Raw genomic sequence first — 72,089 nt, 5'->3', positions numbered from 1 at the left:
CAGCTCTCTGGTTCACAGTTCTAATGGCAGACCAGACCACAGCACTGTGGGAACATCTCATTTAACACCTTAGTGAGGTTAAACTAGATATACGTCAAGCATCTTCAAAGAGTCAAAGATAACTACTTGTTCTTTATAACACATTAAGTTTGATCTGGTTTGCTCTGTTATCTTTGACGCTTTTTATGCTCCGCTTTAGACTGAAGAGTCGTAGAAAACCCGAGAGAGATATATGTTTCCAAGCAAAGGTTTTTATTACATGCAGCTGCAAGGAAGAGGTTCAAGAGGCAATCTCAAGAACAGTCTTAGAGAAATTACAAACTACAGGCACTTTTATACAGACCAGACAGGAGAGAAAGATAACAGGCCCACATGTCTGTCCTGTGATGAGTGCAAGTTCGGTTTCTGCTAATTCTGGTTCACAGACCCGATCGCCCTCCTCCACTGAGAGCCTTGGCAGCTCCCAGTGAGAGTAGACTTGTTGTCCCAGGCGCAGAGCATGCTTTGGTATCCCAATCCGGGCCTCCTCCAGCTATGGGCCTGGCCCCTGAGCAGGAATAATTGATTGCCTGGGGTCTGTCAGACGCAGTAGTAGCCACTATTCAGTTGGCAAGAGCTCCCTCTACGAGGTCGCAGTATTCCTACTGCTGACGGACGTTTAGCACCTGGTGCCAAGACAGCGGTCAAGACCCAATTAATTCCCAAATTGGGGTCATATTACAAATTCTACAGGAGCTGTTGGACCAGGGCAAGTCTCCATCCACGCTCAAAGTGTATCTGGTGGCCATCTCCACATGTCAATGTCCGGATTGATGGCAAGCCCACTGGGTCTCATTTCTTGGCTGTGTAGTATATAAAGGGAGCTCGACGGCTGCCGCCTCCTTGCACCCCTTCACTGCCCACATGGAGCCTTGATGTAGTGCTGGACGTACTTTCCCAAGCTCTATTTGAGCCACTGAACTCAGCTGAGGTGAAGCTAGTGTCACTTAAGACTGCGTTATTCCTGGCAATCACCTCTGCAAAACGCATGAGTGAGTTACATGCCCTGTCCGTACACCCATCTTACTCCACACTGTTAATGAAATTCTAATTAGGAGAATTAAAAATCCTTATTAATCGCCTTGTAATTGTTCGTTCTACTCTGATACTCCAGGAAATTATTTATTAAAAAAATAACAAGTATTAATCTGGAATCAAAGCCAGATCACCTGGTTCACAGTGCTATTCTCTAACCACTGTACCCTGCAGCCCTCGCTGCCAGCTGTTCTGACAAATTGTATTATTATTATTATTTATTTATTTTTATTTCTTGGCAGACGCCCTTATCCAGGGTGACTTACAACATAAGTGCAAACAAAGTGCAAAAATACAGTGAAGTACAAGGCATCAATCATTACAAATTCAATTTGGCTAAAACAGCAATTCAAAATACATTTTACAAATTCCAATTTACAATTTACACAAGTACAGTAAGTGACTTCCTACATCCTGGATGGTGAAAGCTAAGTGCTGTCAAGATGTAGGGTCACAGTCAAGGGCTACGGGAAAGAGAGCAAGGAGGAAAACAATCAAAAGTACTGTCGGAAAAGATGCGTCTTGAGTAAGCGCCGGAAGGAGGTCAAGGACTCTGCTGTTTTGACTTCGGTGGGCAGGTTGTTCCACCATTTAGGGGCCAGGGATGAGAAGGAGCGGGCTCTGGAGGAAGGAGAGTGGAGAGGAGGCAGAGTTAGTCTTCTGGCACTGGAGGAACGCAGTGGTCTGGAGGGGATGTATGGAGAGACTTAATTTTTGGGGTTATAGTCTGAAATTAATGTATCAATTAAAAACATACATTATAATAAATAATACCAAATAGTTCTGTGTCTGTGTGTATTTATATATATATATATTTGTAAAGCCTGCCTGCTATATATACATGTGTGTGTTCTATGGCTCTGTAATATGTGAATGCACTCATGGTTACAAATGCTCAAGTGGAGAGCGTAGAATGATTGGGGTGAATTGACGTGGGGGCAAATTGTCATCAGGGACGAATTGTTATAGGGGCGATAACTGCGTGTATCTGGCACTGTCTTTGTCTGTATTCAGATATGAATCGGCCAGTAATTGTGCTATTAGCAGTCCTGCGTGGGAGGGAGGGCCATCCTGACCAGCCTTGTGTCATTCAACGCAACACAGGTGTGCACTGTCCTCATTAGTTACAGGTGAAGTATTTAACAGCCCCCTGGACCTCTGTGCCAGCAGTCAGCACCAGCAGCCTTCAGTGCCCCCCTTCAGAAAGGCCCCACTTACAAAGGGCAGGGACTCTAGCTGCAGGAACTCCAGCGAGGAGACGCTACACAGCAACAGCAACAACAGACAACCATGACAATTTCTCCAATTCCTGTCCTGCTCTCTCCTTCCTCTCGGCGTGCACCTGCGTGCCATTGTTTCCCTAATCCCTCCAACCTCATCTCTCTGCCTCTCCCCGCCTCCTCCTCCCTCCTGGCTACTCCACTCTCTGGAGGTCTGTGGAACTGCCACTCAGCTTCCAACAAGGCCGACTTCATCTCTGCCTTTGCCTCCCACCAGTCTCTTCGCTCTCACCAAGACATGGATCTCCCCAGACAACTCTACCACCCCTGCCGCCTTATCCTCTCTCTTTGTCCTGTCCCACTCCCCTCGTCTCACCGGGCGGGGAGGAGGAACAGGGCTCCTGCCCTCCCCTTCTCTCCTCTTCTCTGTCCCCCCTCTCTCTCCTCTATCTCAACCCACAGCTTTGAATTCCATGCAGTGGAAATCACCTCTCCCTCTCACCTCTTCCTTCTAGTTCTCTACCGTCCACCTGGTCCACTCACCTCCTTCCTGGATGAACTCGACTTTCTTCTCTCCTCTCTCCCCTCGCTGTCCTCACCTACCATCCTCCTGGGAGACTTCAACATCCACCTCTCCAACCCTTCCCACTGTGCTGGATTTCTTCCTCTCCTTCAATCATTTAACTTCTCTCTCTCCCCGTCTCCCCCCACTCACAGGGCTGGCCGCCAGCTAGACCTCATCTTCTCTAGAGGCTACTCCCCTTCAACACTCTCCGTGACACCCATGGACATCTCAGACCACCACTTAATTTCCTTCTACCTTTCCCTGCCCTCCCCTCCCTCCCAACTCCACCCACTCCCTCTGTCACCTTCCGCCGTAATCTCCGCTCTGTCTCCCCCTCCATCCTTGCCTCCACTGCCCTCACCCTCTTACCTTCCATTGACTGTTTTTCCCATCTATCTGTCAACTGTGCTTTGTTCTCTTCCCTCACCTCCTCACCTCCTGCCTTGACTCTCTCTGTCCTCTCACGTCTCGTCCTGCCCGTCCCTCCCCTCCTCAGCCTTGGCTCTCTGCTGTTCTCCGCGCAACCCGAACTAGTCTGCGTGCCGCCGAACAGAAGTGGAAAAGGACCAAACTCCCAGCTGCCCTCGAAGTCTACCGCTCTCTACTGTCCACATTCTCGTCCTCTCTCACCTCAGCCAAGAAGTCTTACTTCCAATCTCTCTTCGAATCCACTGTCAACAACCCCCACAAACTCTTCTCCACCTCCTCCTCCCTCAGCTGTGCTCGGGCGGCCTCCCTCTCCTCAGTCCTCATCCTCCTTGACCTCTCCGCAGCATTTGACACCGTTGATCACTCCATCCTCCTCTCCTGCCTCGCTGACCTTGGGATCTCTGGGACTGCTCTCACCTGGTTCTCCTCCTACCTCAGTGACCAGTCGTAGCAAGTGACATGGCGAGGCTCCTCATCCACCACCCAACCTCTCCTCACAGGCGTTCCCCAAGGCTCCATCCTGGGCCCGCTCCTGTTCTCCCTCTACACTCGCTCCCTTGAGCTTGAAATCCACCACACTCTCTCCTTCTTCTTCCGCTAAAAATCTAGGAGTCACCCTCGATCCTGCGCTTTCCTACACCCAGCACATCACCACGCTGCCATGCACCGGTAGATTCTTCCTGAGCAACATATGCCGAATCCATCCCTTCCTCACTGACTACTCAACTCAGCTACTCGTCCAGTCCCTGGTCCTCTCCCACCTGGACTACTGCAACTCCCTCCTGGCCGGCCTGCCTGCATCTACTACCCACCCGCTCCAGCTCATCCAGAACTCTGCAGCTCGTCTGGTATCCTCTCTACCACGATTCGCACACGCTACTCCACTGCTCCGCTCCCTCCACTGGCTCCCGATAGTGGCACACATTCAGTTCAAGACTTTGACCCTAAAATACCGCTGTCTCAACCACACTGTACCGAGTTACCTTCAGTCCCTCGTCTCTCCATACATCCCCTCCAGACCACTGTGTTCCTCCAGTGCCAGAAGACTAACTCTGCCTCCTCTCCACTCGCCTTCCTCCAGAGCCGCTCCTGCTCATCCCTGGCCCCTAAATGGTGGAATGACCTGCCCACCGAAGTCAAAACGGCAGAGTCCTTGACCTCTTTCCGGTGCTTACTCAAGACGCATCTTTCCGACAGTACTTGTAATATTAGTCCTCTATCCCTGCTAGATAGCACTTCACAGTTTTTATTTTGCTTCTCGCGTCCTCGATTTGTTTTCCTTCTTGCTCCCTTTCCCGTAGCCCTTGTCTGTGACCCTACATCTTGACAGCACTTAGCTTTCACCGTCCAGGATGTAGGAAATCACTTACTGTACTTGTGTAAATTGTAATTGGAATTTTGTAAAATGTATTATTTTGAATTGCTGTCTTAGCTAAATTGAATTTGTAATGATTGATGCCTTGTACTTCACTGTATTTTTGCACTTTGTTTGCACTTATGCTGTAAGTCGTCCTGGATAAGGGCATCTGCCAAGAAATTAAAATAATAATAATAAAAGGAGGTTACTATGATCTATCTGCAGCCGGAGAGATCTTATATTTTTTACCCAATCACAGACTGTGACAAGAATATCTTTGAGCACTGGAATGCAGTTGATAAAGCAGGTGTCAGATTACGTGCTGGTTGTAGAGCAGAGCACTGCTGAGAGCACACAGGACAGAGAGAAACAGACATTTTCATTGCTTACATAGCTTATAAACATTATGGTTTTTGCTAGGAATTACAATATTTTTGGTAGCCATGAATTCTGAACAATGTCAGCTAAAAATATTATGCATGTATAATGTACTTATAAGGCAGTATTTGAGTGGAAAATGTGGAAAACTGCATACATTTCCCAGTTATAAATGTTCTATAGGTGTCATTTGGCTATCTGTCTCTAAACAATAAAGTAGAAACCAGGGGCCAAACATTGATATAATAGTCATTTTCTCTTAATGTATGTCTCAAAATGTACCAAAACAACAATATCCCTGGACCTCCCTACATTTTATTTCACTCACCTTTTCTGATTCATTAACAACTATCTAGTGCTTTTATATGGTAATGTATCACCAGAATCCCAAATTCTGCCCCAACTCGCCCCGACACAAATTGGGCTCCCCCAACTCCCCAGTCCAATTTCACCCCTGCTTACAAGCTTATAGCTGTTGGACACGGCAAGTTTACCAAATGGGCACAAAAAAGGTGTACCTTGATTATCTAGAATATATTGTTGATGGTCTGTTAACCAATAGGCTTTGTGTAATGCTTTAATTGTTGATACTATAAGTCTGCTAAGAAACAAATAATAATAAATAATATTAATTAACACATAATGATTATTAATGTCAATATGACCTTCTTTTGGCCATATAAGGGGTGCTTTTCATTCTCCTCTTGGGTACTTGATCTATAAATTACTCCACTGTTAGATATGTTATGCAAACATAATCATATTTCAGTGAGGAGACATACGCTGTGATAGTTGGAACTATGTTTTACTTCTGACATTTGGAATCACAAAACAATCATTCATTTTGTATCACTACACTATTGGACCTGTGACCAGAACTGGGGTAAACTTACGCCACAAGATGTAGTGCTCCAAATCAATCTCACAAGTAACATACATAAAGCCCACCTTGTTTTACACTGGGCTTCAGCCTTTCTCCGAATCCTGTCCTTGATCCCCGTTTCTCTATATTATTTTTAATTACTAATGAAACTTCATTTTAATTCCACATCATATCCTAATTTGCATTTCATTGCTTCAGTAGTACTGGCAATCCAGCCTGCCTTGCCTCCCTGTGTGTATGTTACTCTATTCTGTACTTGATTTTGGGCTGGTATTGTATATTGTATGAATTGTTCCACTTATTGTAACACGTAGCATGTTTTGTGAAACATGTATATTTTATAACAACTCTAAGTAGTCCTGGTAAGACCATCTGCTAATACATACATTACTTCATTCATAAACTAAAATATAGCAAGGAGAATTCTACATCAAATTTTGCTTTGTTATTATTTTGGCAAGTGCAACAGAAACCAGGGTATGTTGTGGTATGCAGGACACCCACTTGGACACAGGGGGATGTTTTGTGATCAACAGCGCCTCTCAGCATCTGATGTTGCATTGACTTTCCTGCCTGTAAGACTTAAATCCTGGTAACAGGCAAAATGGGTGTTCCTGTATGTATCAAGTACTTGAGCCATTGAGGTTACAGGGTGCAGGGTGGGCGACAACCACTTGGTGTTAACTCATTGGTTGAGTTGTTGAGGGCTGGTGGTGTTTGAAGTATAAAAAGGGAAGATCTGAGCTCCAATGACTATCTTCCTGTCGAGAAACAATCTGAAAAGAGAGACCTACTGAACAGTCGAAACAAACTAATTGAAAAAGGTAAATGAGGTTTGGATTTCCCTTCACTTTCTTTTCTTTGCTTCTTGTCTGTAATATCCAGTTTTAAAAATAAAGAGCACCGATCTTTGTGACTGGTCCAGGCTGCCTTCCTTCAGCTGTCAGACAAACACCCCTAGCTAACGCATTTTGCTCAGGCAGTGCTATGTCAAGATGAAGTCTGGTCACATTCTGGTTTTGACAAATATGAACAGAGAAACAAATGTGGGAGAAACTCATTGCTCTGACTGCCAGGAGAGAAACTGTTGTCTGTCATGTTTGAATGCGATGCTCTCTGATTGTTGCACAGTTCATCAGCCTCTCTCTGAAATGTAAATATATGTCAAGTCCAATGCTTATATTTTGCATGCATAATGACCATATATGATTTAACCTAAAATGGTATTTATTGTGGAAAAGGAAACCTTTGGAATGTTGTGACACACATGCAATTTTATAACCTTGTTTTACCATATTTTGATAATAAGCCCTGAAGGTTTACAAATTTGTGTTGCGATAATGCTGAATTCTTCCAAGTTCACTTTATTACAACGTTGCTGGGTATGTGACTGTGTAGAGATATGTATTTGTAAAGTAAATACCTTGTTGTATTATGTATGTATGTATTTATTGGTCAAGTTAAATGTCACAACAGTATATTGAATGCAGTTTTGCGGTGTAAAGATAGACTGACTTTACAAAGAGGACAAGTAAGAAGCTGATAGTTAAAGGCTAGTCTATTTAAAATAATCACTTAATTGATCTTTTTCAAGGTTTAGCATGTGGGCAAGCTACTTGATACCTTTTACAGGGGCTTTAAGAAGTATTCACCCCCTTGGACTTCTTCACATTTTGTTGTTACAACCTGTTGTGAAAAAACTGTTAATCCACAATATTATCCCAGAGTTGTTCTGAAAACTCCTTGGTCTTCATGATAGTATCTTTGCTTTGAATGCATAAATCTGAAATCATATGCATCACTTTTGTATTGCTCGATTCTATGTATTGTGTGAATTCTGAAGACAATTGGTTACACCTAAGTAAGCATATTTCGGAATGTCATGGCAAATGGGCTGTATACTTCTCTCTTATTTTGCCCCCCGTCCGCCTCGTCCCTCCCAAACACACACTTATACAGACAAAACTTTGGAGTAGGTTGTGCAAATCTAAGGGAAAATAGTAAGTGCCTCACAAATACAGGTTGTGTTTATCATTTCTTAGAAATAAGAAATAAGAAATATTAAGTGTCTCAATGAGGTTTTACAAATAACTTCTCTGGTCCCCCTTGCATATGCTTTATATGTATTTTGTGCTTGACACAATTTTCTTAGATTTTCTTCAGTTGTTTCAAACAACATCTAATAATTTTCATGTATATATGTATTATTACGGGTGACAAATTAAAGGAAAAACCTGAATAAATGAATGGAGGAACATAACAAATGCAGATGCTCCAACGAGGTGTACTGCATGATACAATTAAGCAATTAACATCCTATCATGCTCTGTGGCATATGTACAAATGCTGAGCAGGCCCAGTTGACCTTGATTTTGGATCAAGATGGCAAGAGGAAAGGATCTAAGTGACTTTGAAAGAGGGGTCATTATTGGGGCACGAATGGCAGGAGCTTCAGTCACACAAACGCTCAACTGGCTCGTGTTCTCGACAAGTGGGCGAGTGCATGTGTGGCGACACCAAGAGAAAAGTGCAGGCCTGACTGCTTGACCCCTACAGTGAGGGGGTCCGGAGACTCTGTTATGCTGTGGGGGGCATTTTCCTGGCATGGTTTGGGTCCACTTAGAGGAAAGGGTCACTGGAAGTTATTCTGAGTGACCATCTTTATCCTATAATGAAACATTTCTATCCTGATGGGAGTGGTCTCTTCTCGGATGAAAATGCCCCCATCCACAGGGCACAAGGGCTCACTGAATGGTGTGATGAGTATGAAAATGATGTGAATCATATGCTATGGCCTTCGCAGTCACCAGATCTCAACCCAATTGAACACCTATGGGAGATTTTGAACCGATGTGTTAGACAGTAGTGATGTCAGACTCGAAATACTGATTCAAATCTCCTTCAAATCATTTGAAGCATAGTGTTTCGACATTTGGACCGAAACTACACCTAAATCAAAGCTACAAAATCCTATCTCTGATACCCGATCTGTGATTGTGGGCTACCTTATCACTGAATTGCCACTCCCTTGAAAATTTTAAAAGTGACCCTAAACGATGGGCAACGATGAGTATTTCAGACGCAGCACTAAAGCTTCTCTGTTTGTAGAAGTGTTTGCACTTCTTATCCCCGTCTATACCAGGTTGATACATACAAAAAGGTTGGGCATTAATTGCTTTTTAAATGCAGTCCAATGGTGAGTCTTTTCCTCTCACAAGTGACAGTTTTTAAGAATACATCTTTATCGACACTCCAAAAAGAGTTCTGTCTAATAGTGATGGCATAAATGGGGCTTTTGAGCGATCTAAACAACTCAAACGATTGATTCGGAAAAAGATTCAATCTTTCGAAACATCGCACCACAGTGACATCTGGTGGCCACATGGCGCACAATAAAACCCCGTGTTGCAGGCAGACTAGAGCTGATCGAAGAAACTGTATTAATTCAATTTCAGAAGTAAGGGGTTCGTTATGACAGTTACAAACCATGACATCAGATACTATAAACATGTCTGACAGTGTAGATCAGATCTCAAATGATTGTACAAAAAGCATTTTTGCACTTTTGGTTATTCAATTATGTAAAACTAACTTAATATAGCTAGGAAAAACGTGTATAATTTCACAAAGAACAGAATGTCAGCTTTGATGTTTTTTAAATATTCAGCAAAATCAGTGACATTATATTGTGTTGGGTCTGTACTTCTAATCTGATGTTGTTTGACTTTAAATGTATACATTTGTCAGTGTGTTGAAAGATTTGTATTCTACATTCATGCCTTGTAGTGTTTGTGCAACTGGGATGGGGGAATGCTCAAGTGTTTCTATTAAAGGCTCAGCCTCATTTATTAGAGTTTTTCACTCCGTCGGTGGACCGTCAGACCTAAAACTCAGCGCCTGCGAGCTGTCCAGCGATTTTCACCCGATCAAGTAACCAGTGTCTCCGTCCAAACTGTAAACGCGCAGCGATGCTCCAGCTGCTCTAGACCCCAAATTTTAACAAATTGGAATTAAATTATTTATAAAAAGGATGAAATGAATGTCATTAGTATTCACAGTTCCCTTAGATTATTTTTTTAAAGTATTTTCATTATTATAAATGTCTTGATTTTTAACATAAAGACGACTATTCTATGTAGGACATGTTATTATTATTTTTGTTTCTTGGCAGACGCCCTTATCCAGGGCGACGTACAACATAAGTGCAAAACAAAGTGCAAAAATACAGTTCTGTAAAGGCATCAATCATTACAAATTCAATTTACATAAAACATAGCAATTCAAAATATAATACATTTTACAACTTCCAATTTACACAGGTAAGTACAGTAAGTGCGGACATACATCCTTATCAGTAAAAGCTAAGTGCTGTCAAGATGTTGGGTCGCAGTCAATGGCTGCGGGAAAGGGAGCAAGGAGGAAAACAATCAAAAACGCAAGAGGCAAGATAAAACTCTTTGAAGTGCTATCTAACGGATTAAAAGGACTAAATTATGTCCCTTATCTCAAGAATCAGTTAAATACAGTGTAACATATTATCCTTTATCACCTCTCCTCACCCGGCATTTTCAGATTTCCACATGAGCGTCTTCAGACGGGCTTAAACCTAAACCTGAACAACTGTGATGCATTTACAGTGGCCATATATTAATTGTATCCCAGCAGGCACTCAACATAATGTCAATGTAGTTTCGTGGTTGAAATCTTGTTGTGACGTGGATTAACAAGAATACAACTACTATTCAACCTGGGTTTGATAATGATTTATCCACGTCGAAATGTACATTGCTTTCAGGTTGAATAGATGTCGTGAAAATTGTAGATAACAAACACAATATCCCTTCAAACAATGTAATTTCTCCAATCCCCAAACGTCAGTGACATATTCAGAAAATGTACAAATATACCCTTAAATAAAGAGAGAAAAAATGTTAATTCGTGTGTTTGTATGTGTGTGTGTATTCACCAATCAAAACAACTAGGAGGGTGCAATAGATTTATTATAAGTAATAAATAAGACTTTATTTATTTTAATATAGGCTATTGAACATATTGGTATTTAAAATGTTTAACTGCTATACTGCTATACATTCCCCTATAAGAATTAGAAAAGCATTCATTAATTTAAATAACAAAATACAATATGACATAAACAAATGTAGTTACAGCTTATTAATAGAACATGATACTCCTTTAAATAAAATAATTTCAACAAACAATCTATTTGTTTGGGGTTTTCATTCTAGGTTCATCCAATAGATATTGGTTGCATTTTGCTTATTAAATTGATGTTGAACCAAAGTTGACAATTCAACATTGATTCCATTTGCAAATCCTATAAATTTTCAATGTTAATTCAATGTGGAAAAAAGACATTGAAACAGCGTTGTTCCTAATGAATTTTGCCTGCTGCGATGTTTTGTATTTCATATGAATTACTTACATAGGTTATTACCTGATTTCTACACCCTCGTTAACTTATTCAATTTGAATGCGTAATGGTTCTGTCAAAAGACAGTGCAATTACACTAATTACACCAATAAAGATGCAGTCTTAAAAATGTCACTGGTGAGGGGAAAAGACCAACCTCTGTGTGTGTTGCTTTTCTTCATAATAAGCTCTATCAACCTGGTATAGACGGGGATAAGAAGTGCAAACACTTCTACAAACAGAGAAGCTTCTCAACATTTTAGTGCTGCATCTGAAATACTCTAAATGAATCGCCCATCATTTAGGGTCACTTTTAAAGTCTTCAAGGGAGTAGCAAATCAGGTGATAAGGTAGCCCACAATCACAGATCCGGGATCAGAGATAGGATTTTGTAGCTTTGATTTAGGTGTATTTTGGGTCCAAATGTTATGATCCCAATTTATCCATTTGCGCTTAATTTCTCCTATGACGAAACGCAGCAGTATGACGTAATGAAGTCCCATTCAGCCTAGTCATGTACCTGTAATTTGCATACAGACTTCGAGCAATGTGTCAAAACACTAGGCTGCAAATGATTCGAAGCAGATTTCAAATCTGACATCACTACTGTCTAACACGTCAGTTCAAAATCTCCCATAGGTGCTCAATTAGGTTGAGATCTGGGCCCAGTTGTTCAGAAGTAATCTGATTGGATTTCGGCTATCGGATTCGATCAAATCTTGAAAATGCGTTTTTCAAAAGAAAAAAGCATTCTGAAATCAGATTAGATCACGTAATCCAGTCTTGGTTTTGATCTGGATCCAACCTTCACTATGTGTTGTTCAAAACTTTTTAGTAGGATTGGGATACCTTTGATCCAAAAAATCTGGATTATCCTGATCCCAGCAGAAGGGTGGATTCAGGGTGGATTTCAGGAATAAAATGTAATCAAACTTTCAAATTGTTCAAATAATACAACATTTGTATCATGTAGTATATATAGATGTATTTATATTTTGCACTTGATTTGTTTAATTGTTACAGTGATAAAGTAGATAACATAGACATCATGCTACAGTACAGTAAAGTAAAAATAAAATAATGAATTTATACCCATAAAAGAATCCCACAAACAGTCAATATCAAGCAAAAATAATATATTTATTTTAAATGTCATTCATCACTGTATATTAATTACAATGACACAATCATCAGGTGAACCAGTCAAAAGTAGTTATTTATTTGTTGTGGGTCAGATGAGGGGTCTGACTGTTTGAAATACATTGATAATGGAAGGGGATGTTTGTATTGTTTTATTGTGATGTTTTTTGTGTCTTCAAATAAAAACACTTAAGGTGACCCCATAGTGGCTTTTCTACCTGCCTTTTCTTTACATATCTAGTAGCCTACATTGTGCTATGTAGTCCCATTTAGAGCACTGGTAATCCAGATTTGGTAATGTTGAAAAGTTTGTATCTGGATCAGGGTGATCCAATCTAATGTTGCTTTGAAAAAACAGCACAAATGTAAGATGCATTACCTGATCCTGGAAAGCAAAACATGGGATTTCCAACTCTGGATCATTCTGATCCAGATTCAACTTTTAAACTGGGCCAAGGTGACTGCGAAGGCCATAGCATATGAATCACATAATTTTCATACTCATCAAACCATTCAGTGAGCCCTCGTGCCCTGTGGATGGGGGCATTATCATCCTGGAAGAGACCACACCCATCGGGAGAGAAATGTTTAATCATAGGATAAAGATGATCAAGGAGAATAACTTTGTAATGATTTGCAGTGGCCCTTCTCTCTAAGGGGACAAGTGGACCCAAACCACGCCAGAAAAATGCCCCCCACAGCATAACAGGGACTCCAGACCCCCTCACTGTAGAGGTCACGCAGTCAGGCCTGTACTGTTCTCTTGGTGTCGCCACACATGCACTCGCCCACTTGTCGAGAATATGGTGAAGGATGACTCATCTGACCAGATCACTTTTTTTCCACATTTCTGTAGACCAGTGCCTATGGTTGTTGCACCACTGAACTCTCAAATGCGCATTTGTCTTTATAATGAGGGGTTTATGCACTGCAGACGTACTATAATATCCCTCTCTGTGTAGTCGACGGACTGTTCTTGCTGACACTGATCTGATCACATCTGATCACATCCTGCATTGACATTCTCAGTCACCTGGGAAAGAGCTGCTCTTCTGTTTTTCCTTACATATCGCAGTAATGCACAAGCATCACACTCATTGAATGTGCACTTTCGACAACACTTTCCAACCCTATTTACTGATGTCTTTCCCACAGATCTAAATGCAGATGAGCAGTCTTTGTTGCTGTAGCTCCTGCCATTTGTACCCCAATAATGATCCCTCTTTCAAAGTCACAATTGATCTATCACCCTCAAACTCAAATTGGACCAGCACTCTCCTTCATTGCCCTCTGCTCCCCTCTGCTACACATATAAACCCCTCTGTAGCTTCCATTGTCTGCCAAGTCTTGTCTTCCTTCCTGTTGTATTTCTAAGTATTCCCTTTGTTATTGAATGCCAGTTTACGACCTCCACATGTACCTCATCCACTGATTCCCGGATTCTCCCTACCAACCTGTATTGACCCCTTGCTTACCGTATCGACCACGACTTCTGGATTCTCCTGGACATTACTATTTGCATTGACCCCAGTCTGTTCCTGACCACCTCTCACTCCGCACCTGGGTTCCCCACCATGCCAGTCCTTCGTTACAAATCTATTATATCTATGTTTCAAGAACGATAAAACATTGGGCTACCCCCAATTTAAATAGGATTCCACTATGTTGAAAAATATAAGCAGAAAATGACATTGAAAGTTCACAAGTCTTTTTCATCATCAGCGTGTCTTCCTTTGTTTCCTGTGGCTGATTGACGGACAGCAAATGTAAACGTCTTCCTTTGGAAAAGACGATTTCATGACTGAAAGTGAAGACCGAGACACTAATAATGATATAATGGTAATATTATAAACATCTAACTGTGTTTATTATGCTGGGGTTGGTTTCAGTGAGCAGTCCTTCCCCGGAGTAATGTCCACCTCTCAGACCGTGGAGCTGGCCAGCCTGGGCCGGCCCTTCCAGCTGGGCATGCTGTACGACTGCCGCCGGGACGTGCTGATTCCAGGTGAGGACAGCTGGAGCAAGTCTCTGGTAATGTTGGGATCTGTGGGTATTTTGTAGACTCCGCGGGGTTGTTTTCACAACATTGAAAAATATTTTTCTGAAATTACCTGTATAATATAAACCTAATTTAACAGTGGGAGGATGAGGATGTGCATGAGGGATGGGCATGGGTAGTAGTGTTATATTACAAGCTCAATTGTAACTTGAAACAAAATTCCTTCTTTTTCAAATGAAAAATAATGTATTGTTAATTCCACCTATTATTTTTAATGTAGTGAAAAACCTCTCTGGTGCTGTGATAAAGTCTTTGCAACTGTGAGGAGAGAGGCGGTACCCGTTCAATGAGTACTGCAGTGAGAATAAAGTTCAATTTTAAGTTTAAATCCTCATAGGCTATTAGACCAGAAAATACATTAGCGCCCGTTGGCACTAGGTGACGCCCAGAGATCAAAGACAATAACTTTCTTTTCATTTAAGTCCAGTTGACGACAGCAAAACATGGTTTAGCCAGGAGATCTGCAGATATGATCAAGGACCTGTGATGCGCTGCTCTGTAGGGCTGCCACCTGACCCACTATCCCGGGACATTGTGAGGCAGAACAGGATTTAAAATTAGCTGCTAAATTGAAATAAATAACTGTTTATTATCCCTACACCTTTGCTAAAATGTATCCGGTTGCTGACTGACGGTGCAACAAACAAATCATTCTCATGATCAGTTTTTAATAAGCCTATATAATGCTGCATGGTGTACGTGAGTACAAAGTCTCAATATACGCTATTATCATTATTACTAATTATAATTATATTCATGGTGAAAAATGCAACATAATAGCAAGAGCACTGGGCAACCTTATGTATTTGTATTTATTTGTAATGTAACATCAAAATCTATGAACAAAAAAAAATGCACATATTTCCATATTTGCTCCTTGATGCTATGTGGTCTGGTTTTCTCGGGCGCTACTGGGACAGTGGCGATTCCAGACAATGCGAAACGGGGTGGCCGGGGGGGGGGGGGGGGTGATGACGAAGCTGCAATCCAGCAAAGCAATCCCTTATCCAGTGCGACTTACAACAGAAGTGCAAATCAAAGTGCAAAGATACAGTTAGGTAAAGGCATCAGTCATTACAAATTCAATTTACATAAAACAAAGCAATTCAAAATATAATACATTTTACAATTTACAGTTTACACTGGCAAGTACTGTAGATGAGGTCCTACATCCTGGACGGTGAAAGCTAAGTGCTGTGAAGATGTAGGGTCACAGACTAGGGCTACGGGAAAGGGAGCAAGAACGAGGAGCATAATAAGCTGAAGTGCATCTAGCAGGGATAGAGGACTAATATTACAAGTGCTGTGGGAAGAGATGCGTCTTGATATGCGCCGGAAGGAGGTCAGGGACTCTGCTGTTTGGACTTCGGTGGGCAGGTCGTTCCACCACTTAGGGGCCAGGGATGAGCAGGAGCGGAGGCAGAGTTAGTCTTCTGGACGGGATGTATGGAGAGATGAGTGTCTGAAGGTAGAGGAGGGCCAGTGGAGGGAGCGGAGCAGTGGAGTAGCGTGTGTGAATCGGGACAGAGAGACACCAGACGAGCCGCAGAGTCCTGATGAGCTGGAGCGGCGGGTAGTGGATGCGGGCAGGCCGGCCAGGAGGGAGTTGCAGTATCCAGGTGGGAGAGGACCAGGGACTGGACGAGTAGCTGAGTTGAGTAGTCGGTGAGGAAGGGACGGATCCGGCGTGTGTAGCTCAGGAAGAATCTGCAGGTGCGCGTCAGCGTGGCGACATTAATAGCTGGAGTTCCTCTGGTTGCCCCTGCTGCATCGTGACGTGTTTAAAAGTGAATTGGCGCTGAATTATGGTTAGTCTTTGTATTGATGTCACGGGTGGTCTTGTGACGGTCTCTCTCATACACCCCCCACGCAGGCTCGGACACAAGGAAATGTGGTAATAACAGGTTTATTGATTACACACACACGCCCAGAAGTCTGCGTGATTACTTAACATATAGAATATCTACTAAAATAATGCTTTATTTTCCCAGTCAAGATAACAGCATCAAGTTAATGTGCACAGACAGAATACGGTTATTAATCAGTATCCTGGCTCGTTTAAGAAAAAAAAAAAAAAAGATTAACCAATTAAATAAGCAGTGCAAAGTATTTTGAAAAAAACAAACCCACAATAATAATATAAAGGAAATCACACATACTACTACTACTACTACTACTACTAATAATAATAATAATAATAATAATAATAATAATAATAATAATAATACAAGCAAATAAAATAAAATAATTTGACCTAATAGATAATAGACCCTCCGTGATACTTATGTATATATGATGATGATGATGATGATGATGATTATTATTATTATTATTATTATTATTACTATTTAGAGTGTAATCCTTTTAAAGTCGGGATTTTAAGGAAACTATACGAATGAAACAATTTGCAAAGTAATTTGCACATCCGTCTTTTAAATCTTTATTTTATTAAGTCTGTGTTGTGTGTTTATTAATATGTATTAATACTACGTTTATTTTCCATTGGCGTAGTAACTAGATCTACTGTTTGGTTGAACAATACAACCGAAGCCCCTGAATTCCGCGATTCTAGTGTTCTGCGCTCCGCGGGTTCATAGCGCCCCGCAAACCCCGCCTGTTTACAAAGGTAATTTAATTCAGCGTCAGGACACCGTTGAGCCACCGGAACTCTGCCAGCTTCAGTCAGTGAAAGACAGCCAAGTGAAGTAGTACTAGAAGGCGAGAAAATGTCCTTCACTCTGCTTTTTAACGTTAGTTAGAGTGCACTTACGATACTCTAGCCTTATAATGACACATGATTGTGGCAGACTCTGGTGTGTGTGTGTGGTGACGCTAAAATGATATTGACAGTGGAGGTTTCTCTGACCCTAAACTGAGCTTTGATTGGGGCCCCAAAATTAACAAAACAACAAAATAGAAAAGAATGCAAAATAATAGCCTACAATTATACAGTTATGTGTGGAATTAATGTAATGTATTGTATATAGTATAGGCCTACATTTTATAATCTAGTTATCATTAAAAAAGGACACTATTCCATGTCGCCATTTGCTAGTTTTTTTCTAGAAGGGGAGAACTTTTCAGTTTAAATGCCATATTGTCATTGTCATGTCAAGTAATCTTACAGCAATATTGTTACTACCATAATGCACACACATCTTCACAAAATACATTGTTTGGGGAATAAATCAGTAAACAATTTTGACCACCAGCTGCCCTTATATATATCTAACGTGCACAAAACAATGTTTCTTCAATACAATTACACAGTCAAAATATGCCTTACAGAGGATGTCCTCTGAGGCTTCGACCTATCAGATCTGTTACAGAATAAAATGACATTTTCCATGCAATCAATGGATCCAGAATGAATAGGGAGGTACACATACATATTAGGAGTGAAGTGAGTCAGTGAAGTTGGATAGAGAGATAGATTGACATTAAGACAGTGATGTAGATGAGCTTGTACAATCTAATTAATATTAATAATACTACTATTCAAATGAAGGTAGAAAGTGGAAGTAGATTTTATAATTTTTCTTGGTTATGAATGCCTTTTAATACATTTTTTATTTTTAAATAATAAGACACTTTTTCCAAAACAACTTTGCCATCTGTGTGGTCCACAACTATACCGCTAGTCTCTAGTCCAGTCTCCAGAGTTAGCATCAAAATATGTCAGCTATACCTATGGCATATTATCAATCTTTATTCCTTCTAAGCAGCACTAGTGAGTATATGTATAAGTGCATATGTACACTACCAGTCAAAAGTTTTAGAACACCTTAATTTTTCCAGTTTTTATTGACATTTACGCAGTTTAATGTCTCAATGTACTCTGAAATTAAAGCAAGGAACAAATGCATAATTGGAGATAAAAAATAAATCATGGAATTGTTTTGTTTAACACAATTTAACCACTTAAGCTGACAAACCCCTCTGGTACCCTTAAAAGGGCACCAAATTCATGTGCTTCACTTTAACCCATGTGAATTCTTCACTGTTGTGTTGTTTGCCAAGTGTTTGGTATCCCATGAAAGCTGAGACTCTCAGCAATGTGAAGCATTCTCTGATGTGAAAAAAATGCTTTTTATACCCCCCCTGAAATGGAGGGGTAGGGGAATACTCGGTCTGAGTAGGAATACAAAATCTCAGAAAATATTGACAATTATGATATATTCAGGAACCAGACAGTCTACTGATTCAAACAAGACCATCCATGTTTTGGTAGAAGCAACACACACCCAATAGAGAGCTCAAAATGTCAAGATGGAAAACTGTTTACAGTGTACTAATACTAATACACAACGATTTTACATAATTGGAGAACAAAACAAGCCTATTTGAAAAGAAATCCAATCGAAACTGAGTGATCTGTGGCCATCTGAATGAAACCCCACCTCCGCACCCAGCGCAGACTGCACGTCTGAATGATGGCGAGCGACATGGAAACTGTAAATCAGATGTGTTTGAGAATAAAACATGCTGGTAGCCAAGAGAATAAGTTTTCAACTTATGTGTGCACTATAGGAATACAGTTTAACTTCTATACACAGGAGCTGCACCTAACTCAAATAAATAACCAAATAATGCTTAAGAGGGTGTAGTAAAACTATATAACTCTGAAATGTACATTATTTTTCCATTTTAGGTAACCTAAACTTTTTTTTTAACCTCTGCCAGTTTACCGGTTTCCTTTGTACCATTTCAGGTTATTCACTGGACTTTAACTGCTTAAATTTCAATAAAAACTGGAAAAAATTGTATATGTATATGCATATGTATACATATATGTAAGTGTTTATAAATATGTAGCCTATATGAATATGTAAATGTGTTGTTTTGTGTCCCCACAGGAATTACACTTTGGGATGGCGAGATGCTACAGAAAGACATTGACGTGCGTCCTCAGCCGAATACAGATTTCCAGATAATTTCTTCCGACTCCACCGAGGACAAAGCATCAGCTCTGAATGTCGAGGCGTCCCTGGAAGCAAGCTTCCTCTCCGGACTGGTCTCTGTGAAGGGCTCAGCCAGCTATTTACACGACAAGAAGACTTCGAAAAGGCAGTCGCGTGTCACCTTGCAGTATCGCACCACCACCAGGTTTGAGCAGCTCACTATGGACCACTTAGGAGCGGGAAACATACAATACCTTAATGTCTTTCAGGAGGGATCCGCTACTCATGTCGTGACCGCTATTCTGTATGGCGCACAAGCCTTTTTTGTCTTTGACAGGGAGGTGTCCTCAAGTGAAAACCACCAAGAGATCCAAGGCAGTTTACATGCTGTTATTAAAAAAATCCCTACGATATCAATCGAAGGCCAAGCATCCCTCAAAATGACAGATAAAGAGCGTGAACAGACAGACAAGTTCAGCTGTAAATTCTATGGGGATTTCGCTCTTGAGAACAATCCGGTGACATTTGAAGATGCCCTGAAGACTTATGCAGTTCTTCCACAATTGCTTGGCAAAGATGGAGAACAGGCCGTGCCCATGAAAGTCTGGCTTTACCCACTGACCAAGCTGGACTCTCAAGCAGCACAGATTGTCAGGCAGATCAGTATAGGGTTAGTTCGCCGTTCACAGCGTATTTTAGATGAACTGGATGATTGTGACGTACAGTGCAAGGATTTGATGAAAGACCCCACTGCTGTCCAGTTCCCTGAGATCAAACGCAAACTGCACAAGTTTAAGGACATGTGTTCAGAGTACAAGCTGGTCTTTCAGAAATCTCTGGCAAAACTTCTGCCCTCCATTCGTGGGGGTGGGGAAGAAGAAGGAAGTCTGGTTGATGTTGTGAACAGCAAAGAACGTTCTCCATTCCAGAATGTCCTGTTGACCGAATTCCTGGAAGACAAGGAGCGGGAGATGAACATGCTAAAATCTTACCTGCAGATTATGAACAACATTCCGGTTGTCTCCTCCAGTAGTGATCTGGACAAAATTGTGCTAGATGCAGTGAATGAGTATGTGCTGTGCTTTGCATTTACATCTTTAAAGCAAAGAGAACAATATTTAACTATCATGGAAAAGTATCTAATGACATCTGAAAAAGCAAAAGGTGAAGATTGGATATCCCAGCTAAGCCATGAACATGGTTCTGAAAAGTGGTTCAGATCAGTGGAGGTACCCACACTGACAAGGCAGAATATTCGATTATTCTTAGACTTTGAGAAAGCAAACAAAAGCAGCCAGATTGTAAAGTTCTGTGTGGCTTCAATCAATGATGACATCAACATGGGATCTTCAGTTTATCTGTTTGAAAGGGGGGCTTTGGCAAGCAAGCATTTTGAGCTCCCGTCAAAGCCTGGTGTCCCAAAAGTACTGGGAAAAGAGCACGATCGCGTCCACTTACAGCTGCATCCTCCAAAGAATGGTGTCAATGAGATTGTGAAATATCGGGTTCTGTACCAGAAAATGCACGACTCCGTTTGGACAGAAGTAGATAGCAGTGACAAAACAACAAAGTTTACCGTGTCAGGCCTGGACCTCAATACTTCCTATCAATTCAGCTGCCAGGCAGTCTGCAAGCCAGGAGTTAGCTTCACCAGTGATGCATCAGATTACTGCAAGACACTGCCATCAAGCCCACCTGGAACTCCTCAACAGAAATCCTTAGGACCAAATGCCATCACCATTACTTGGGACATGCCTTTGTCAGTAGGAGAGGAAGTGAGTGTCATTGCCTATGAGGTTGAATACAGGGAGGGTAACAGCACTCCTCATGAGAATGAAACTCAAACATGGATTAAACTTAGAACCACAAGGAGAGAGTGCTCTCTGGAGAATTTAAAGGCAGGCAGTTCCTACATAATACGAATATCTTCAGATTGCGGCAAAGAAGGTAAAAGTCTACCAAGTGCAGTGATGGAAATAACAACTCCAAAAGATTCTGAAGCCAAGCCACAAGATGTAAGCCATATTGAAATACGGAGTGATCATTTCTTAAATTTCTCTGAATTAATACAGAAAGGGCAGCCTTCATTATATAGATTATCACTAGAAAAGGAACCTATGGTCAATGAATATTTCCAGGAGTACACATTTGGGAAGAAAGTAGAAGAAGGGAATAATAAAGTCATCATAGTTCTTGGAGCCACAGGAGCAGGGAAAACCACCCTGATCAATGCAATGATCAATTATGTACTGGGTGTGCAGTGGGGAGATCAATTTCGATACAAATTAATCCATGAGGACACCAACCGCTCTCAGGCTGAAAGTCAAACCTCTATAGTGACGTCCTATGAGCTCCACAACCAGAAGGGGTTCCTTGTCCCCTACTCTATTACAGTTATTGATACACCTGGGTTTGGAGATACCCGAGGACTTTCTCATGACAAGCTGATCACTGAGCAGGTGAAGCAATTTTTTTCCAATCCAGAAGGAGTGGATCACATCGATGCTGTGTGCTTTGTGGTACAGGCTTCGTTGGCTCGGTTGACTTCCATCCAGCAATATGTTTTTGACTCCATTCTTTCCATCTTTGGGAAAGATATTGCAGAGAACATTTTCGTTCTGGTCACATTTGTAGATGGAAAAGACATCCCTGTTTTGAGTGCCATTGAAGCCGCACAGTTGCCCTGCCACAAGAACCGAAAAGGGAAGCCAACTCATTTCGAATTCAACAATTCAGCTCTGTACGCACAGAATGAGCGGCCCAAAAGTGAGGCAGATGAAGAGGATTCTGATTGTGATGAAGAAATTGAAGAGGATGACAACCAGCTGGAGAAGATTGTCTGGTCCTCTAATTTCAAGCAAATGAAGAAGTTTTTCAAAACCCTGGAAATGGTAAAAGGAAAAGATTTAACATTGACTAAGAAAGTGCTGGAGGAGCGAGGGAGGCTGGAAATGGCCATGACCAGACTGCTGCCCCAGATCACAGCTGGGCTGGGAAAGATGAGTGAAATTAAGAAGATTAAGGAATGTCTGGAGAATGAGCAAGCCAACATGGAGCAAAGCAAAGATTTTGAAACTGAGATTGTGGAACTAGTCCCAGTAAGACAACGTGCCAATCATATGTCAACAAACTGTAATGGTTGTCAAGTTTCATGTCATCAAGGATGTTTTCTTCCCAGTCAAGATACAATTGAAGTTTGTGCTGTCATGGATGATGAAGGAAATTGTGTGATCTGCCCAGGCCATTGCAACTACTCCTTACACTCACCTGAGATGTTCATATGGAAATATGAAGAGAAGAAAGTTAAGAAGACGGTCAAAGAGTTAAAGGATAACTTTGTTAAGGCTTCCGGAAAATTCATGTCAACAAAGGAGATGCTTGATAAACTTGAAGCTGACTTTGAAATGATCGAAGACGGAATTATGCGAATAATCAGGCTGTCTTCCAATTGTCTCGCTCGGCTGGAAGAAATTGCTTTAAAGCCAAACACTCTCTCCACAGTAGAGTACATCGATCTACTCATCCGCAACGAGGAAGAGGAAGGGAAACCTGGCTTTCAGGATCGTGTCAGTGAGCTGCGGAAAATGAAACAAACCTCTGAAATACTCGCCAAGATTGCCAATAATGAAAAACTGCTGCCTGAGGAGCGCAAAATACTACGGGCAAAAAGTAAGAAATTTGTCAAAATGGGAAAAGAAATTAAAGGGAAGAGTTTTGTTTTGAAGGCTTGGAGTGGAGGCCACTGAACATTAGGTTCAAATGATCTGAAGCCAAAAAGGTCAAAAGTACTTCTGTTTTATTACTGAGGATGAATCATAGTTTGCTATGGTGGTAAATAAAATTCAAATTCTTGAGGTAAAAAATATTAGTATTTTCACACATTTGTTTTGCATGTTATTCTTTTTGGGTGTGTTCACTTTTTGCTATTGATGTTTTCAAAGTGTTTTCAAATCCCTTAGCATAAATTAATTAATTTTGAAAATATATTTTATAAAATCACCTTTAAACACGTGATTCAATTTAGTTTCTGTAAAAGACTTTCAGACAGTATCAATGTCATCACAGGAATTTAATGAATAGTTTCAACAGATATTATTTATTTCTTCTACAGTAGGATGCATACCTGTTCCTACTCTGAATGACTTTTATCCTTGTGTTAAATGGGAATATATTAATGTAATTAATTTATCTTGTTCCACTCCTTCATTTTAAGAGCCAGCATGAAACTGGCATTTTGATTTGTTCTGATGTACCTGAATTCTTTAATAAAGTTCTTCTTGGGCTTAAATATCTTTGTTTCTTATTCATTTGTCAATAAATAAAACAAAAAGTAATTTCCCACCACAAGCTGTATGTCTAACCTTATACTAGCTCCCATACATACGAATGAATCCCCTTTTTGTTACAGTAACTGCCAGTTAATCCACAAGAGCTGATACGTACCCCTGCAATTTTTCTGATAGGAGAACAAGTGTTATCTATGTTAACATCTCATATTCAGAGAAGTTCGGTTGCATTTCCTGCATGTCGTCTTCCAACGCATTTTGATCTGCAGGACTACTCTAGAAATGGTATAGAAATTGTTCTAGAAATGTATGAGATTTCCTACTAATGTTTCCATTTTGTAAGATGTGCCTCTAGTTGTAAATACACTCTTATACCCTGGTGCAAAACAAAGGAAAGGGAATAAATAACAACAAAGTATATAATAAATTGGGGAAATAGGGAAAGCCAGGAAACTCAGCCTGCTCAAGTCATTGTTTTGGAATTCATCATTTTATATCATGGAGGAAAAAGAGCAACAAACAAGCAAGTTGCACCACAGAGACCCAATGAAGCCAATAGCCTGGATGGTACCAGCCAGGCAGTGGGCAGAGAGGAACGCAGAGACACAGACTGACAACCTGCTGTCAGTGCAAAAATTGTCAAACAGGCATATTTCACTATGAATCTCCGCATTAATCAATACAGTGACTTGATTTTAATGTTTCATACTATGCTCAGGGATTTTTTTCATAAAGGAGTGCCAGTTTTCTAATGTATTGCTTTTGAAAACTCTGAAAAAAGTGCAGTTGGGACAATTATGCTATGAAAAGGTTTGAATGGCAGTTTTCTTTCAAGCACTGCCCAAGGGGGAGGGGTTTAGCTCATTACCATAGGGACCTCATCAAAAAAAAAAAAATCTATCAAAGCTGCCTACAGGCCCCTGTGTGGATCACTCAAACAGTCCCTATCTGTTTCCTGTTTGTGATGCGCACACAGGAATTTCCTCTTTGCCACTTTGCCCTTGGATCCTCAGGTCATATGGGAAAAGTCTTGTCAATTTTTCCTGCTTCTAACACATACACTTTGAGGACAAAATGTTCACTTGCTGCCTAATATATCCCACCCACTGACAGGTGCCATGATAACGAGATTATCAATGTCATTCACTTCACCTGTCAGTGGTCATAATGTTATGGCTGATTGGTATTCAAACAGGAAATAAGAAGGGACAGTTTGAGTGACTCACACTGGGGCCTATAGGCAGTTTTGAAAAAAATTAAGCCCTATGGTAATGAGCTAAACCCATCCCCCTCGCAATTAGTTTAGTTAATAATGGATTTAAAAATAAAATGGGGTTTAAATTCAATCATTGTTTTAGAATAGACTGTGAGAATGAGACTTTTACCACCAACCCAAGAGTTGGTCTGATTACTAAAGCACAGTGATGTCACCTGTCTTAATCTTAGTCTTTAGCCTAAAATACATATAAGATTTAATAAGATTTAGTCACATTTTAGTCATGCTGTCCTCATTTATTTTAGTCAAAACAAAAATGACTTAAATCTAATTTGAGTCTACGAAAATTATTTTTGTCACATTTGTGTCATACTGTACTTAGTTGATTTAATGTTTTAAAATGTGCTTGATCAGTTGGAGATAAAAAATACTACATTTTCCAGGTGGGAGGACTGGTGTTATTCTCTTGAGCAATATCATGCATAATATTATGTGCAAAAGTCTAAAACCTATTTCTTGTATAGTTTCCTATAGCCTAACTTAACTATGCATGCCTCCCAATAGCACCACCTAGACTTCCTTTTTTAGCTGGTTCAATTGGGTGCAATCCATTGTGAAATCAGGCCCTGAAACACAAGCTGGACATTACTCCTACATTCCATGTTATGCAGTAAAACATAAAGAAACTTAGAATTTAGAAAGATACATTTACTTTTTTGAGGGTAAGTTTATTCTAAAATATATTCACAAAGCTACATTAGTGTTTATGTAAGGCTCAGAAGGTAGTAGCCTAAATATCGATCAGAGAAAGCTTTAGAAATGAAGGTTCAAAACCTCAATCATGGTTTTCATTAACGCTTTCTATTTCAAACCTTTAATAAGAGAAATCTATTTTAAGGTAACTTGAAACATGTTTTGCCTGTTAACAGCTGACTATTTAACAAGGCGAACTATGATTAATAAAAATCACAAGGAAACCCTTGTATATATATGTTTTTAAAAAGAAAGAAGCTATATATATAGTGATATTGTCCTATCCAGTGCACATAATCATCTTCATAATCATCTTCATGTTCATCTTCATGTTCATCTTCATAATCATGTTAATAATCATCTTCATGTTCATCTTCACGTTCATAATCATGTTCAAAATCATCTTCATGTTCATCTTCATGTACATAATCATCTTCATAATCAACTTCATGTTCCCGTAGCCCTCGTCTGTAATCCTACATCTTGACAGCACTTAGCTTTCAACGTCCAGGATGTAGGAAGTCTCTTACTGTACTTGTGTAAATTGTACATTGGAATTTGTAAAATGTATTATTTTGAATTGCTATGTTTTAGCTAAGTTGAATTTGTAATGATTGATACCTTGTACTTCTCTGTATTTTTGCACTTTGTTTGCACTTATGTTGTAAGTCGCCCTGGATAAGGGCGTCTGCCAAGAAATAAAAATACTAATAATAATCATCTTCATAATCATCTTCATCTTAATTTTGGCACTGTTCACCCTCCATAAGAGACATCAGCGAGGCAATATACAAATGAGCCCATCATCATCTGTGATCTGCAGCTCAATAAAGATTATGTGAAAAAAAATTTGTCTGTGTACATGTCAACAAACATGATGTCATAAATCTTGCTTTGTCACCAAGGTATAAGTAACGATATACTTTAGCTCAGTGACCAATATAGAGACTCAATATTTTTTTTAAATGATTAGACAGAAAATAGAGGAGTATCTTAACGAAAATCATATTCTTGGAGGTAGTCAATGTGTGTTTAGTCGAGGCAGATCATGTCTTACTAATTTGTTAGAGTTTTTTGAACATGCAACTGCAGCTGTAGATCACGTGAAAGCATATGATATGATATACTTTTTTGAAAAAGCTTTTGATAAGGTTCCACACCAAAGACTGATCCTCAAATTGGAAGCTGTAGGCATTCAGGGTAATGTAAGTAGATGGGTTATGAACTGGTTGATGTCTAGGAAACAAAGGGTGTCGATTAGATTTGTTGCTTCTAACTGGAGTGAGGTTGTTAGTAGAGTTCCACAGGGATCAGTATTAGGGCCTTTGCTGTTTCTAATCTATATTAATGATCTGGACTCTGGGATAGTTAGCAAATTGTCAAATTTGCACATAATACTAAAATAGGTGGCTCAGCAGATAAAATCTTGGCAGCACAAGTTATTCAAAGGGACTTTACACTAACACATGAGAAAGACCTAGGAGTCTACGTGAACTTGTCACTTTCCCCATCCAAACACTGTGGGGAATCAATAAAAAGGCAAACAGAATCCTAGGGTACATTGTCAAAAGTGTAGAATTTAAAACAAGGGCAGTAATGTTCAGACTGTACATTACATTTTTCGTCATTTAGCAGACACTCTTATCCAGGGCGACTTACATTTGTACCCATTTATATAGCTGGGCATTTTACTGGAGCAATCTAAGTGAAGCACCTTGCTGAAGGGTACAACAGCACTCCCCCACCCAGGATTTGAACCCACAACCTCCACAGTGCACTAGTTAGACCTCATCTGGATACTGTGTACAGTTCTGGACTCCACACTTCAAGAAAGATATCGCTGCTCTAGAGGCAGTTCAGAAGAGCAGCAACCAGACTTATTCCAGGTCTGAAGGGAATGTCCTACTGAGAGACGGAGGGAACTGAACCTTTTCACCCTGGAACAGAGGAGACTACGTGGGGACTTGATCCAAGTCTTCAAAATCATGAAAGGCATCGACCACATCAGAGGATATTTTCCAGATCTGCAGGGACACACGGACCCAGGGTCTCAATTGGGCTTCAAGGCATTCAAGACAAAACAGGAGACACTTCTACACACAGTCATCACAATCTGGAACAAACTCCCCAGTGATGTGGATGAAGCCAAGAATTTGGGAACATTTTAAAATAGACTGGATAGGATCCTTGGATCACTCAGTTATTAATGGACACCAAACGAGCATGATGCGTCAAGTGGCCTCCTCTCGTTTGTACACTTTCTTGTGTTCTGATGTTCTTAAGTTCTATCCACTATTTAAATGGTGAGACTGGTTCATTCAGCAGCGAAAAAACTGAGATACAGCACAGTCATACAGGGCAGTGCGAATTGGGAGAGGAAAATCAAGGGCTGAAGAGGGGGAGCATGTATACCAGAGGTGCACAGTTGGCGGACCGCGATCCGGGTCCGGACCGAGTGAAGGTTCTATCTGGACCTCGCCACATTTCTCATAAATAATTGTTAAATACTGATGAAGCAATGCTTTTTTTTTCAAAGTACACATACTGTGCTGGCTCAGCATAGCTGGGAGGGTTCCAGACAGTGCCCCGTACTACTGTGTGTTGTCCAATCACGTACGTTATTTAAATCACTTCACGAAACTCAGCCAATCAAAGCAAATGTTTAAATGCATGTTAGAGAGAGAGAGACGGCGTGAGGAGCATAAGTGGGAGTGAGAGGAGAAGCTTTAGAATGGCGTGTGCAAAAATCAGGAAAGTCGATACAGAAAATCAAGCTTTCAAAGAGCAGTGGACAGAAAAATATGCCTTCAATCTTCCTGTAGCGAGTGTCAAACCACTCTGCCTGATTTGTTCAGAGACCGTGGCTCTAATAAAAAGTGCCAACGTGAAGTGCCACTACGAGACAAAGCACAGATCTTTTGAGCAATCATATCCACAGCAGTCTGAGGTGAGGGCACGCAAAGTAAACGAACTCAAAGCCCAGTATGATCGGTCCACCAGAGTCCTCTCCCATGCATTCACTGACCAACAACGTGCAAATGACTGTTCACTAAAAATAGCTTGGATTTTGAGTCAACACCAAAAGCCATTTACTGACGGGGGAGTGGTGCATGAATGCTGTTGCTGAAACTTTACTTGACGGTAAACAAAAAGACGAGCTGTGTGAAAAGATTAAGCAAATCCCAATGTCACGTACAACAACAGCAAGAAAGAGTGAAATACTAACAGAGGATGTATTAACACAGCTTGATGATGCTATTCAGAGTGCACCATGCATAGCATTAGCTGTTGATAAATCTACTGATGTGAGTGATAATGCCCAGCTTTTGGTATATGTTAGATTTTACCATACAGAGAAGAAGGCATTCTGTGAAGACCTGTTAGGTGTAACATCACTCGAGACACATACAAGAGGAAAGGACATATACATGGCCATAAAGGAGATGCTGAGAAAGAGGGGGATAGATCTAAAACAAGTGGTCTCTATCACCTCAGATGGGGCCCCTGCCATGATAGGAAGAGAGAGAGGAGCTGTGGCACATTTGAAAGAGGATAACCCTGATCTCACGGCTTATCACTGCATCATTCATCAGTCTGTCCTGTGTGCCAATCTGTCAGAAGAGTATGCTGAAGTGATGAATACAATCATGAAACTCATCAACTTCCTCAGGGCATCCTCATCTCATCAACATCGACTGCTGAGAGAATTCCTGAAAGAAGTTGAGGCAAATGCAAATGACCTACTGCTACACAACAATGTAAGATGGCTCAGTAAAGGCAGAGTGTTGGAACGCTTTTGGTCCATTCGAAAGGAAATAACAGCTTTCCTAGTACAGCTCAAGAGTCAGAAGGCAACACAGTTTTCACTTTTTTTGCAAGATGAGAGCAAAATGGATATTGTTGCTTTTTTGGTAGACATCACATCACACCTTAATGAGCTCAATGTGAAACTACAGGGCAAGAACAATTCAGTTTGTGATTTGATGACAGCTGTCCGCTCCTTCCAGAGGAAACTGGAAGTGTTCAAGGAGATTGTGCACACTTCCCAAAAGTGCAGGAACAGATTCAGGGTGAGAGAGATGTTTCTCCTCATGTTGACTTCATAAATAAGCTGATTGGAAACTTCAGAAATCGCTTTGACAGCTTCAACCTTGGACAGCAGCTCCTTCTTCTCATTGTAAATCCATTCCTGTCAGAGGATTTTCAAAGGAGTTGACACAGACCTTCAAGTGAGCACATGCTGGGTCTCTACAGATGGAACTGATCGATCTGCAAGCAAATGTTGCACTAAGAGAGCACTTTCAACTAACTGATCATGACACTTTCTGGCTGCAGGCTGTGTCTGACACTGTTTTCCCTGGTAGCACTACACACCTTGACCATGTTTGGCGCCACATACAGTTGTGAGCCTTCTTTCTCCACTATGAACATCATTAAAAATAAGTACCATTCTAGACTCACCAATGAGCACTTACATATGTGCATGAGAATGGCACTGACTCCATTCCAGCCAAGGTTCAAGTTACTGGCAGGGCAAGCAAAAGCCCATTTCTCTCACTAACGAAGAGAGATGTGAAGTGTTCAAATTTGTTCAAAAATCAAAGAACTTTTTTCAGAAACAGGCACTTGTGAAAAAAAATATTTTTGCTTGAAATGAGAAAATGTGCCTACTTTTATTTATGATTACGCTGCATATTTATTTTACCTCATGTTTAATGTGTCTGAATTGAAAATGTGCAATTAATATTGTTGAAATGTTATTGAAATGTAGTACTTTGTTTATTAGCTATACATATACAAGAACTACATATGCCCCCAAATCATAGTGCACATCAGATATATTCATGGTTTGCACCTTTGGGGGGAGAAAATGTTAGTCACTGGACCTCTTTGAATTCTAATTGTGCACCCCTGATGTATACAATCGAGGAGACATGCAGACCTTATTTTTTTTCAATTTTGGATTACAAATAGTGCAAGGAGACCCTGAACCCCAAGACGGCGATGACACACACCAAGCATTAGCAGCGGAGCATTGACGGCACACGCTTTGAGCAGCTACCTTATTTTTTGTTGACAGATGTCTGTGGCAGTGGGGTTGCAGGAAGTGAGACGCACTCGATAATAACGGCAATTCAAGTCATTGTCACTTGCACTTTATGGAATTTGCTTTATTTAGAAACATTGTCTGCGCTGAAGTGAGTTGACAAGCTGGCTGCTTTTGCCCACCTCCCCCTCTGGTAGCCTCGTGTAATGCAGTTATGTCAAAACCACGCCCCGTTTCTGCTAGGGGTGTGTTCTGCCTCATTGGTCTACAGCTTGAGAGCGCTGATTGGACAGACTCGGAGAGACTCAGCCGACAGAGAGAGCGAGTCTGAGACTTTAGTACAATTACTGGTTCAACAGTTTAGTGTTGCGGTTCCTCACTATCTTATTGTGCTCTGTGCTTTTCAAATGTGATGAATGGACTTCAGCCACCATCCCTTGTTTAAAAACGCCGTTAATACCCAGATAGCACAGGACGTTGGGTTGGCATGGTCAGACAGCAGTATGGTGGGGGTGGGGGGGGGTGACGTATAGCCGACGTTGGATTACGGATGGCATGGTCAGACAGCGGTAGGTCGGGGAGGTGGAGGATGACTGACGTCAGCATATGGTTGGCATGGTTGGACATCAGTTACGGAGGAAGACATGGATCATGTCTGACTAAATGCCAACAGATGCGATATCAGTGCAACTTTGAAAATAACTTGACCTATATACAAAATGTCCAAAGGTCATTAAAATGAATAATAATAACACTAATAAATGCATTTGATTATAGTCAATAAGTGTCCGCCTCATTGTTTGAAAGCCCTTGAGGCGTCTCCTCAGATTACCTCAGACCGAAGAGCGCGCTGGAAAGTAAGTTCACTTTCACTGACTTTGTTACATGTTTAAATGCGCTATTGTTTAAATGTACTGAAATATTTAAATGTCTGAAATACCTCGTTTCTAGTACAACATATCAACTTTGGTTGTTTTCAAAATAAATTTTAAAAAATATGAGGTATTTTATTTTCTGTATCGCTGAATGGTATTCATTCATTTCAATGACAATAGCTAATTGGTTCATTCATTATGTAGTTAATGCATTTAATTAAAATGTGTGGATAACATGTCAATAGTGTTCACATACCATATTCTGTCATACTTTTTTACATTAAGTGAAGATACAACGAATGGTAAAAGACCAATAAACTTAATATAAAGACGTTCCCAGCAGGCACTCGACAACTTTTCAAATCTAGTTGCGACGTGGATCAACAACAATACAACTACTATTCAACGTGGTTTTGGCAACGGTTAATCAATGTCGAAATATACGTTGCTTTCAGGTTTAATAGACGTCGTGACAGTCAAAACAATCAAACAGACCCCAGATAACAAACACAATATCCTCTCAAACTATTTTCCCAGGTTGGTACTTTTTTCATGGGTGCATTTTGAGTGACATGGTAAAAAATGCGCAAGTTTCCCTTAATAAATAAAACATATATATATATATATATATATATATATATAAATATATATATATATATATATGATGCTACTCTATGACAATCCGCATAGCCGACGAATCGGAGAGAGTAATCAGCCAATGAGATGAAAGCGGGAAAGCCTCTAAACTCTCCTTTAGGTGAGTGTGTATATATATATATATATAATTAGGGATGAGACCGAATAGTTGAAAATACACTCACCTAAAGGATTATTAGGAACACCATACTAATACTGTGTTTGACCCCCTTTCACCTTCAGAACTGCCTTAATTCTACGTGGCATTGATTCAACAAGGTGCTGAAAGCATTCTTTAGAAACGTGGGCCCATATTGATAGGATAGCATCTTGCAGTTGATGGAGATTTGTGGGATGCACATCCAGGGCACGAAGCTCCCGTTCCACCACATCCCAAAGATGCTCTATTGGGTTGAGATCTGGTGACTGTGGGGGCCAGTTTAGTACAGTGAACTCATTGTCATGTTCAAGAAACCAATTTGAAATGATTCGACCTTTGTGACATGGTGCATTATCCTGCTGGAAGTAGCCAACAGAGGATGGGTACATGGTGGTCATAAAGGGATGGACATGGTCAGAAACAATGCTCAGGTAGGCCGTGGCATTTAAACGATGCCCAATTGGCACTAAGGGGCCTAAAGTGTGCCAAGAAAACATCCCCCACACCATTACACCACCACCACCAGCCTGCACAGTGGTAACAAGGCATGATGGATCCATGTTCTCATTCTGTTTACGCCAAATTCTGACTCTACCATCTGAATGTCTCAACAGAAATCGAGACTCATCAGACCAGGCAACATTTTTCCAGTCTTCAACTGTCCAATTTTGGTGAGCTTGTGCAAATTGTAGCCTCTTTTTCCTATTTGTAGTGGAGATGAGTGGTACCCGGTGGGGTCTTCTGCTGTTGTAGCCCATCCGCCTCAAGGTTGTACGTGTTGTGGCTTCACAAATGCTTTGCTGCATTCCTCGGTTGTAACGAGTGGTTATTTCAGTCAAAGTTGCTCTTCTATCAGCTTGAATCAGTCGGCCCATTCTCCTCTGACCTCTAGCATCAACAAGGCATTTTCGCCCACAGGACTGCCGCATTCTGGATGTTTTTCCCTTTTCACACCATTCTTTGTAAACCCTAGAAATGGTTGTGTGTGAAAATCCCAGTAACTGAGCAGATTGTGAAATACTCAGACCGGCCCGTCTGGCACCAACAACCATGCCACGCTCAAAATTGCTTAAATCACCTTTCTTTCCCATTCAGACATTTAGTTTGGAGTTCAGGAGATTGTCTTGACCAGGACCACACCCCTAAATGCATTGAAGCAACTGCCATGTGATTGGTTGGTTAGATAATTGCATTAATGAGAAATTGAACGGGTGTTCCTAATAATCCTTTAGGTGAGTGTATATATAAAATGTGTAAAATCTTATGAAATAGAAAGAGGCCTCACCCGTCTCATTAATTTGAGTGAGCAGCACTAGATGGAGTGCACTAGATGGAGTAAGAATAGGTTCATGCAGAGAGATTCCAATGTAAATGGCCAAATAAAATAGTGAAAAGTGAAATGCAAAAAAATATTAAAGGGTATTCATCCTTGTTAAGCATTAGGGTTTTCAAAAAAATATATATAAATATGACCGTGTGAGACATGAGGGGGGGGAGTGAGCTGTGACTCAAATGTTTTTGGGGGGGCGCCACCCAGAATGTTTGGGAACTGCTGATCTATGCCATCATCTCAGCTGGCACATACTTGTAAAAGTACTCATATGGGTTCAGGGGAGGAGTTTTTTCAAATGATGGGATCTCAGTGTTGACTTTTGCAAATGTCATCATTTGATTTAAGTCGGCCTGGAGCTAGAACTGAGACTCTGGAGCCACTCCAGAGCCGGATCCAGCAAGCCTGGAGCATTGCCTACCCTACTGCACAAGACAACATGATTAGTGCTATGTTAACTGAAATGTTTACTACAAAATGGAACATCACAACAAGTTACAAAAATCAGGGCAGGAAGCGCTAGGAAGGCATAAATAGTATAGCCAAGATTTTTTTAAATACAGGCTCGTTCAGTTCCATCCCCACCCTCTCCCCCCACACACAAATAAAATGCAAGGTGTGTAATGAACTGTAAAAAAATAAAAAATACAAACCATTTGAAATTCCCCTTTAAAAATCAAGTTGTGGACACATAGTTGGATGCATTTGTAATCAAACCAGTTCAAGAAAATGGAATAACAAAGATGGAAAACAAGAACCACAAAATATATTTTTACTCTTTTATTAGAGATTTGATTTTCCATTTAGTTTTTCTATTTATTGCCCCAAACAGGCACTCCACTTCTGCTGCAGGAAGTCCTGCAGCATGGGCCCCATGCACACGTCTAGTGCCTGGATGTGGGAGGTGCAGCTCACCGAATGGTGGCCATCAGGGTGTTGGGCAGTGCAGAGGCCATCACCAGGAAGCCTTCGCCCCCTCTGTCACTCTTGGGGATCTCGATTGACAGGAGAGAAGGGGATCGAAATGCAGGTAGTGGGAATATGTCAGAAAACTGACTGAGGGTCAGGAATCTGGTGTGTGTTACAATAGGGCTAGGCAAGAGGCGTAGTGCAGTCACAGTCGGCAGGTCAAGCGATCGAACGAACAAGACAATCAAGGAAATCCAAAAGGCGTCATCAAAAGAGAAAGCATGGGTCGAATACACTTGGACTTGGAAAATGGCAGGAGGCTGTTGTCTGCCTGCACATTGAGGTCCAGATCTTCATCTCCTCCTCCTCTGTGAAGCCCTCCGGCTGAGCCTCCAGCAGCACAGCCTCAGGGACGGAGGAAAGAGACCAGCAGATGGACCTGGCCTTGAAGGATAGGAGCATGAGCAGGAGGTTGCTGTCTGCCTCTACAGTGAGGTCCAGATCTTCATCTCCTCCTCCTCTGTGAAGTCCTCCGGCTGAGCCTCCAGCTGCACATCCTCGGGGATGGAGGAGGGAGGGCAGCAGCTGGGCCTGGCCTTGAAGAAGAGGAGGAAGCTGTTGTCTGCTTCCACAGTGAGGTCGAGTTCTTCATCTCCTCATCCTCTGTGAAGCCCTCTGGCTGAGCCTCCAGCAGCACAGCCTCGGGGACGGAGGAGAGAGACCAGCAGATGGACCTGGCCTTGAAGGAGAGGACCATGCCCAGTTAACTGTGTCAGTATGGGCGCATTCTGTGGCTCCATCTTCTCCTGGACTTGTACTTGAGTGGAATAGCCAGGGGAGCCACAGTCAACATTTCCACATCTACAGGAAATTTTAAATCAATCTCAATGGGTTCTTCCTCCATTTCATCGATCTCCATGGATATTTCTATAGCCAACTAGGCCTGTTTTTTTTGGAATTGGCCCAAAACATTTTTTAACTTTCTGTGTTACAAAAACTCTGCACATCTTGGCGCTCTCTTTAGGTTATCTGTATGCTCTGGTTAACAATGAGAAGGTGTGTCTCTCTGTATGGACTGGTTGACCATTAGAATACATGTGAAGCATTCTAAAGTAGCTGTCATGGATACCGCATATGTCACAATGCGCCATGTTACAGTAAGGCAGTGATGTCACTCTATTTCACTCTGGCCAATCATAATGCAGGATTTGGACCTTTCCTATCTTCATCTATATGGCATATTAAAACTAAACTGATTTTAACTGGTTGGGCAATATTAATCATTTTCAATGTTCCCTTTTTTATTGTGATTTATTTCTTAAACATCCACATTTTCAGTTGATGCTGATACAAGAATTAATCTGCCATGTTCAATCATTAGAGAGGAGAGATTATTCACAATAACCCACTGTATCACAACAACAGGGCATTGGCCTCATTTTAGACCCAAATACCAGCCTGAACTCCAGCCCTAGCCAGTGCCAAAATGTCAAACTGAGTCCATATAAATCTACACCCAATTCAGTTAAACCAGCAGAAAGTTTAATTTAACAATAAATAAATAAAAGCATTTCAGTGTCGTACAATATTACGTTACCACGATATGGTGTAACACACGTGTGCCTTAACATTAACAATGTCATTAACAGTACAGTCATTAACAATGTTGTGCTGCAATGCCATTAAGCAGCAGGTTGTCAACCCATCCACCACTCCTTGGCAAGTTCTGTTGCTACTTTCTGATTATGTTTCTGGCTACATTTAAAATCAAAACATATTGATCATTTAATAATTGTTGACAAAGTGCTAAAATGTTTGTTTTCAACCCCCAAATAGGTGTCCAATGATTGATAAATAAATAATTGAATACTAAATGATTATACCCTAATTGAAGTAGCTGTTTAGTAGGATCATAATTTTGCATACCATTGCATGAATGACTGCCTGAGACATAATTTATTATATTTATGATTAACAATCAAATGATTAATTACTTAGAAACTAGGTGCTATGAATAAAGGTGCCATCAGTTGTGTTCTTATGAATTACTTGTTTGTCATTGAGTCAGTGTTGCTGATGAAAAGTAGGCCCTTCATTACCAAACACCAAGTAACTAAATTAGCATACAATTATGAGTCATTAGCAAACTGTTAGTTAAACATTGAACTGTTGGTTACTTTAAAACTAACCTTCATCTGGGTGATCACAGGGATATGTGAATATTTGATCTGATTACTGGTTGCATATTTCAGATTTATTGCACGACTTGTTAGGCAGAGGAAAGCTGTTGCTATCAAACATTGTCTACTTAATCAGCTTAATTCCTTAATTCCTTAATCAGGAAGTGAAAACATATAATCAAACACCGTGGCTATAGTGTCAATCCAATGGCAATTTGCTCACAAAATTGACTTCGAATTCATCATTCAGGACTTTGCAATCCGGAAGACACAGTGGTGTGTTCTGTCATTCACAAGGAAGGAGACAGGACAAACAGCCTATAGAGGTATGATTATTATTATTATTATTATTATTATTATTATTATTATTATTATTATTATTATTATTCATGCATGAAACTATAGTATTACATTTTATGGCATTGTAACATAGCTTGTAAAATCAATTCAAGGACTTGTCCAGGCCAGGCCCCCATAATTCCTAGCTGCTGCCCTGTATGTATGTATGCATGTATGTATATATTGCTATTCATTAAAAAAGGAGGTGTGTTAGGGACTTGTTCTGGTGCAGCACACCTACAACCATTTATAAAAACAAAGACCGCTCCACACTTCCTATTGTTGCTTGTGTGCTGGCCTGGCGCTGTGCACGTATTTAACGCCATCCTTTTCTACCCGCAAACCATATGCATATTGGACCCCTGGTGCCAAACCTAAGAGGAACCTTTCAGTTGTGCTTCATAAAAAAAAAAAAAAAACATATCACATCATATGTGCGCTAAAGTATGGGAAGGTGGCAGATTTACTGGACTGTGGTGGTTATATATATATTATAACTTCTTCTGATTTCAGAATAATGTTATCTTATCCATTCAGTGCCTTACATATTTGATAGCATTTAAAAATTTTTTTTATTGCAACTTCAAGGCAATAAATTCCAAGTTCTGTTTTTTGCAACAATTTTAAATTATTACAGCAACCCTGTAGATATTTCACTGGTAAATTGAAAAAGATGTGTCAAAATACAGACACTCCCCAATTTACATAAGGGTGCTGCTACGTAATACATTTTTTGCACAAGTCAGAAATCCAACACTCCAATGTAGAGCCTATGGGAACATTTAGGGTCATGGTAAAGTCGGGTGTTACTTAACCCAGGGAGTGACTATAGTGATTATAGCTCCTGATTCAGGAAATCGCTGAACAAATCACAGCTACACAGCTTTATGCTCCTACAGATGACCTGACCAATAGCCTTTCCATTCACCAAAATTGAAATGTTGACCATGCTCATCTCCCTCCTGGTGTTTGGTCTGTGTACATCAGCTGGGATCTTCACAGAGAAATGCACAGACCTGAAGGTGCATTTTCTTCTGATGCAGTTTTTCCTCGAGATGGGGAGTACTCTCTAAATACATTCAAAATAAAATGGTTCATATTGTACAATGGCAGAAATGAATTAGAATATCACTAGATTAACTCCAGAATCTGGTCACATGACCTCTGAGCTCAGATGATCATGTTTAACCCTGATCCCAAACCCAACCTGTAACCCCACTCAAACCCTGTTTGACACAAGATCAACCTCAGCGTTCAGAAGAATTCAGGTTTTAGTCCTGTGGATATTGTACATTAATTAACTCATTAGGAATGTGGCATTCACACATTCCAACACACCTCTCCTCATTGGATGATCTCCTCCTGAGCAATCAGTCAAATACATTTCAACCAATCGCCTCCCTGTTCCAGACCATGAACTTGTCTTTAAAAGCAGCCAGTCTGCATTTTCAGCAAAGAGCCAGGAATAGTGCAAGCAGGAGGATGAGACCTGGCAGCAAAGCCTGAGTGTGTCAGATCAGCGGTGTGACTGAAGTCATCCACAGGATTGGACTGATATGGATGGAGTTTATATAAGTTGATTATTTGGATCTCAAACTTATTAGGAATGCATTGAGACACTTCTGTAGGCTGCCGGATCAGAGTCTTGCCCTGTTCACCTGCAAAAATAACTTCCTAACAGCAGTGTTAGTATTTTGGAGACTGCCACTGTCTTACAGAGTCGGTGGAGAAGGGAGGGTTCTGAGGAGCAGCGCTGGTGGCGAGATCGAGCCTGGGGCATCGTGCCTGCAGGAGGGAGACAGGCTGGGAGAAGGGAGAGTTGAGGGATGTACATTATAAGTTCAACTGGTGGTGTGTAGTTCTACTTACTCAGCCTGATCTGTATAGCACTCCCTCTGTGCCTTGGTTTCTCTCCTTTTTCTTGAGGGTTGTGGTGACACCGCTTCAGACACACATTGCAGCAGGGACCCACTCCACCAGCCTGGGAGTGACTCTGGACTCTTGGCAACAGACAGTGGAACCTGAGGACTTTATGGCGGCCTGAGCTCAGGAGACCAGACAGTATACGTTTTGTTCTCTTCCTGGACTTGGTGTATATTCGACCCCTGTTTTTAGATAAGAAACTACCCATGGGGAAAGGGTCAGTTTAGGTTTTAATTTGGTTTTAATTAGGTTTTATTAGTTTTATAACTAGTTAGTTATTAGTTATTTAGTTATTGGTATTTGTGCTGTGTGTATCGGAGATTATCTGCTAAACTTGCATGGGGAGAGGGGGGTTTAGTGTAAATACACAGGAAGGCAATCAAGAAACAAGGCTTAGAAGTGATCCAGGAGAGAATGCAAGACTTCGTGATGAATCTAGGAAACAGAGGGGTTTAAGTACTGTGAAGGAGAGAGGGATTGAACAAGGTGAATGAAGGATTGACCAATGATAGGAGAGGAGGACAGAACAGGTGCACCTGGTAGGGAAGAATGTGGAAAGACTGGTTTGATTGGATAAAAGAAAGGAGAAGCACTAAACTAGTATTCGGGAGAGGGAGACCTCTGGTGGTGAACGAAGGTAGAAACAGGGGAGACCGTGACAGTACCCCCCTCCCCAGAATCGGCCTCGGCCGGACCAGGGCGGCGAAGACGGCGGCGAGGACGGCCACGAGGCCGAGGAGCAGGAGCAGTGGGATGAGCCCTGTGAAAGTCCGCAATGAGAGACGGATCCAGGATATCTGAGGCAAAAACCCAAGAGCGTTCTTCAGGACCATACCCCTCCCAGTCGACCAAGTATTGCAGGCGTCCTCTGTGGCGACGAGACCGTAACAGGGTCCTGACTGCATATGCCGGACCGTCGTCGAGATCCAAGGGAGGAGGAGGCGGAATAGAAGAAGAGACCTGAGGAGAATCAGAAGGAGAGGAGGGATCGGGGCGAACAGGCTTTAACAGAGAAACATGAAATGATGATGCTATTTTGTAGTGAGGAGGTAACTGGAGACGATAGGTGACTGGATTATTTTGTCAGAGGATAGGAAAGGGACCGATGAAGCGAGGACTCAATTTCTTGGATGGGAGTTTAAGTTTAATATCTCTAGTTGATAACCAAACCAACTGTCCTGGATGATATTGCGGAGCAGGTTGTCGATGACGGTCTGCCAAAGTTTTTTGATGGCGGATAGCTCTATGGAGATGGACATGTGTTGCATTCCAGACATCAGCACTGCGATGGAACCAATCATCAACTGCTGGGATTTCGGTGGATTCCTCATTTCAAGGAAACAGAGGCGGTTGGTATCCTAAGACACACTGAAAGGGGGTGAGGCCTGTAGAAGCACTGGTTAGGGAATTCTGGGCGTACTCTGCCCATGGCAAAAAATGACTCCAATCATCTTGGGAAGTATTGCAGTAGGATCGAAGAAAGCGTATGATCTCCTGGTTTAGACGTTCTGTTTGTCCATTAGATTGTGGATGATAACTGGAGGTGAGACTGACCTTAATATTTAGAGCCTTGAAGAATGCAGACCAGACGCGGGATGTGAATTGGAGACCTCGGTCAGACACAATGTCTTTGGGAATCCCATAAATGCGAAACACATGATGGAACAGGACCTCTGCAGTTTCAAGAGCAGTGGGAAGCTTCTGTAAGGGTACAAGCCGACATGATTTAGAAAAACGATCTATTGCCACTAAAATGGTAGTATAACCCTGAGAGCTAGGAACGTCGGTAACGAAATCAATAGAAATGTGTGACCAGGGGCACTGTGGAATTGGAAGAGGTTCCAAGAGACCAGAGAGGGGATGTCGTGAAGACTTAGACTGGGCACAGATGGAGCAAGCATTGACAAACTGGGTAGCATCTTGTACCAGAGTGGGCCACCAGAATTTCTGTCTTAGCAAGGTAATGGTATGATGAATCCCTGGATGTCCAGAAGTAGGGTTAGAATGAATCCATTGAAGGAGTGTGTGACGCTTGGATGAAGGTACATATATCTTATTAGAAGGACATGTGGAAGGGGCAGGATTAGAGGAAAGTTCCCTTTGAAGTTGATCCAAGAAATTCCATTTGATAGGAGCGACAATACAGGTAGAAGGTAGAATGGGATCATCAGACAGAGGTTCATGAACAGAGTCAAACTGATGGGAGAGTGCATCTGCTTTGATGTTCTTGGATCCTGGGCGATAAGTCAGGGTGAATTGAAACCGAGTGAAAAACAAAGCCCAGCGCGCTTGACGGGGGTTAAGGCGTTTTGCTGCTTGAATATATTCCAAGTTTCGATGATCGGTGAGTACCAGAAAAGGGTGTTTTGATCCCTCCAGCCAATGCCTCCACTCCTCAAAGGCCAATTTCACTGCCAAGAGCTCCCGGTTACCGATGTCATAATTCCTCTCTGCAGGTGATAATTTCTTAGAAAATAATGCACAGGGATGAAGCTTAGGTGGTTGACCGTGTCGTTGAGAAAGCACTGCCCCAACGCCATTTTCAGAAGCATCTACTTCCACAACGAAAGGGAGATTAGGGTCTGGGTGCTTGAGGACTGGAGCAGTGGTGAACAGGGACTTGAGTTTGTCGAAGGCGACTTCAGCAGAATCCGTCCATAATAAACGACGAGCAGAGCCCTTTAAAAGAGAGGTTAAAGGAGAGGCGACCGAACTGAAGTTTCGGATGAAGCGACGGTAAAAGTTAGCAAAACCCAGAAAACGTTGCAACTCTTTAGTAGTTTGAGGTTGAGGCCACTCAGTAACTGCTTTCACCTTCTCAGGATCCATATGAACTCCACTGGCATCAATGATGTATCCAAGAAAAGCCACGCGCTGTTGGTGAAATTCACATTTCTCTGCCTTGACGTAGAGTCCATTTTGTATTAGACATTGAAGCACCTGATGAACCTGGGAGATGTGTTCAGAGAGAGTAGAGGAGTAGATCAGAATATCATCAATGTAGGCTATCACAAAGCGATGAAGATAAGGTCGTAATACCTCATTTACAAAAGCTTGAAAGACTGAAGGTGCGTTGACCAGACCAAAAGGCATGACTAAATATTCATAGTGTCCCGAGTTAGTAATAAATGCCGTCTTCCACTCATCTCCTTTTCATATCCGGATTAGATTGTATGCACTACGTAGATCAAGTTTTGTAAAGTACCGAGCTCCTCTTACCTGTTCCAGGGCAGCCGGAACTAAAGGTAAAGGATATCTATACTTGAGCGTAAGCGAATTAAGACCCATATAGTCAATACAGGGTCTTAAACCACCATCTTTCTTTGCCACGAAGAAGAAGCTTGCCGCAGCAGGTGAAGTGGATGGCCGAATTATGCCTTGTGCTAAAGCCTCCTTGATGTATTCCTCCATGGCCTGCGACTCTGGAAGAGAGAGAGGAAAGATTCTGCCCCGAGGTGGAGTAGAGCCAGGGAGAAGATCAATTGCGCAATCCCAAGGACGTTGTGGAGGCAGAGAGGAGGCTCGGGATTTGATAAACACAGCAGCCAGATCCTTGTATTCTGATGGAAACTCGGGCGGTGTGGATAGAAACGGACTCTCGATGTGGGTGGCTCTGCAAAGGTAAGAAAAACAATTAGAAAGGCAATGTTCTCCCCAAGAAATAATAGTCCCCTTGATCCAAGAAATGATGGGATTATGATGTACAAGCCAGGGATGTCCAAGTATTATGTCAGCTCCAGGGGAATCAATCACTAAAAAAGGCAGTTTTTCAGAATGTCATTTTCCGATGGACATGGTGATTGGCTTGGTTTTCAGTGAAACTGGACTGGAACTGATGGGTTGGTTGTTGATAGCTCTGACATTAAGTGGTGGCAAGAACGGTGAGAGAGGAAGGTTCAAACGCTCCGTGGTTCTTCTGTCTATGAAGTTCCCCGCGGACCCCGAATCTACTAAAGCAGACAAAAAGATGTGTTGGGTGTGGAGCTGGATGCGTACTGAGAGCATACTCTGAGCAGGTGTTATCAGGAGACAAGTACTCACCGATTTCTGTGGAGTGGTCGAAGAAGATCCAGGAAGATTAGGACAGGCGTCTCGGAAATGACCGGATTGACCACAATACAGACAGAGGCACTGTTGTATCCTCCTCTGTCTTTCCTCAGCAGGTAGTCGAGTCCTTCCTATCTGCATGGCTTCTGGTTCTCAGGGCTAGGCTTGAAAGAAGATCTGGTGGATAACCGGGATGTAGCAGACGATGACCGTTTGCCTCGGGATCTCATAAGGTTGTCGAGTCTAATGGCAAGTTGAATTAACTGTTCCAGATCAAGTGCGTCTCCCTTGCAAGCTAATTCTGCTTGTAAATCATCACATAAGCCACGACGAAAAAGAGAGATTAAAGAAGGCTCACCCCATCCACTTATCTCGGCCAAGGTCCGGAACTCCAGAGCATATTCAGCGGCAGAAGAGGTACCCTGACGGAGAGAGAACAGTTGTTCACCAGCATCCTTTCCAGCTGTCGGATGATGGAAAACCTGCTTGAAATGTTTTAAGGAAAGCTGAGAGAGATCTTGTTACTTCACCCTTACGAGCCCATACAGCTGATGCCCACCGAAGTGCCTTTCCGGTAAGTAGAGTAATAAAAAAGGCGATTTTAGCATCATCAGAAGGGAAGGAAGTTGGTAAATGGGTGAAATAAAGGGAGCACTGTAATATAAAACCCTCGCAGCGGTCTGGTGAGCCGTCATATTTGTCTGGGATGGCCAAATGTACAGGTCTATCTGGAACTGGAGAAGCTGACGAGCCTGGGGTTGCTTCATGCGTTGTCTGTCTTGTGGGCTCAAGAGATAAAGCAGGTAATCTCCCCATTAGCTGTTCCAAAGTGGAGTTGATCTGACGTAGCATCGTGTCGTGTTCTCCCAATAATGCCCCCTGAGCCGTCAAAGCTGCCGCAACGACAGGTAAAGCCGCTGGATCCATGTTAAAGGCGAAGTCTTCTGTGACGTCCTCTAGGACCAAAGGAAAGGATCAAAGTGCAGGCTTTTAGAGTTGAAGCAGATAATCCAATAAGGGCAAAACGAGAGAGCATAAACAGGGACAGTCCAGGTCAAACGATCAAGCGAACAGGCTAGTAGGGAGATCCGAAAGGGGTAAACGAGAGAAGGAAGCAAGAGGCCAAAAATACACAGGAAGGCAATCAAGAAACAAGGCTTAGAAATGATCCAGGAGAGAATGCAAGACTTCGCAATGAATCTAGGAAACAGAGGGGTTTAAGTACTGTGAAGGATAGAGGGATTGAACAAGGTGAATGAAGGATTGACCAATGATAGGAGAGGAGGACAGAACAGGTGCACCTGGTAGGGAAGAATGTGGAAAGACTGGTTTGACTGGATAAAAGAAAGGAGAAGCACTAAACTAGTATTCGGGAGAGGGAGCCCTCTGGTGGTGAACAAAGGTAGAAACAGGGGAGACCGTGACACCTGCTCTTATACACTGAACAGGAGGTGACCATTGTAGATACAGTGGCTTCAAACAATTCGTTATGTTTGATCCAGGTGATAAATGTATACCATCAAATATTTCAGCATGTACAGAGTGTCTGGCAGCTACTGACCAGGTCTTGAATTGACACTAAGGATGAAATGGGTATGCAGGTACCTTTTGAAAAGAACAGTGACAGAATGAAGGAGATCAGGTTCTAGTCTATACACATCAGGGTTCATCACAGAAATGCATTTCCTTACAATATTTAGTTGCAGACAGTTACAATAGCTACCCATTTTCATGTTGTGTTTCCCTTGAGGCAAATGTGTTACCACATGTATTCATATACATGGATGAAGTGATTCCATTTGTTCACAGTGAGTAAATGGGGAGGATCTCATTGGTCAAAAAGCCACAGTCCGTGATCAGGCCAGAGAGGTGGGAATATTAGTACATGTGAAGCCATCTCAAGAGAAGGTGTTCTTTACTGTTGGATCAGACAACACAGCACACCTAACTGCATTCCTGACCTCTTGTACAATACAATTGAACCCATGAAGAGAGAGAGCTACTGAGGCCTGATATGACAAACTGTGTTTTTTGCTTTTTTTATGTAACCATCTTGGTCTTGAGCATCTTGAGGACTTTCCAGCTTCATTCAATGTATAAGGAGCATTACTGTAACTGAATACAGTCAAATCTTTTGTCATACTATTTTTTGATGTTGTGTGAAATGAGTCACTCAGAACATGAGTACAGCTCAAACTGTGGTGAAATGTTTACACTTTATTTTACCCACAAGCAGTGGTACTCATATTTAGTGTTACACACTTCACAATACACAAACTCGTTTTGACAGACTTAAAGAAAATAAAGCCAAATGAAGCAGAAGCTGATATCCGAAAGTATATCGTGCCCCCCAAGTACATTACCACAAATATTTATATACATATGTGCAAGCTACAGACTGTTAGATACATTAACCACACACTAAGCACTGTAGAGAATAGATAAAGAATATAAAATTTAAAAAATAATGAAAAAGGTAAACAGTGGTTTAGTCTGTCTTTCCATGCCTTTCCGAAACAACCAACACAAATTCAAAAAGTGAATAAAATTCTTCAGTATTGGACTGATCTCACCCCTGCAACAGGAACAGTCTCTAGTAAATGGTCCTCTGGAATCCAGAAGGAAATCCAAACAAGAATAGTCCAATAAAAGGAAAAGAAGAATCCATCCAAAAAGCATAGAACAAAGTCATTTAATAAAAGAAAGGTAGGTCGATCGATCAGGCAAACAATGATAATGGGGATATTCTGCAGACGTGAAACAGATAGAAGGCAAGGTTCAATAGACGGGCAGACAGGATAACAATACTAACACTCAGAAATTATTATTTTTTATTCTTTTAATTTCATGGCAGATGCCCTTAACCGGTGACTTGCAACATAAGTGCAATACAAAGTGCAAGAATACAGTTTAAGTACAAGGCATCAAACATTACAAATTCAAATTTACATTAAACAGAGCAATTCAAAATATAATACATTTTACAACTTCCTAATTACACAGGCATGTATAGTAAGTGAGGTCATAAATCCTGGAGAGTAAAAGTGCTGTCAAGATGTAAGGGAGCAAGGGGGAAAATCAATCAATAATACAAGTATTAGTAACGCACAAAGAAGTGCTATCTAATGGGGATTAAAAGGACTAATATTACAAGTACTGTCTGAAAAGATGTGTCTTGATAAGCGCCGGAATGAGGTCAAGAACTCTGCTGTTTGGACTTTGGTGGGCAGGTCGTTCCACCACTTAGGGTTCAGGGATGAGAAGGAGCGGCTCTGGAGGAAGGAGAGTGGAGAGGAGGCAGAGTTAGTCTTCTGGCACTGGAGGAGCGCAGTGGTCTGGAGGGGATGTATGGAGAGACGAGTGACTGAAGGTAGCTTGGTGCAGTGTGGTCGAGACAGCGGTAGGTGAGGGTCAATGTCTTGAACTGGATGCGTGCCGCTATCGGGAGCCAGCGGAGAGAGCGGAGCAGTAGAGTAGCGTGTGCGAATCGGGGCAGAGTGAATACCAGACAAGCTGCAGAGTTCTGGATGAGCTGGAGCAGCGGGTAGTAGTTGCAGGCAGGCCGGCCAGGAGGGAGTTGCAGTAGTCCAGGCGGGAGAGGACCAGTGACTGGACGAGCAACTGAGTCGAGTAGTCGGTGAGGAAGGGACGGATTCAGCGTATGTTGCTCAGGAAGAATCTACAGGTGCATGTCAGCGTGGTGATGTGCTGGGTGTAGGAGAGCACAGGATCGAGGGTCACTCCTAGATTTTTAGCAGAAGAAGAAGGAGAGAGTGTGTTGGTTTCCAAGGGGATCAAGATAAAGAAATCAGCAGAAGGTGAGGAAGAGTGGGGGGAAAAACAGGAGATCCGATTTGGAGAGGTTGAGCTTGAGGTGGTGCGAGTGCATCCAGGCGGAGATAGCAGACAAGCAGGAAGAGATGCGAGAGGGGATGAGAGGGTCGGAAGAAGGAAAAGACAGGAAGATCTGGGCATCATCAGCTTAGAAGTGGTATGAGAAACCATGGGATGCAGTGAGGGGGTCCATGGAGCGAGTGTAGAGAGAGAACAGGAGCGGGCCCAGGACGGAGCCTTGGGGAATGCCTGTGAGGAGGGGTTGGGGGTGGATGAGGAGCCTCGCCATGTCACTTGGTAGGTCCGGTCGATGAGGAAGGAGGAGAACCAGGTGAGAGCAGTCCCAGAGATCCCAAGGTCAGCAAGACAGGAGAGGAGGATGGAGTGATCAACAGTGTCAAATGCTGCGGAGAGATCAAGGAGGATAAGGACTGGAAAGAACAGGAAACAGGTGGAGAGGATTAATGGGGCAAGCTGGGATGATAATTGAATAATGGAGTTGATCAGTTGTGGCTTGGGTGACCTCTAGTGGTGAAAGCAGGGACAGTCAGGGTGCAGGAGTTACAGAGATACTGGAGTCACACCCTGCGGGCTGTAGAGCAACTCTCAAAAGCACCTGAGTTGCTCCCTGAAAAAAGAGGAAAAACTGGAAAAAAGAGTATACCAGTTTAAGCTGACAAGTTACTCTGACAGCCTATATTCTTTATCATTTGTTTGTTTTAATGTAATCGGAGTTACAAGTGGCTGATGGAAATAACTTTTCTTTATATGATAAATGATACTGTTTTGATGAACTGATTTGATGTAGTGACATGTATTTGTTGTTTTGAGAGTCTGAGTGCATTTTGCAAAGGATTTGTCATTTTGGCCAAATGTATATCAGTTTGGGGTGCAAGTTAATTGTTTTGATAAAGTAAATTCTGTTTGGAGAAATGTGCTCAAGCAATCAATAAAAACTGTAACACACAACTACCCATTAATAGAGCTGGATTTGCACTGGAGCAATCAAGGGACAGTACCTAGCTCAAGGGTATGACAGCAGCGTCCTCCGGGACTGACCCCACAACCCTGCAGTCAGGAGTGCAGAGTATTGACCGCTCCACCACTGAGACCACTTCCCTCTGTGGAAAAGGACAGTGGTTGAGCTGTAGCTTCAACTGCTGAATAAGCACAAGCCCTCCATCCTCAGAGGTCCATCAGGGTCAACACACTCACACTGACACACTTACAATACTAAAACCCCAAAGAGTTTATTAATGTTACTAAAATGAGAACATGTATGAATTCAAATTCAATTTATATACATGTCTTAATGTACATTATCAGGAAAATATGCACTAGGGAGGCAAAATACTAACTAACTAGCTTTATCTCCTATCAGTCATTAAGAGCTGCCCTGCCAGACGCACTGGAGTCTGAGAGGGACTGAGTAACGCCCCCCCGAAATACTTATACAGTGTGTTATACATGGTGTTGTAAGTGTGAATTGTGTGTGGTTTATACAGTGTGTTATGCAGCGTGTGTGTGGTTTATACAGTGTGTTGTACAGGGTGTTGTGCAGTGTAAGGTGTGTGTGGTTTATACGGTGTTGTTATATGAGCCCGGGTGGAGAGAGCAGTCTAACCTCTTGCTGACTAGAGCAGCAGGTTCACTCAGGTCTTTCTTAGCTGCCGCATTGCTAGTTTTGGGTGTTTTGTCAGGAGAAACACTTTTTAGAAAACCTCTCTCTCGCTGTAAGGCTGAGGCTCATAAGGCTTTTATTATCCAGTCCAATCCCTCTGGAACATTACTGCGCTCATGTGTACTGGTATGAGTGTAGGATGCCTCACTCTCTGTGACTGGTCACACACACACACACACATACTTGGTTTCTGAGATACACATTGGGACAGACTGGGACATGGGTCTTTGGATCTCAGGACCTGTTTTATTTATCTTCACACAGTTAGTGTCCTTATGACTCCAGTCACTGGGATACAGAGAGACAGGACTGGTACAGACATGGATCTGTGGACTGATTAAGACATCTGACATAGCTGATTAATATTGTTCAGGTCTTAGGCATGTGACTGTAGTCTGAGTGTGACACTGTGCAGGTGAGTGTAGAAGACAAACAAAAGGATTTACAAGTTGCCATAGACAGACACATGGCAGTCCAGGTGAGAGGCAGCCATCTTGTTGTGTTCCTAGTTTCAGACAGCCTTAGCATTCCTGATTTTGTTATAACTGCCTTAATTGAAGTTAAACTTGTCTGTAGTTTGCCTTAATCTAAGTCAATTCAGTACAGTTTCTGAGTTGGTGAAAGTAAATAGTTTGAAGTAAAGATGATTTAGTCTAGGACTAGTAGGATTTCAGTTAAGTGAGCTGTGCCAGGTGGATCCAGTTAGGTGTGAATTGGGGGCAGGTAGACAAAAGTGTACTTAAAGCTGCTGTTGAGAAAGCTGTGCTGTTTCTTGGTGACAAAAAAGTCAAGCAGATGACCAGGGGACAGAAAGCAAGAGCCCCCAAAAAATTAAAAACAAAATATAAAACTTGCTAAATTTAGAAGCATGTGGCCACTATAGTGTCAGGTTTGCAGAATGATTGCCTTCCTGGATGAACTCATTCAAGAAGATTTCATTTGTGAATGTTGTCAGCATGTTGAAATCCTAAAGATCAAGGTCCCTGATCTTGAGGCTTAGCTTGTTGATCTGCGCTGTATTAGGGATATAGAAGAACTGGTCAATCAGCCCATGAGAGAGATGGTGTGAACGCCAAAACCTAGGAGAGTTGAGATCTTAGAGCAGGAAAGTGTACAGAACTGCTGGATTACAGTAGGTTTTAACCACAGAAAAGAGTGTGCACAATCCTTAGAGACACCTCAAGAGCTAGAAATGCCCAACAGGTACGAATTGCTGAACACAAAGTTGGACAGTGACAGCTCAGAGGATGATGGGGAGGCAGTTGAGCACCAGAGCACCATGGTGCCCACTCCCCCCAAGAAGAGGGAGGTACAGTGAGGGAAAAAAGTATTTGATCCCCTGCTGATTTTGTACGTTTGCCCACTGACAAAGAAATGATCAGTCTATAGATTTTAATGGTAGGTGTATTTTAACAGTGAGAGACTAACAACAAAAAAATCCAGAAAAACACATTTAAAAAAAATTATACATTGATTGCATGTTAATGAGGAAAATAATTATTTGACCCCTTCGATTTAACACTTGGTGGCAAAACCCTTGCTGGCAATCACAGAGGTCAGACATTTCTTGTAGTTTGCCACCAGGTTTGCACACATCTCAGGAGGGATTTTGTCCCACTCCTCTTTGCAGATCCTCTCCTAGTCATTAAGGTTTCGAGGCTGACGTTTGGCAACTCAAACCTTCAGCTCCCTCCACAGATTTTCTATGGGATTAAGGTCTGGAGACTGGCTAGGCCACTCCAGGACCTTAATGTGCTTCTTCTTGAGCCACTCCTTTGTTGCCTTGACTGTGTGTTTTGGGTCATTGTCATGCTGGAATACCCATCCATGACCCATTTTCAATGCCCTGGCTGAGGGAAGGAGGTTCTCACCCAAGATTTGATGGTACATGGCCCCGTCCATCATCCCTTTGATGCGGTGCAGTTGTCCTGTCCCCTTAGCAGAAAAACAACCCCAAAGCATAATGTTTCCACCTACATGTTTGACGGTGGGGATGGTGTTCTTGGGGTCATTCCTCCTGCTCCAAACACGGCGAGTTGAGATGATGCCAAAGAGCTCGATTTTGGTCTCACTTTCACCCAGTTCTCCTCTGAATCATTCAGATGTTCATTGGCAAACTTCAGACGGGCCTGTACATGTGCTTTCTTGAACAGGGGGACCTTGCGGGCGCTGCACGATTTCAGTCCTTCATGGCGTAGTGTGTTACCAATTGTTTTCTTGGTGACTATGGTCCCAGCTGCCTTTAGGTAATTAACAAGATCCTCCTGTGTAGTTCTGGGCTGATTCCTCACCGTTCTCATGATCATTGAAACTCCACGAGGTGAGATCTTGCATGGAGCCCCAGACTGAGGGAGACTGACAGTTATTTTGTGTTTCTTCCATTTGCGAATAATCGCACCAACTGTTCTCACCAAGCTGCTTGGCGATGGTCTTGTAGCCCATTCCAGCCTTGTGTAGGTCTACAATCTTATCCCTGACATCGTTGGACAGCTCTTTGGTCTTGGCCATGGTGGAGAGTTTGGAATCTGATTGATTGATTGCTTCTTGGCTCCCAGTTGTCTTTTATACAGGTAACGAGCTGAGATTAGGAGCACTCCCTTTAAGAGAGTGCTCCTAATCTCAGCTCATTACCTGTATAAAAGACAACTGGGAGCCAGAAATCTTGCTGATTGATAGGGGATCAAATACTTATTACTTTCATTAACATGCAAATCAATTTATAACTTTTTGGAAGTGCGTTTTTCTGGATTTTTTTGTTGCTATTCTGTCTCTCACTGTTAAAATACACCTATCATTAAAATGATAGACTGATCATTTCTTTGTCAGTGGACAAACATACAAAATCAGCAGGGGATCAAATACTTTTTTCCCTCACTGTAGTTATAGTAGGAGACTCAATTCTTAGAGGTGTAGATTGCACAGTGTGTTCTAGTGATAAAGAGACTGCATGGTATCTTGCTTGCCTGGTGCTCAGGTTGCAGATCCCCCTAAACTAGTAGACGGGCTACTGGCCAAAGCCAGGGGGAATTCACTGGTCATGGTTGTCATGGGAGCCAATGAAATAGGAAAAGGTTGGGCAGAGGTTCTGCAAGACAAATTTAAAGAATTAGTAAAGAAACTAAAGAGCAGAACCTCCATGCTAGTTTTCTTTGAAATACCACATGCATGGCCAGGGAGACAGGCAGAGATTAGAAGGTTTAACACGTGGTTGAAATCTTGGTGTAGGGAAGAGGGTTTAAGTTTATGGAGCATTGGTCTTTCTTCTGGGATAGATGGGACCTGTACAAACCAGACGGTCTACATCTAAACAGAATTGCATTGAGAATCTTTTAAACTAGGGACCAGGGGGGCAGGGAGCTCTGACAATGGGAGATGTTCCACTAAGGAAAGAAACAAAGGGAAACTGCTATTAGAAAAGTCCTGAATTGTTTGTACCTCAATGCCAGGAGTATAAGGAACAAGATGTTAGACCTAGAAGCCAAAGTGCTGGTGTGTTACTATGATGTTGTAGGAGTGTTGGAAACATGGCTTACAGAACATGATGGGGATGAATACAAGTTGAAAGGATACATACAGTTCAGGAGAGACAGGCAAAATTGAAGAGGTTGTAGGGTAGCATTATATGTCAGAAATGACATTGAGGCAGAATAACTCAAATTAGATCCTAACAGAACAGAATCTTTGTGGGTTAAAGTTTTGAATAAAAGATCTGGAGGATTAGTGGTGGAGTGTGCTATGGACCACCAAATTCAGAAAGACGCTGCATTGTACAGTGTAATCAGGACTGCATGTAGCAAGGATGTGGCTGTTATAATGGAGGATTTCATTTCCCAAACACAGACTGGGAAAGCCCAGCTGGGACTACAGAAGCAGAAGTAGAAATGGTTGAGATGGTAAATGACTGCTTTCTAACTTGTCAGGGAACCAACCAGAAAGCATGAGTGGGACACTAGTTAGAGAACCAATGGCAAGCTGTGATCACAGTATGGTTAGCTTTGAGGCATACTTTCAACAAACAAGGACCAAGTCTAAAACCATGGTCTACAATTTTAGAAAAGAAAACCTTGAAAGTGTGAGGCAGCACTTAGAAGAGTTTGGAGCACACTGGATACAGATTCAGTTGAAAATGGATGGTAATATTTTAAGAATATACTACTCAGGAGAAATGTTTACCAAAACACATTGAGGACCAAAAAACATTGGCCAAAATGCTCTAATAGAAGTATGCAAAAAAATATCAAGAGAAAGAAAATCTTGTATAGCGCATACAGAACTGATAGAGACTAAACAAAATACAAAGAATATGTTGAACTGCAAAGAGATCGTAAGAAACGGATCGGGAAAGCAAAGAGGTAAATAGAAAGAAACATAGCTATTGGAGCTAAAAGTAATGCAAAGAGCTTTTTTCAATATTATAACAGCAAGAGGTCAATAACGGAGGAAGTGAAACCGAAAAAGGGCAAACATTGAAGTATCTTGGAAAACAAACAATATGTGGCAAATGTTCTAAATGAGTATTTCACATAGGTTTTTACAAAAGACAAAATGGATAACATGCAACAAGTTAACAACCAGTCCAGTGAAACCCTAAGAGAGATCATGATAAATGAGGAGGTACTAAAGGGACTAGCAGAATTAAAAACAAACAAATCACCTGGGTCAGAAGGTATATTTCCAACAGTACTTAAAGAAATGAGGGAAATGTATAGGCCACTAACTAAAATATTCAGAACAGGGGATGTGGCAACTGACTGGAAGACGACAAATGTCATACCAATCCACAAGAAAGGGGACAAAACCGAGACTGGAAATTACAGACCAAATCAGTCTCACCTGCATTACTTGCAAAATATTGGAAAGAATTATTAGACAGAAAATAGAGGAGCATCTTAAAGAAAAACATATTCTTGGAGATAGTCAACATGGGTTTAGACGAGGCAGATTATGCCTTATAATCTTTATATTTATATTTAGATTTATTATATTTTTTTGAACATGCAACTGCAGCTGTAGATCATGTGAAAGCATATGATATGATATACTTAGATTTTCAGAAAGCTTTTGATAAGGTTCCACACCAAAGACTGATCCTCAAATTGGAAGCTGTAGGCATTCAGGGTAATGTAAGTAGATGGATTATGAACTGGTTGATGTATAGGAAACAGAGGGTGTCGATTAGAGGAGTCGCTTCTAACTGGAGTGAGGTTGTTAGAGGAGTTTCACAGGGATCAGTGTCAAACCCTAGTGGGTGCCTAGGGGCAACTACGCACCAGCTCCTTTGTTAAATGAGAGGAGGTCATTACTCACACCGCTTCTCTCACCAGACAGGCTTGACAGAACCCCAAAGACACTCCCACAGGGACAGGTAAAGGAAAATACCTGTTAAATGAAATTCCAGTCAGGACATGAAGACAACATACAACACTAAAAACCGTACCCAAAAACACTAGAAAGAAAACGGAATACTAGGAAGTTAAAAAACTAGGATTTCCCTACAACTATAATGCAAACACAAAGCTCAATTCTCTCAATTCTCAATTCCTCGAACCTCAATTCTCTTCTTTCGCAGGTGTGATCAATGCTCAAACCGCACAGGTCAGTGGGATTAACCTCTCATGCTTTCTCTTCCAGCAGCCCTACAGCGCCCCGTTGGTCAAACAGACTAGGAACAAATTGATAATTAATACAAAACTCATTAAGCCGTTTGAATCTCTTGACGGGGTCTCCGTTTTGCCCAAAGGCAGTGAAACCTCAGGTAAGATAAGAGGTGTCAAGGTTTAATGTCAGTTTCTCACCACACTCTGAAGTGTAGTCCGCAATACTACTCTCAAATGCAGTTCAAGTCAAAGAATACCAGAAGAAGGAAGTAACCAACCGATCAGTCTCATCACTGCAACACCGACCAAGTTCAAAATAAAGCCAGTTCCCAAAAGTACAATTTCCTGTGGCTCTTAATTGCTGTATTGAAAGTCCCCTCGATTCTGCTCAGTGCACTTTCACTTACTGCAGCCAGAAACCCGTCGATTTAGCTGCTCAAAGCTCACGCCGTCAATGCTCCGCTCCAAGTGCGTATGGGTGTATCGTCACCGTCTCAGGGTTCAGGATCTCTGTTTGTAATCCACCAGGAAGTAAAGAGATCATCTGTCGGCGCAATAGTTTGCACAGATTCCCTCTCCAAACCTGGCTTTGCTGCTTCTTCCTCAGTCCTGCTGCTGGCCACATAGTGCGCTGTCTCATCCTGTCTGCTGTGCGGCTGAAGCATCTCTCCCAGCTTACATACTGAGACAGAGAGCCGGGGTGCAGGTGAAGGTGATTAGGAGAGAGCGTGTAGGGAAGTCCAGTATTAAGAAAAAAATATAGAATAAATAAATAAACCCCCGACACACATAACAAATAACCTGCAGCAAACATATTAAGCATAATAAATAGACAAATTAAAATGAAATAAGAGTTCATCACCCTCACCCACTCTGCACACCCCTCCTGCAACACACCAACTTAACTTCAAAGAGTTTACATCTCTGATCATGGTAAAAAAAGGAGAAGTCCACTGCTATCCTAGTCGAAACAAGAACTTTAAAAATACATTGTATATCATCAATACCTGTACTGGACAGACTTTTATTACGGGGTTTTAAAATGGCTAGCTTCACTTGATCCAGGAGAAAGTTGACCAGAGGGCTAAAAAAAATAAAAAATGTCTGGAGTCGCAGACTCTCTGTAAAAAGATTAAACACCGACTCCACTGCGGGGCAGAAAGCACAGCACTCCTCCACCCCTGGGTCAACCTGACACAGCCAGCAGTTTGTCAGAATACCATGCAGGACACACCACTGCAGATCTCCCGAGCACTTGGGCAGGGGAAGCTTGTACAACACCCTCCAGGACAGCAGCACAACCCACTTCTTAAAGTCACAGAGGTCTCCTTTCTTCGACACCAGAACAGGATAAAGAAATCTTTAAACTGAGTGTCTTGTAAAAGCTTGACATTAAAATATCTGCACCCAGCACCGGTGAGAATAGAATAGATTTAAAAACACCTTCCCCTTCCACTCAGACAGCCAACAATCTGCATTTGTGATATCACAATGAGTCTTGCAGAAAAACTAAATTAGCCTGCTTTGACTCCAGAAAACCAAATAATTGTGCCCTCTTTGCTGACCTCCCTACAGCCATTTACATTTAAAGAGCATAAAAGTAACCATGGGGAAAATAAAACAATAAACCAAGATAAAAACACCCACGAGTAAAAACTTGAAACAAAGACTTATTTAAAAACTCTTTTATTGGGGCAATCAGATTCCGGGCACCGCTCACCAACTTTTGTAACCAAAACCTCTTCTGCCTATCAAACTCAACTACTGTTGATTTTTGCAGCACCACACTTGCAGAGACCATTAACAGCTTTAAATCTGGATAAAAGGTTGATAAATTAACTCCCTTCCTACCTTTCATGTCATCCATAAACTTAATTAGGTGTTCCAGGGAATAAAGCTTTTTCCTTTACCAGGTGTTTCCCTCACCTCAACTGCCTGTGCCTCCAGAACCCTTGCAGCCCAACTAGCCCCCAGCGTCGCAGTCTTTCCTGGTTCCTGGGCACTGATCACAGTTTAGGACATGCATTTTTCATATGGCCTACTTCACCACAAAGACAACATTTCATTGTATCAGAAGAAGCACAAATCACACATTCTTTCTCCTCCACAACTAACCTCCAGGCTGCACTCAAATCCAGCTCTGGACATTATTTTTCCATACCTGGCCAATTCACTTTCTAAGACGGCATTAGTGACAAAAGGGGGAACATTAGATCAAATTAACTTTCTTCAGTGGAGTCGATAGAGGCATTGCTGACACAAAAGCAAAATCAATACTAAAACCTTCCTCCACTATTTAGTTCACAAAAGATTCCTGACTTAAAAACACAACAGTGACTTTATTCATTCTGGAAGCAGACTTAATATTTGTAAACCCCACGATCTCAACTACTGCCATCATAACCTCCTCCACCGAGACCCCCATAGCAGGAACACACCTAAACCTGTGTCTCCATGTCAGCCCCACCATACTGGGCCTACACCACCACACTCCCACCCAGCAAAACAATTAAAGATATAAATCAACAATTAAAATGCATAAACTGTAACTATGTAAGATAAAAAGTCCTTAGTAACTCAAAAAGTGTGTACAAATAGCAAAAAAGGCTACAGAGCAGTAAACACTATTCAAACACACCGCTCCCAAAGCCCCTCCAACAATTCCACAATCCTAAGATGTTAAAGCCTGTTTCTTACTCACCCAGATTCATACAAATCCATGGAAACCTTTTCATGAATTCACAATTGCTGTAAGTCAATGGTCACAAATCACTGACTCTCAAAAGCGGCTAATAAATCTCTTAAATCCTCCTGACATGACACACGTATCCAATTTCACACTGTGAGTGCAGTGAGTCATTAAAGAGAGATAACAGTCCTGTCACTTTAAATGTAATGGCTCCTGGGATCTGTAGGTGTATGGAAATTTGGCAAAAATCTATATCTTTGGTTTTGGGGCGAAATCAGCAGACAAAACTTCACATCCTATAATCCATCACTAACACTAACTCAGCGTGTGGCTGACGCCAGTTACCATGTGAAGTTTGTTTTCAATCATTGAGGCTTGAAAGTGTGAGGACTTGGGAGAGAAAGGTAATTCTCTGGGTTTAAAATCAAATTTAAAAAAACATTCATTCTTAGATGGTGTATAGTGTGTCTATGTAAAACACAAGAATAAACATAATCCATTTAATTCAATACAGATTGTGCCAAAACTGTATAAACGACAAGACTGGACACATCCAGGCTGATATGCTTTTAATTTCACTTAAACATCCAATATTTAGTTTACAAGCCTGGATAGGTCCAGTCTTGTCATTTATAAAGTTTGGGCACAGTTGGTTACATTATAAGTACAGTAGGCCACGTTAAGCGTTTTTCTACATTAATAAGAGATTTTCGATAAGTGGATCATGATTAGTGCGGCATCCGTCCTTGGTAGCTATTGTTTCACATCATGATGTGAGTGTGTGTGTGTCTGAGTGTGAGAGAGTGTGTGTATTTCATTTCAAGCACCAGAATTTATTATTTATCGCTATATCCTAAAAAACATCTTCCCAGACTACTAGCAACCATGACTCCAACCCCCAACATTGGTGTATCACCAATGTTCAAACTAAACCTGTGCCCTTGGGCACTGATGCAACATCTCACAGGCAACTGCAGTGTACATTACATATGTGCAGAAATAACAGATCAATTGCCTTGATACACATCTGTCTGCCATATTAACTCAACCACAATAATGTACCTACAATAACAACAACAACAACAATGATGTAAAACCCTTCACACACATCAACACTGTTAAGCACACATACTACCCCCCCCCCCCTCAGCCTCCTGTATTCACAGAACTACCATGTGGATCTGAGAGACATTTACACTGTCGGATTAATTGCAAAATGCAGGGAGAATACTGTCTATTCTATAATATGCAATATAGCAAACAGCTTTGTGTACATACCTAAAATAATAACAATAATAATAACAACTAGCTTATCCAAGCAAAAGATAAACCTTGCTGTTGTCCACAGTATTAAGTAGGGGAATTTTTGGTGTCTATAATGACCTGGGACACTGATACAAGTGGAAAGATCACATTAAAATCTAGTCAGATTTCACTGTATGTTTATTGGATTCACCCTGAGTTTGACCTCACAATCTGAGTTCACTCCAACTGGTTATAAATAGACACACCACTGCAGGACACATAATGCCCACTAGATGGTGGTGCAAAAGTGTAACTTTAATTTAAACCTTTAAAACTTACACTTCTGCACAATCAGGTGGATGTTATGTGAACTGCAGTGGTGTGTTTTTAGTATTTTATTCATCATATCTTAGAAAGGCATCCAATGGCACTGTATAGTAAATTAAAAATAAAAGCAATCGGATCTTAATATTTTATGAAGGCTATGCTCTTTATGATTCATACTACTACTCCATTCACACTGCCACCCTCATTGTGACATCATGGAGGTTCAAGAGCCCTAAACGGGTATACTTATGCCAAGCATATAATTATTGAGCAAACCCAGACCAGAGTACCAGAGTGGTCTTCCCTTGACTTTGTGGAAGTGCCAGTAGCGTGTTGTGTCTGTTTTTAGAGTTTCAGCTGGATCTCATTTGGAGGAGTGATAGGTGAGACAGAGAGATGGACGAGAGCCTGTTGGGGCTGCATCTGAGCCTCCACTATTCACTTTTCAGAAGCGTAATTATAGCAAACTGCTATTGGGATGATCAGTGCCGGCCCTAGCCTTTTCGGGGCCACTGGCGAGGTTTGATTGTGGGGCCCCCTCGTTGCCTTGCAACAGCTTGGGTGTAGTGAACCCCAGCCACTTTAGGACATTTTCTCGATTCAAAAGATAACGATAGGCTGTGAATGCAAAATCGGTTATCTGAGAGAGATTACATTTTGCAATCATAAGGACAAAGTTAAATATGTGAATATGTCTGAAAATAATAGTCTGGACTGCACTTCTCTCTCTCACGTCTTTATTCAACACCTTCATTGTAACTGCCTCCTTACTATTCGTAATGATGTCCTGTTCTGACCCCACTGATAGGACTGATGTAATTATGACTACATACCCCAGTATAGGAATCATGCTCTATTTCAATTATGACAGTATTAAATTTACTCTTTTCTCTTGTATAAAATGTGTTTAGTGGAACTTTAGTGAAATGTATGTAATAAAGTGCATTATGCAAATTCTAACAGTATTCATTTAGAAGCAGATCTGTCACTGTTAAACGTGCTCACATTTGTGTCTCTAAGCACATACACTGTTTGCATGGCTTTCTTATTAGTCATTTCATGACCCAACCAAAAACAAAAGAGGAACAAAGTCATTATTAAGGGTATGAACTGATATTAAGGTGTCGTGAATACATGATTTGAACCTGCCAAAACACTATTTAGTTTAAAATCATTTTGATTAATGATAAATCATATATTTTTCAATCAGATGTCTAAAAGGCTTCATTGACTACTAACAATTACTAAAAAGTAAAATTTGAAGCCCTTTTCATTCTCAGAATGAAATGCTACAGTCTGTCCTTTGTTCTTTACCAATAAACTATAGAAATTATGCCTGAAAGTACAGTCGTTCTAACAGCAGCTCTCAAACTGCAATTACTGCTTTATGAACAAGTGATACTTATAATCAAAGTGTGATAAACAGAGGGGGTGGGGTTGTAATACAAAATCTTTACACGTTAATGCATCATGTTAAGCAGCTTTTGATTTAAGTAAAATACATGCAGGTCTGGGGAAGACAAATAAAATACTTCAGATTTGTTAATGGTGGCTACAGTTTGCTTTCTTGTTTGAAGTGAACAGGATTTCATTGTCTTATATTGTTATTTGAATATATAAGGCATTATGAGGCAACCTTGCAAAGACAGCTATACCAAATAAGAACATAAGAAAGTTTACAAACGAGAGGAGGTCATTCGACCCATCATGCTTGTTTGATGTCCATTAATAACTGATTAATTAATAACTTAAGTGATCCAAGGATCCTATCCAGTCTATTTTTTAATGTTCCCAAATTGTCGGCTTCAACCACATCGCTGGGGATTTTTCGTTTGTTCCAGATTGTGACAATTCGCTGTGTGAAGAAGTGTCTCCTGATTTCTGTCTTGAATGCCTTGAATCCCAATTTCCATTTGTGTCCCCGGGTGCGTGTGTCCTTGCTGAAATGGAAAAGCTCCTCTGGTTTAATGTGGTCGATGCCCTTCATGATTTTGAAGACTTAGATCAAGTCCCCACGTAGTCTCCTCTGTTCCAGGTGAAAAGGTTCAGTTCCTCAGTCTCTCAGTAGGACATTCCCTTCAGACCTGGAATAAGTCTGGTTGCTCTCCTCTGAACTGCCTCTAGAGCAGCGATATCCTTCTTGAAGTGTGGAGCCCAGAACTGTCCACAGTATCCAGATGAGCTCTAACTAGTGCATTGTACAGTCTGAACATTACTGCCCTTGTTCTCAATTCTACACTTTTGACAATATACCCTAACATTCTGTTTGCCTTTTTTATTACTTCTCCACATTGTTTGGATTTAGAAAGTGAGGAGTCCACATAGACTCCTAGGTGTTTCTCATGCGTTACTTCATCTAGATCTGTACCTCCCATAGTGTAATTATAGTGGACATTTGTGTTCCCTTTATGTAATACCTTGCACTTGTCCACATTGAATTTCATTTGCCAGGTGTCGGCCCACAACTGAATATTATCTAAGTCCCTTTGAATAGCCTGTGCTGCCGAGATTGTATCTGCTGAGCCACCTATTTTAGTATCATCTGCAAATTTGAAAAGTTTGCTAACTATCCCAGAGTCCAGATCATTAATATAGATTAGAAAAAGCAAAGGCCCTAGTACTGATCCCTGTGGAACTCCACTAACAACCTCACTCCAGTTATTATTATTATTATTATTGGTTATTGGATGGTAGCAGTAAGCCTGCCTTGGGTTTGTTTTATTTATACAAGGTTCTGTATTGACTGCTTGCTCTACTTACTGCCCAATCTGCTTATTGAGTTTTTAGCCATACATTATGACAATGCCCTGCTTAAATGGTTATAATTAAATTGTTTCCTTTTTTTCTTTCTTTCTTTTTTTTTTACTAAAGCTCTTTCCCCCACGGTGTTTCTGGTTTTATATTTTACTTTAACATACATTTTGATCTAATTGATTCCTGAAAGTAATTAATAAATGATTGCAACAGCTCATTGTAATTGATTGCAGCTAAGTATGCAAAACAAGGTTGTCTCTGAAAGATGTCAAACCCCTAAAATAGGTTACTGTACAGGATTGGGAAACCATAGATTTACATGTTTGGAGAATTTGCTATTGTATTTGCTTTGTGTTAATTGGTGTTCATTTTAGTTTATATGGTTGGTTTATTCTTTTGGGTTACTTTGTTTGAATTTAATTGGATTTGATTTGGTTCTCACTTATGTATTTTTAGTGGTATTTGCACTTTAATTCCAAGCTCTCAAGCACTGTGTTCCTGTTACATTTGATTAGTGTTTCCCATTACCGACCCTAGCTTCCTTCTTACCGATTACCACCTCATGGATTGCCCTCTCAGTTTTGTTCACCCAATAATCAACCCTTTGCCTGCTTTGACCATGACTAATGGATTTCCTCGGACACTCCTGTTTGCTGGTTTGCTGAATTCTGCCTCCTCCTTGCATGGTGCACTATATAATTGCTCTCCAAATTAAAGGACCTGTGTGGGATGTTACTTTTTTGTTGGTGGGATTCTCACATTCAGAGCAGTTTAGTTGCATTTTGCCAATGTCTTCTTGCATTGAATTTGGTTCTTCAGGACTGCTCTAGAAATGTATGAGATTTCCTACTAATGTTTCCATTTTATCCTCCCATCTATAAACACTATGTTATGAACCCATATCTTTTCACATCGGATTATTTTTGGCAAGTTGTGCCTCTAGTTGCACTCTTATACCCTGGTGCAAAACAAAGAAAAGGGGAAAAAAATAACAACAAAATATATGTAGCGTAAGGTACACTTATACATTTCAATTAAAGAAGTGAATTTATAGTATCACCTTATCACGAATCCTGGAATCTTGTAGAACTGAATTTCTGTAATAATTGAACGCAGACACCAATTCCAAAGATATAAATTGTCAAATTTATTCAAAAACAAAGACTAAATGTAGTACTACACTAATTATACAAAAGGAAAAAACGAATTAAAATTCAACTCTAGATCAACAAATCAAAGACAAATCACTTCCGTGACCAAATCAAAGACCATGGGATCGCATATGATAACACACAAATCGTTAAACAAAAAAGGTTATAAACACATTGACTACAATACCGGTTAGTAAGACGAAGGTGAGTCTCTCATTAGTATTGTTAGTCAGACATCAAATAACTACGCAGGTTAGTATTTATGTCAGGTAACTTCTCATTATATATATATCAGTCTCATTTACGTTTAGGTGCCGAGAAAGATCCTATCATTACCTGTTACCACAATTTCCCTTAACTGATTATTATTCAATGATTAAGGATAGGCAGGGCCACCAATAATCTAATGTCTATTAACAATAACAACAATTTCAGACTAAACAGTTAAACAGGAATGAGAAGATATTTCTTTTATTTCTAAAATGATCAACAAAACAGTTTAATGCAACACACATTTATATTTAAGAAAACTAAATGATATTACACATTCTAGAGTTATGAATCACAGATTAACATTTCTAATTGATTTCTCAAATGTCATGAATCACGAACTCCAAACTGTTAAACTTATCTGAATTTCGTCGCAGAGAGGCCTCTCTGTCCTCGGGCTCAAATAACAGTACACGGCACGAGGTCCATGTGGTTTGGAACAAAGGCAGTCCGGTTCGGCCTTGTCCAAGAACTTCCACTCAGTCGATGTACCTGGAAGTTGGGGTTTCGCGAATGTAGAGTCTTTTCCAAACAGATTTTCCACTGGTTTGAAGGCTCCAAGGTTGTGCACAAAATCTTCTTGGCAAGCAGGGTCTCTCACCGTACTTATTTGAAGACAAAGTCTTTGAGGAAAGCAGGGCCCTGTTTGTTCCAAGGGTCAAGTTTCTTAAGACTCAATAGCTATTTAAATGACTGACACTTTCGTATTCAGTCGACTTAGTCAATTGTCCAGCTGTAAAACTCCACTGATCAGGTGGGCACAAGTGGGCAGCGCAGTCTGTAAAGTTCTTTATTTGATAAAGTTCTTTAAAAGAATTCGTTGTACGGCTCAATCTCCTTCTCCCAGTTTAACTCTTCTGTTGCCGGCAAAGACTTGGTTGGTTTCTGGTTCCGGTTCGGGCAACAGAGCTACAGGTTGAGCTGTGGCAGCGAGTTTCTGGTTCAGTTGAGAGAGAGAGAGAGAGACCGTGCGCTGTTCTTTATACGTCTGTCAGATCAATAGGTGATTGGTTCTTGAGTTTTTGAGATTGGATTTCGGTTTCAGGCCCCAGTGTCCTATTGGAGGGGGGCTTGATTTATGACTGATGTCAATCCATGCCATCTTTTGGAAATGCCAGTTGACCCGGGTTCATAGCTCTGTGTCGGAATTTCGGCTCTCGTCCATTTCAAAGAGTTTTTATTACCTACAGGCCCCCTTCTCCAGACATCTCACAGGATTCTAAGCTATTCGGTCCATTCTCGGTGCCATCCTCCCAAAACTGTCACTTTGATGTAAACCAGTCCCACGCTTTAAGGAAATCTGATAACTTTTAGGGGAGAGGTCTTCTTTAGATCAATGCTTCAGCTCAGAACTAAAATGCTCTTATCAAAATACACCCATCATAATGCTACAACAGCAACTTTTCCCCTCTCTCTCTCTCTGATCTCTGATCTTTCCTCAGCTTTTAAAATGCGGGGCCCTCTCCTCTGGCCAATACTGGGGCTCCAGCCGGGTTAGGTGACAAACAATGTGATTAGACAATCAAAGAATTAGAGAGAGAGAGAGAGAGAGAGAGAGGGAAAGAGTTGCTGTGCTTTGCCTTTTAATGCTTGATATCATAGGTGATTGGTTCTTGAGTGTGCAAAGTGATTTGTGCCAACCCCCCCAGTCTCCTATTGGAGGAGGCTCGATTTATGACTGATCCATGCCATCTTTTGGAAATGCTGGTTGGCCTGGGTTTGTAGCTGTTTTGGGATTTTGGCTCTCGCCTGCTTCAAAGGGTTTTAATTACCTCCAGGCTCTATTCCCCAGACATTTTCACAGCAGGGATTCCAAGTAATTTGGCCCATCCTTCCAAGACTGCCACTTTGACATAGAACAGTTCATGGGCTGATGAGCTCAGGAATTCTGGTAACCTGGGACCTGGTGCACAGGTTGAGCATCTTGAGGTGGCGGTTCAGGTGTATCCAATCCAAGATGGGGTGGAAACTGCCATCTTTCTTGTGCACTAGGAAGTATAGAGAATAGCATCCCTTTTGCTGCCATGGAGGGGGCACTTTGCAGTTTGCGATTTTCCAGGACAGCAGCAATTTCGATGCGAAGCACCACACACTGCAATGGGTCCTTCACTTGCAACCACACCACACCTCGTAAGGGGGTTGGACGAGTTTGAAACTGCAGGGAGTGGCCAACTCTTATAGTTTGGAGCAGTTTGGGGGGTGTATTGGTGGGCTAGAGGCTGATGGAATGCCACAGGGCTGTGGCATAGGAGGTCCACCAGCCATCCTCCTGACACGTGTCATGCCGGACTGCCGGGGGGGTGGGGGCGCTTGCCTACCTGGAAATGCAATGCCTGGGAGCCAAGGTCAGGGGACGTCGAGCTCCTGAAGGCTGCCTGTGGGGCTGGGCCAAGGGTGTAACAGGGTAGAACCCGGCTAAGCTGCAGGGACTGCTCCCTCTCCTGGAGAGTGCACATCATCATCTCCTCCATGGAGGGGCTAAAAGTAAAGCCCATCAAAATGGGTGCATCCATGAGGCATGTCCTGTCCATATCAGAGCTGGCGGCGTGCCACCACAATGGCTACTAAGGAGAGCCCAGTTGCCCTTGTGCCATGATGCATCACGTTGACCTACGTCCCACTGTGTCCAGGGCCACAGCCAGCTGGACAAGTGAGAGGGCCAGCAGGCTTTTGGTGTTACACAGGCTAGCCACTTGGGCTCCAGCCTTGTAAGCCCTCTGGAGCAGGGTCTCCATCATGCGACACTGCCTGTTGGGGCAGGCTAGGTCACGTGATTCCATGGACAGCGGGGGTAAGGAGATTAGCGCGGCGATGGTGAAGTTCACTCTGGGGAAGTCCACCAGGCCCGCTTCACCTGAACCTTGGGTTCTGGTGTAGGCCTCTCCCAAACCGAGCCTGGGCGGTGATCCCAGTTGGCTCGCAGTTCGTCCAGGAGGTCAGGAAGTAGTGGAAGGGCCCATGTGGGCACCTGCAACCAGTGGCCCCTTTTGAACTTGAAGCGTAGGTGGGTTGAGTCAGAGGCCAGGGGTTCTGCAAGCAGTGCACGGCCCTCTGGATCACCAGCCAGATCTCCCGGTCCTGTCCCGCAGGAGCAGGGAGAGTGTCATCGCTCAATGGAGTGGGTGGAGGGCAATCCCTCCATGAACTCTCCCTCCGACTCCAAGCCCAAGTGCAAGCTGAGTAATAGGCAGTCCTCCTCCCAAATCGCCTGTCTACTGCCCTCATCCAAAGATGTGGCAGAGAGGCTCCCCTCAGAGTCCAGTGGCGCGGTGTGGGCCAGGGGTGGAGACTCATGACACGGGGGGGTAGGGTACGTCCATCCTGCTGTACAGAGCCACAATGGCCATGTTTTGCTGACTGTTGATGGAGCTGGAACTCCTGCGCCGATGCCTCAGCGGGGAGAGAGCCAGTGGCACTAAGGGAGAGGAGGAGGGTGCCTGGGCATGCTGCTCAGGCACAGCAGCCGCAGCAGGCGCAGTTGTAGCAACAGGTGCAGCCATAGCAGGCTGTTTTAGAGGAGGCAGAGGATCTCCCAGAGAGTGGGGGATTGCTGGACTTAATGGCGATTGTGTCAGTGTCCTGCATGGGACACAGGGCAAAGGACCTCTCCACTCCAGGAAGGCCAGATTTGGTGGCCACACGGAGCACAGCAGTGGGGGCAAGCGGGCAAGGAGGAGTGGGGTCTCTCCATGCTCTGAGTGAGTGCCACACACAAGTGGTTTTGTGGGGAAAACTATTCAGTTAATCTAAGGCAAGTGTTCTGATCCTTGAAGTGTCAAAGACATCCAAAAACTGCCCATTTGGTGGTATCTAATCACTGCTTAGATTTACTATTTTTTATGTTAAATCTTTTCCTTCTACCTTTTCCAGGGTTTTGAAAAACTTCGTCATCTGTTTGAAATTCAAACACTGCTCTATACTGACCTACCTGACAATCTGCAAAGCTTGAGAATCCAGCTTGGTCAGTTGGTAAAGCCAGACTTTCATGGGCATGGCCTGTTCTCCATCTTTACCTAGCAAGTCTGGAAGAGCTGAGTAGACCTTTAGGGCATCTTGAGTAGTTACAGGATTGTTTTCAAGAGCAATATCTCCATAGAATGTACAACTGATCTTGCCTGCCTGTCCACGTTCTTCATCAGTCATTTTGAGAGATGCTTGACCTTTGATTGATAGACAAGGCATTTTTCTTGCATGTAGATGATCTTGGATGTCCTGCTGGTTCTCTTGTGAAGACACCTCTCTGTCAAAGACAAAAACGACTTGGGCCCCATACAGAACAAAAGTCACAACATGAGTAGAAGATCCCGCCTGAAATACATTGCAGTGTTTTACATTTCCTGCTCCTAAATGGTCCATAGTGAGCTGCTCAAACCTGGTGGTGGTGGTGCGATATTGCAAGGTGACCCATGACCCATGCTTTTAAGAAGACTTGTCATTTAAATAGCTAGCTGTGCCATGCACAGAGACCAGCCCACCTAGGAAGCTCAACCTTCAGAGCTGATGCTTTTTCCTAGGTGGAGTCGGAAGCAATAATCTGGAAACCTGTATTTGACTGAGGACACATGTTAATGCATTTTTGTAGAGAGAGTCTTGGTATCCCACACTGTAATTCCTATAGTGGAAACAAGGTAACAGGAAAAAAATACAGAAAAAGAAATACACCTTCAGGAGTTTGGACAACCCTAATAAATGTATATAGTAGAAGTTAAATATGGTAATGTTTGGTTTGACTTGCTTGACCCACCACCTGCCCACAACCCCAGGTGGAATGAACCAAGGAGATTAGGTAGAGAAAGGCAAGGGAAGGGGTGATATCAATGCTTGGGTAGGTGGAAGTCTATCTTGGGATTTGGGTTTTCCTTTTCCCACATTTGAGGAACATTAGAGTAACACAATACAATCATATTGTTCTGTCTTTTACTGCATATGATAATTCATACTCAGTAGAACTGAAGTAACATTCATTGCAAGATGATTAGTTCAAACATTTCAAAATGCACCTGCATTGTTTTGCATTTTGTGACTTTCAGTCAAATAAAAGTATATTTTTCAAGTCATACATTTCGTCAGTGAAGATTTCTTTAAACTAATAGTGATACAAGATCGTCTCGTTCTCGTGAACGCAATATTGTATTGTGACCCCTAATAATTACTGTTACTGATATTGTTATTCCTTTAAAAAAACTTTGCCAATGTCACTGTGCGGAAGTTACTCCACTTGGACGTAAAACTACTATGCATGCACAACTACGCCACCTAAAGATTATCCACAGGTGCTAGAACCCGCTGAGAGGTGGCCAATTCCCCAAATATGTCCGGTCTACACAAACTACCTCTTAACTCTCCCTTTGATTTGGGTTCTTTAAATTGGAGGTTCACAAGCCAGGAACACACCACAGATTACAGGACAGTACCATTAAATCAAATTCATTACAAAGATGTGTCAAAATCAGGCAGACTTCTTTAAACTAAAACACAAATAAATGATTAAAAAACTAAAAAATAAAATTAAAGTTCTTGCAGGGACTGTTGGTCTCTTCAGGCAGCACCAGGAGCTGAAATGGGGCAGTCAATAGTCCACGTGTAAAAAGAGGGGTGGGGACAAACAAATCCAGCTTCTGCTCTCATCCGGGGTTGATGATCCGAAGAAACAGTGTCCATGTACAGTCCCAAGAATAAAATGGCCAAATTAAAAGGAAATAAAAACTCATTAAAAAGATAACTAAAAACCCAATGCCTTATACTTTAAATAGTCATTTTGTGGCAAAAAATACAAATAATTCCACCAAATAGATCCACAGAGGTAAGAGTCAAATAGAAAAATAAGAGATCTTTTAAAAAATACTAAAAACAACTAAAAATGCATGTGGAAACATAAAAATTTAAAAGTAGCAATGTCCACAGGTATTCGTATTCGGTAAAACACTACGGTCATTTAAAAAACAAAAACAAAAAAAAAGCCTGCATGCAGAGTTAGAGTTACAGCAGTCGTCTCAGCTCTCCTCTGGTTCTCTCAGCCCTTTCTTTTGCTCTGCAATCCCTCCCTCTAGAACCCACTCTGCAGTTGTCTCTAGATCTCCCTCTCAATTTCGCTCTGCAATCTCCCCTCCTCAGCTCCAAACCTGGGAGCTTTTTACCTCTCGCCTTTCAGGTGCTCCTCATTGTCAATTATTGATCCTTGTCTAACCTGGCGAATAAGCGGGTATCAGTGGTATCACTGATGTGAAGGAGAAAAAGCAAAGTAAACAAACGTGAATAATAATAATAATAATAATAATAATAATAATAATAATAATAATAATAATAATAATAATAATAGTGGTAATAAGAAAGATTCATAGTGAGTGAGAAAAAAATACAAAGCAAAAAAATAAAAATAGGCTAACATGCATTATTCAATGTCCCGCTGGTGACACCAACACCTCAATTTTTCCAATTTGCAGAAATTCCCACTTTCATTATCTGGCTGTAGGATGAACCCCTGACCAACTATACCAGAGGTCTGGTAGACCTCTTCCTGTCAGAGTTTCCTCCAGTTTCCAAGTGCCTTTTAGGTGTAAGAAACTGTACTTAAAAACTATACTTAAATTTCAATAGAAACTGGAAAAATGGGGGTGTTCTAAAACTTTTGACTGGTGGTGTATATTTAAAGCTATAATGATCTTTGTGAAATTATACATAAAACATGTTGATGTTCCATTGGCGATTGCCTAGTGAACTTCAAATGAGTGGTGTACCCAACTTATCTTAACTAGACAGCTACAGTCGTTATTTGTAAAGGTCTGCTTGTGTGAAGTTTTCCTGAAAATAAACGTGAATCTCTAAATACATGCTAAAAAATGTATATCGGTTTTAGACTTTGAAACTGAAAAACACTTAATCCTACCAAGTGCAACCCAAAACACAATTATCATGCCTGATAATTTAATGCTTGATGCAGTCTGTTAAGGACCACACAGCTGATTTAATGTACTGACATAGGCTTTGGACTTAGTACCAAGTCTAAATTGAATGATTAATTATAAGTAAAATCTGCTTAGTATTTCCATATGTGATTTTGGCTATCCAATTTGCATGTCCATGTTTACTGTAACATATGCATCCTTATCCTAGTTTGTACATATGCTATGTTGGCACTTCTATTGTTTTACAGTGATTTCTCTTATGCCCCCTGTTCTTAAGCTCATACCTAGGACTTAACTATATAATATCTACACTTGTTACCTCATTGAACTATGTTGTGTGCGTATACATGTGCTTTTGTACTGATTGTATTATTAGCCCATGCCTGATACAACAAAAGTGGTATAACACATCAAAAACATTAACAAGTTTATTGTTCAGAAGGTCGGGTTCAAAAATTAATACCAAGAGTTTGATTTCAAATTGTAATGTTACAATACTAATACTACTAATAATACTGTTGCTTCAAAAATCATAAAAAAATGCAATAACCAATCCACACAGACGCAGGGAAAACATGCAATAATGCACATAGGCAGACACCCAAGGCCAGATTCGGACACTGTTTCTGATGTGCTAGTGATTGAAGAAAAGTTGGAGACAGCAGAGACATCACAGAGAAACATTGAAAATTACAGTAAGTGAAATTAAGACATTCATTACATATTGCTGTGTTTATTCTCCATGCCTTAAGTGCTATGCTTTCCCTGAAGTCCCTCTTGGCAGTCTTGGTCTCTAGCCACCAGTCTTCCCTGTAGTCGAATTAGCTTATTTATTTGTTAAATTATTTTCTGTTTTGTATTTGTAATTAATTTATAACTATTTGCATTTCTATATGTACTTTGACATTATGGATATGTTCTGTGTTGATCAGTGGTAAAAACTCCTGATGAAATCCATTCTGATTTTGTGTTGTAACACAATTAAATGTGGAAAAGTCCAAGGTGGTTGAATACTTTTGAGAGCCACTGTAATTGAAGTGGAATGTCAGCTACAGCACAGCATGTATTGCTATATTTCTGTCAATGACCAGTATTTCCTTGTTGTCCAACATGTGTCAGATCTCCCCAGAAATGTCTGAGTTGTGGCTTGATTTACAAACATACAGAAACGTGGCTGAGGGGTATCTGTAAACACATGCAATTATTGTCTGAGCTCAACAGTGTAAGAAACAATGTTAATAAATTAGAACCTACAGTGAGGGAAAAAAGTATTTGATCCCCTGCTGATTTTGTACGTTTGCCCACTGACAAAGAAATGATCAGTCTATAATTTTAATGGTAGGTGTATATTAACAATGAGAGACAGAATAACAACAAAAATAATCCAGCAAAACACATTTCAAAAAAGCTATACATTGATTTGCATGTTAATGAGTGACATAAGTATTTTATCCCCTATCAATCAGAAAGATTTCTGGCTCCCAGGTGTCTTTTATACAGGTAAGTAGCTGAGATTAGGAGCACTCTCTTAAAGGGAGTGCTCCTAATCTCAGCTCGTTACCTGTATAAAAGACACCTGTCCACAGAAGCAATCAATCAATCAGATTCCAAACTCTCCACCATGGCCAAGACCAAAGAGCTGTCCAAGGATGTCAGGGACAAGATTGTAGACCTACACAAGGCTGGAATGGGCTACAAGACCATCACCATGCAGCTTGGTGAGAAGGTGACAACAGTTGGTGCGATTATTTGCAAATGGAAGAAACACAAAATAACTGTCAGTCTCCCTCGGTCTGGGGCTCCATGCAAGATCTCACCTCGTGGAGTTTCAATGATCATGAGAACGGTGAGGAATCAGCCCAGAACTACACGGGAGGATCTTGTTAATGATCTCAAGGCAGCTGGGACCATAGTCACCAAGAAAACAATTGGTAACACACTACGCCGTGAAGGACTGAAATCCTGCAGCGCCCGCAAGGTCCCCCTGTTCAAGAAAGCACATGTACAGACCCGTCTGAAGTTTAAGGAGGAGAACTGTGTGAAAGTGTTGTGGTCAGATGAGACCAAAATCGAGCTCTTTGGCATCAACTCAACTTGCCATGTTTGGAGGAGGAGAAATGACCCCAAGAACACCATCCCCACCGTCAAATATGGAGGTGGAAACATTATGCTTTGGGGGTGTTTTTCTGCTAAGGGGACAGGACAACTGCACCGCATCAAAGGGACGATGGACGCGGCCATGTACCGTCAAATCTTGGGTGAGAACCTCCTTCCCTCAGTCAGGGCATTGAAAATGGGTCGTGGATGGGTATTCCAGCATGACAATGACCCAAAACACACAGCCAAGGCAACAAAGGAGTGGCTCAAGAAGAAGCACATTAAGGTCCTGGAGTGGCCTAGCCAGTCTCCAGACCTTAGTCCCATAGAAAATCTGTGGAGGGAGCTAAAGGTTCCAGTTGCCAAATGTCAGCCTCGCAACCTTAATGACTTGGAGAGGA

At 41.6% G+C, this 72,089-nt stretch overlaps 1 protein-coding gene and 1 long non-coding RNA gene across 2 annotated transcripts; one reads left to right on the top strand and one right to left on the bottom strand.

Annotated features, from left to right (window-relative positions):
* The first annotated feature begins 6,675 nt into the window (after window positions 1-6,675).
* On the top strand, window positions 6,676-23,725 carry LOC136764583 (uncharacterized). The gene is made up of 3 exons (XM_066718758.1): window positions 6,676-6,730; window positions 14,367-14,482; window positions 19,393-23,725. Exons 2-3 carry the CDS (start codon window positions 14,389-14,391, stop codon window positions 23,181-23,183), a joined length of 3,885 nt encoding a protein of 1,294 aa, XP_066574855.1. The 5' UTR covers window positions 6,676-6,730; window positions 14,367-14,388; the 3' UTR covers window positions 23,184-23,725.
* A 22,089-nt stretch (window positions 23,726-45,814) lies between these two features.
* LOC136764582 (uncharacterized) lies at window positions 45,815-55,023 on the bottom strand. Its single transcript, XR_010821213.1, has 3 exons — window positions 54,658-55,023; window positions 47,992-48,093; window positions 45,815-46,881 (listed from the first exon to the last, which is right to left on the bottom strand). It is a non-coding gene; the product is annotated as an uncharacterized LOC136764582 (long non-coding RNA).
* Between the last annotated feature and the right edge of the window lie 17,066 nt (window positions 55,024-72,089).

The sequence above is a fragment of the Amia ocellicauda genome, chromosome 12, assembly GCF_036373705.1.
Source record: "Amia ocellicauda isolate fAmiCal2 chromosome 12, fAmiCal2.hap1, whole genome shotgun sequence".
NCBI lineage: Eukaryota > Metazoa > Chordata > Actinopteri > Amiiformes > Amiidae > Amia > Amia ocellicauda.
The sequence above is the reverse complement of the archived record's forward strand: the minus strand, read 5'-3'. Positions and strand labels throughout refer to the sequence as shown.

Excerpts from the sequence above, each read along its gene's own strand:
- LOC136764583 (XM_066718758.1), top strand. The coding sequence starts at position 14,389 with ATGTCCACCTCTCAGACCGTGGAGCTGGCCAGCCTGGGCCGGCCCTTC. Across the intron at positions 14,483-19,392 it reads CCGGGACGTGCTGATTCCAG|GAATTACACTTTGGGATGGC; the intron begins GTGAGGACAGCT and ends GTGTCCCCACAG.